At 38.8% G+C, this 72,089-nt stretch overlaps 1 protein-coding gene across 1 annotated transcript; it reads right to left on the minus strand.

The window, feature by feature from the left end:
• Positions 1-39,559: 39,559 nt before the first annotated feature.
• On the minus strand, positions 39,560-53,901 carry ENAM (enamelin). The gene is made up of 7 exons (XM_032213811.1): positions 53,848-53,901; positions 53,707-53,751; positions 51,296-51,337; positions 47,767-48,084; positions 45,659-45,700; positions 42,425-42,466; positions 39,560-42,145 (listed from the first exon to the last, which is right to left on the minus strand). Exons 1-7 carry the CDS (start codon positions 53,899-53,901, stop codon positions 39,560-39,562), a joined length of 3,129 nt encoding a protein of 1,042 aa, XP_032069702.1.
• Between the last annotated feature and the right edge of the window lie 18,188 nt (positions 53,902-72,089).

Consider the following 72,089-nt stretch of genomic DNA (forward strand, 5'->3'; position numbering starts at 1 on the left):
AGCAGAAGTCACCTACTCTTCCCTTGGGTTTTTTTCTTGGCAAATTGCCTAACATAGCTGTTAGCCAGACCACTCATAAGAAGCAGGTCTTTGTATGTGAGTTTCTGTACATTTTACAGTGAAAATACTTATTTTATTTTTATTGTCAAATTTATTTTCTGACCATCTTGCTACAGAGGCAACTTTGGATGGCTTGCCACAAAATATAGGAGAAAGCTGGACTGATCACATTTTACCTCAGGAAGACACAGTTAATAGCATCAGAACAGCAGCAGATTCTCTCTGTGTGTGTGTGCGCGCGCGTGCGCACATGCGCGCGCATGTGTGTATGTGCAGGGAAGTTTTTAGAGGGCCTGTTTTTGGAAAGGAAGCAGAGGCAAGAAGTTATGGTGCACTGATAGATGTGGGAAGATATGAAGATATTGCATAAGATATTTCTATTTCTAGTTATTTTTGAGGCCCAACTTTTTTAAAGCACCAAATATATTCAGATCCCTCTCGTCAAAGTCTTATCATGCCCAATTCCTCTGCATCTGATGCAGTAACAATAGATGAGTGTGTATTAAATCTTTAGTGCCTCTTTTGTGATGTGCTTATTGTACCCCTGGGATATCCAGAAGGGATTTAGGAAGCATAATAAAATGTCAGATACATTGTGCAGCTATACTGAAAATTTATAGTCCAAGGTCTTGCACTGCTGAGTCCTCCTTTGCGGGTGAGTTTTAAATAATCTGAGACTTTTCTTATATGCTAAAATTAGGGTTCTGTTGAGAAAATGGATCAGAAGTAAGCAACAATATTGCAAATATATTGTTATAGTTTCATTGCTACATGTTGGCTTTATTTTTACTCTGGAAAGAGGGATTGCTTTAATTTAGCAGTCATTTACTTAAATTTCACCTTTCAAAAGGAAATTCCTCCCTCTTCATCTGAATAAAATAGGAGTTTTCAGCTTAATTCTTGGTACACTTCATAATCATCAATTATTATTTTTTGCTTCTAAAATATGGAACTATGGCCAGGGGTAGCTCTGAATACAACTCCAATCAGTAACTCTGCTGAAACAGCAAGGGACTGAATGTACCGCTTTCCAGGCATTAAATTTGCCCCTGCAGCAAACCAATCAAAAGTATAAATCTTACTGAGGAAAATAATTGCAAAACAAGAGATTGCACATGCCAAGAATGAGGTAGCGACAATGCCTGGGAAAACTGTTCAGCTTTGCAACTATGTTTGATTTATACATTGCTTTTCTTCTTGAACATTGTGTTAGGATAAAAGTGAATAAGCAAATGAAACAACCCCATTTATAAAACCATGTAGCTGGGAGGCTATCCCAACTTTCTCTTTTCCTAGGTGAGATAAAAATGAAAAGAGATCAAGAACATGGCACAAAAGAGAGAACTGTGGCCATTTATATGCCTCAACTTCAAAATAAATGTATTTTCCCAGGATGACTTACAAGAGAACAAGACATTAGGAAAGAACAATAAAAGTGTAAGGAAAAAATGGATTGCAAAGTAAAACAGAGCAGGAGGCTAGGGTTATCAACTGTTAATATGTAGATCTTGGGAAATAAATACTTTTATCTGGTGGTAAAATAATGATGATGATGGGAGGAGGGATTCCTATGAAACAATGTTTGAAGTGAAGCAATTCCAGTGACGAAGAGCAATGAAAAAGGATTTCTTTGTTTGCAGCTTGCACATTTCAGGTTTATCCATGTATTATAAATAATTCCTTCATGCAATTAGTGCCAATGGGTTTATCTGAGAAGCGTGAAAAAAAGGACTAAGGGTAACATGACAGCAGTTTTCCAATATTTCAGGGGCAGCTACAAAAATAGGGGATCAACCTGTTCTCCAAAGCATCAGAAGACAAGACAAGAAGCAATGGATGGAAATTAATCAAGGAGAGAACCAACCTAGAAAGGGGACCTTTCCTGAGAGAACAATTCACCAGTGGGACAGCTTGCCTTCAGAAGTTATGGGTGCTCCATCACTGGAGGTTTTTAAGAAGAGATTGGATAGCCATTTGTCTGAAATGGTGTGGGGTCTCCTGCTTGAGCAGGGGATTGGGCTGGAAGATCTCCAACTCCATTCCAACTCTATTAGTCTATATTCTATTAATCTATTCTTCTGTTATCTTATTAAACTATATATCTTATAGGGGACATGGGCAGCATAACATTTAATAATAAATAAATACATATGTAATAATAAATTGATATGATATGAACGGCAGAATAGAGAGGGGTTTACATCTTCTCCACAAAGTTCCCCAACATGGACTGCCTGATTTACTTAACTTTATTTTAAAGAAAATAAATTCAATTAATTGTCCTCCAGCTTTAGAAGGTATCATTTACCTTAAACAATTGTTGCTTTACTAACAGCCAGCTACCCAGTTTTTAAATCATATCAACCAGTGGTGGGCTTGTATCGGTTTTACTACCACTTCTGCATTGCATCCGGGTGGGTGGGCGGACCCTCCTGCCACTGCCCCTACCACTTTGGCTGAACCAGGCCGAACCAAGAGCAACCCACCTCTGATATCAACATTTCCCAATGCACTGTTTCAGACACAATGTATCAATAATATCAGCAATAAAACATCTGCAGGTGAATAAGGCAAGATAACAAATACATTTGTGTCATTGCTTTTTACTTTGTCATGCCAAAAATCTCTGAAGCAAATATCAGATAAAACTTCAATGATTTGTACCGAAGAGTAAATGTACTTACAGCTTTGTGGCTGAGTTTATTTTTTCTGTGTTGTCCACAACACCTGTACATTTTTCTGATGCAATATTGTTTCCAAAATATTGGTGTTTGAGCATGTTGGTTTTTCCCTAATCCTTCTCATAAGGATAATAAGAAAAAAACATACTTTCAGATGATGGTGGGGATATTCAGCTTAAATAAACAGAAAGCTTGTTGTGAAAGGCTATTCTACAGTTTGGATATACATAAATTCAGAAGAAAAGAAATATTTCTTAGCTGGTGGACATTGCCTTCTAGATCTAATCCACAGCTAAGACGGCATGCATATTTGGCTTAAGATTCTTGTTGGTACTGAAGGTTTTGTTGATGCAAGTCAACAGCTTGAAGAAATGCTCAGTGAACTCACAGCAGGAGAAAAAAATTGAACTTCTCTTCCTAGCCACCGAGTTTCTTTGGCAACTCCAGCAATTGCTTTTTAAATATATTTTTAAAATGCATTATGCATGTTCATCACAACCACGCAGTGGACATCTTGCTTAGCTGAGTATTTAAAGCACCATGCCCCATTTGTTTTTAAGTTATATAAGTGCAGCTTGCTGTTTTCAATGAATTATAGATTTGATATCTCCAATGACTAAATTAACTAGAGACTGTGTCACAGCTTATTTGACAGTTAATCTTGTAATGCCTCTTAGGATGATTTCAACAGACAGCTGTAACTTAACATTGATAAATAGGCCCATTTGGCATATATGTTTTTGTCACTTACCCAAACTGCCTCTAAAAATCAGACTTAACTGTTATGTTCTGAGATGTATTCCTAAGAATGGTAAGATGCCAAATGCATTCAGCTCCCAACAGTCAAACGCCTTGTCTCATTTTACGTGGGAAGCTTCCGAAGATCCAAGGTAGAACGTGTTCTACCAAGGGCATAGTTACATCAGCACAGTACTTAAAAAATACTGGTATGCTACTTCCAAATGGGAGCAGAATTAAAGAACTAAAAATGAACAACATAATGACTCATGTATTAGTCATGCAAAAGAATGGACAAAATCCAAATCCCTCTGAGTGATTTACTGTAGCATACCCATACAGAGTGTCTTGTGCCTGAATAAACATTATGTTCACAGTGTTCATGAAAGATGTTTCACTCCCTTATGCAGTTAGCGTATTAGCAGAGGAGATGGTTACTCTCCATGGTATTATCACACAGCTTTTCATAAGCACCAATACAAATGCAGGAAGACATCCCTTGGCCCTCCTTTTAAGAGCCTCAGTTGCTTGGGGACACAGCATTCTTCTGTTTTTTCTCTCTCTCCTAACATCCTATATTAATGTACTTTGAGAACAAAACTGGTGGTTAAGTAAATGGTGGGGAGAAACCCCAAGCACTGAATTCTTCATGGGATTACTAATTGTATTGATGTTAATGAAAAATGTCACTCCTTAATCATTTGAAATATTTAGAGGATGGGACACCAAATGAGGCCATTATTGTAGTGCCCTCTACAATTAAATTCAGATTAGTGCTAACTAGTTGGAACTTTCTCTCTTTCATAGCTCTGATAATCTTATGAGTCTACTTCCACAAGGGGAAGAAGTGTTGCACTAGTTCAGAACCAACTCAGCACAATGCTGGCTGTGAACCAATTTATTTCCAATTGAGCAGTGATGTATTTAACACTGCGGCAAAAGTGAACTTTTATTAACATTACTATAGTGCTGCAGAGTTTCTGGCCTATACCTTGCAACTAGGCTCTTTTCCTGTTGATATGAACTCTTCATTTGTGGAAACATTTTCCCCACTCTACATTCTAGCTTCTATTCAATATGGTCTTTTCTTTGCAAAGGAAGAATGATGGTTTGATAGCTTAGCAGCTTCTCCTTATAGCAATAAATGTGCATAAATATATACATACATACATATACGATATATAATTGGTGTCAAACTCACGATCAGTGGTGGGTTCCTACCGGTTTGAACCAGTTCAGGCAAACCGGTAGTGGTTTGGCGGCATGGGTTGCTGGAACCGACAGCGACCTAGGCTTGCCATGCCCCCGAACCGGTTCTCCTATGTGCCACCATCTTTTTTTTTTTTGCTTCTGCAGATGCACAGAACAAATTTTATTGCACTGCGCTTGCAAGCATATGTGCGTGAAGCATGCATGCGTGACACACACGAGCGAACCGGCAGTAGTACCTGCCAGAACCTACCCCTGCTCATGATGTCACATTGCCATCACATGACATTTTTTCCTTTTGCAGAGCTGGGGTGGGCGTCCGGACCATGGGTCGCCAGTTTCACACCCCTGCTATATATATTGTGTGTGTTGTGTGCATGTGTATGTATTTTGATCAAATGATGTAAATGTGAAAAGAGTGAAAAAGAGGTGTTTTTCAAGTCTAAGACTGATGGTAGAACAGAATGGGGCATTGAATAGATATTCCTACTGGTGAGTTGAAGGGATAGACCATCGATTGACTTCTGCCAGTCTTAGCTTTTGGGGGGGGGGGGCACTGTTAAAAAAAAGGATTATGTGAATTTTCATGAGAAGGATTAGCATTAGCATATGTAGCATATCATGCAGCAAGAGATCTCCAGCACTTTTGTTCTTGGGTGAGTAGTTCAGGGTCTTCCCATATGATGTTTAGAGTCTTTAGGTCTTCCAGGAACGTTCTTCAACATATATTTTGAGGTCATCCTCTTGGTTGTTGGGCATCAGGGAGCATCCATCTCATTGTCATTATCTGCCATTACTGGCCCCAAACCTAGATGATGGCTAGCAACCCATCTCTGTAAAAATTATAACTGGTATGGAAATAACAAGAAGAATTTCAAGAAAATTTAGTCAACCATGAGGGACAGTAGTAATTATTACCAAAAGTTTCTGTCCTCTTATTTTTCTCACCCCAGATGACAAATATGCTTCTATGATTCATTGGGAATCAGAAATAAATTGATTGATTGCCGAATTATGACCAAAAATATACTTTAAAATACATTTATCTTGAACTAGAAATCCCAAATGTCAGTTTAGGAAGAACAGCATCTTTAGTGGTTCCATAGAATTTAGTATACATTGTTTTCCATTGTTATAGTGTAAAATGAAAGAAATATTTGTTTGAAACTAGAATTACTTAATTGTTTGCCAACTGAGTGTGATACCTTTGTAATTAATTGTTTGATATAGTGCTGTGATGGTGAACCTATGGCATGCATGCCACAGGTGGCATGCGGAGCCATATTTGCCAGCACGGCAGCTCTCAGGAGCCCTCAGCTGATTTTCAGCCTTCCGGAGGGCTGGGGGAGCCTCTTTCGCCCTCCCCAGGCTTCAGGAAAGCCTCTGGAGCCTGGGGAGGGCAAAAATCCCTTCCTGCATGGGAGGGTCGTTCATGCATGTGTGGTGGGAGTTGCTCATGCACGCACAGGTGGGTGAGTGATAGTGTGCATGCACACACTTTTGGCACACTTTTAGAAAAAGCTTAGCCATCACTGATAGTGATATAGTGATATAGTGTTAAAAATCAAATTCTAGTCCTTTCTTGTGTCTATTAGTCCATCCTTCTTCCAATGGATATTCTCCAGATGTATTAAGTTTAAAAAAAATCAAAAAGACTTTTTGTGGGCTGAGAATTCTGGATCATATTTGGAGTCTGTTGGAGAAGAACTGCAACTTTCTTAAATAATATGTTATCTGATAGTAATAATATACTGTATAATTTATCACAAAATGTGGCCTTTTACCATTTTTGTGTACCATGTTTTTCTGAAAATAAGACCTCCCCAGATAATAAGCCCAATCAGACTTTTGAGTGCATGCACTAAAATAAGCCATCCCCTGAAAATAAGTCCTCCCCAAAACTATTCCAACAGAGCAGCAGCCATGAGGTAGCCAAACTCACCTCCTCCTGAACCTCAAAAATAATAAGACATCCCTGAAAATAAGACCAAGGGCTTATTTGAGGGTTCCAAAGAAAATAAGACCCTGTCTTATTTTTGGGGAAACACGGTACATAATCACATTTTGTGTCATTGGTAAACGTAAAAACACTGAAAATGATTAAAATCAAAGGTCTGGGAACTTTCACTTGATTAAACACGTTTGATTAATCAGTTGGTCACATGAAATCACATGAATATCTACAATAAGCTCTGAATGCTAATTCAATACAAAATATGAAGTCCATTTTGAAACATCTCTCCTAGTTTGTATTGAATTGGTTGTGTATTTCTTACTCATTTGAGATACTAACAAAGTGTTTTAAGACTCAGTCTAATGCTTCATGCTAATGTCTTCTTGCTTTTGAACAGCAACAGTATACCAGAGATATCAAAATGGAGTTGGTGTCAGCCCGACCAGAAGAGCAATTTGCTTTAAGCATGCTTGCTGAACACCATCAATTCTTTTGGACAGAAGGTACATCGGCAGCTGTTACCTTAATGTTCCTGTTAATCTCAGCACACCTGGAAAAGCATCTTACAGAGGTATCACACACAGTTGGCAAAGGTTCACGGAAGTTCCACTAAGATTACGATACTCCTCTGTATGCTTCCTTTCATCTTGGTTGCAGTAGACTCCAGTAGACAGTTGCTCAGTTTCTGTTCCACAAGCTATTTTTTTTTTTTAAATCTGTATCTCTGTTGTATCATCTCACTGAGAAACTGCATATCCTAGTGCTTTTAAGAATTTTTTTAAAAGCTGCAAATGGAATGCATTTAATTATTGATAAAAACCTCAAGTGGTTAGCAGCATGTCATTCTGTCCTTGGAACAATACATGATGCATTCCCCTCTCCTATCCGGGATGAGTTAAATTGATAATGGCTTGAAAATGGCTCAGCCTCAACCCTATTTCAGCAATTCATGATGGTGAACAAAGCTTTCTGTCCTTCCAGTGGGCCCTAATAAATTCTATTGGCTTCACTGAGACGGGACAATAGAAAAATACAAAATGTGTTGATTCCCATTTCCCCTGTAGGCATTAGCCATAAGGAAGTAGGGAGTGTTGGGTCACTGAATCTAGGTCAGTCAATACATTTCATTGGACTTTAAAAAAAATCAATGTTTATTACCAGCTGAAAGATAACATTTGTCAGTTGAACTTTCCTAGAATAAGTTTAAATCATTCTTTTATATTTAAATTAAAATAATTTACTAGCTGTTTGAGAATATAAAAAATCTATTAAATTAAAACCGCTGTGGAATTGTGGAATTTTAAAATTATTCTTAAAATGTAAGAGCCTTGATGTGAACATTTCCCCTTCTCAAAATGCACTAAAATACTTGAATTTTAGGAGAAAGAAGAGTTCTGCCCATTGTAATATAGCTGGCAATTTAGCTAACTATGAAAGCTTATTGAGTTGATCCACTTCAAATATGCATCTGGAAATGAAAGCAGATGTTCATTAGGCTTCGGCAAGAAAGTTGGATTCGTTTTGATGAAGCCTCTTGTCTGTGATACAGAGGTGAAAGACAGCATGATTTCCTTCAGAGGCCCTTTGTGGCAGTGCCCAGCCTTTCTTTGCCACTTCCAATTGCTTAAAGATTCTTCTGATATCTAACAAGACCACAGTAATCTCTTTTATCAATTAGAATCACTATAGGAGGAAGATAAATGGGTGTGATGGCTCAGCGGTTAAAGATGCTGAGGTCTTGTCAGCTGAAAAGCTGACAGCCTGAGTTTGAGACCTGAGAACTGTGCAAAGGGTGAGCTCCAGTTCCTTGCCCCACCTCCTGCCCACATTGCAGTTCAAAAGTATGCAAATGCAAGTAGCAATAGGAATTACACTTAGACTTATATACTACTTTACAGTGCTTTACAGCCCTCTCTAAGCAGTTTCCAGAATCAGCATATGGCCTCCAACAATCTGGGTCCTCATTTTACGCACCTCGGAAGGATGGAAGACTGAGTCAATCTTGGTGACATTCGATCTGATAAATCAGAGGCAGCCGGCAGTCAGTAGAAGTAGCCTGCAGTATTGCGCTCTAATCACTGCACCACCGTAGTAGATAAATTGGTAATTGTAATTGTAATTTAATAAATTTATATGCCGCCCAATCCCGTAGGACTCTGGGCGGTTTACAAAGTACAAGAGTAAAAATAAAAAGTTAAAATATAGGGAAAGAGAAAACAGATTTAAAAGTAACATGCCATACACTCGACCTAGGTGGGGCTGGACCTTGTTCATGGGGTCAACAGCCCCAGGCCTGCCGGAACAGCCAGGTTTTAGTGGCTTTTCGGAAGGCTGAGAGAGTGGGAAGGGTCCGGATCTCTGCGGGTAGATTGTTCCACAGGGCCGTACCCCTTTGGTCGGAAAATAATAGCTTTTGATGCTCTTTGGCATATAGTGATGCTGGCCATATGATCATGGAAATGTCTTTGGACAATGCTGGCTTTCTCAGCTAAGAAATGGAGATGAGCACGGTCCCCTAGAATCAGAAATGACTTCCTCCTTTATTATAGGAGGAAGATGATGCAGACGAAACAGAGCAACATTCTTTACTTATAGAAAAAGTCGTGATGTTTCATGAACAGCCTCGGAGGGATGCTTTGCCTAAACTGTGACTGCAACTGGATCTCTTTGAAATCCACATAGTGTTTATGATTGTATTAATTATTTTTCAAATCAGGCAAAAATTGTATCTTGAGAATAGAGACTTTTATATACTAGAGGTTAAAGTTAATTTACAGTCTTTTCCTATGTGTTGCCAAGAAGATAATTAGGCTATGTTAATTTGCTGCAAAATTTACATTATATTTAAATAATAATGCATTGCACATCCCACTATTGTAGGAAATGCTGAAATTGTATGACCTATGTATCTATTGGATCAGCTCTCCAGCTAATGACAGATGAGCAGCTTCATAACTCTGCATTTTTTTAAATGCAAAGGATCTGCAAGCTCTGGCAGTAAAAGTTAAAGAACAAAGTGTATTGTTGTATGGGAAAGTCCTTAGGAGACAGGATGAAAAGATGCTGCCTAGGAAACAGCTGATTAGTGAGTGGGACTAGAGACACCAAAGAGACCCTCCCTAGTTTCTCAGGCAGTAAAGAAAACAGCAGATGAATTGCTCTTTCAGACTTGCAAAATTCAGTTGATGCATCTTTTCAAGTAGAAAACCATAAAGTAGAATCATCTGGTCATGTTTCCTGACTGGTCTGCCCTGTAAGATTAGCATGAAGTGAAAAGTGGGTTTAAAATTAAACATAAAAAAGACCAAACTAATCACAATAGTAGAATAACTGACCTTAGAATTTGTAATGAAGATATTGAAGTAGGGGAGAGCTTTTAGGCAGTTTGATGTTGGAATTGGTGTTGGAGAACACTAAGAACAATGTGGAGAGCCAAGAAAACAAACTGGTAGGTGGTTGAACAAATCAATCCAGTGTTCTTATTGAGGGCACAAATGGCTCATCTTAAATTACCATATTTTGGGCAGGATCCAATCTGGGTTCTATTTCGGACACATTTATGTGAACATCCAGATCCCTGGAAAAAATTGTAATGCTGGAAAAGGTGAAAGGAAAGGATGACCAAGAGCACGGTCAATGATTCAGTTACATTGAAGATGGGTTGGAAAACCCAAAAGACCAGGTTAGGGATACATCATCATGAAAAAAAAAATCTACGTGGTTGCTAGGAGTTGAAAATGACTTGCTGGCACAAATCAGATCATTCTGTCTGATCTGGAACAGCTTTTAAAATATAAAACACTTTCAAACAGAGGACTATAAAACAGAACATAAAACCCCCCATGATAGCACAAGGATCTTGATCACCCTCGCTTTCATTTTTGAATGAGATTAGATAAACACTTGGAAACATAGTTCATGTGGAGCACGGCGAAAATAATTGATTTAGTATTGAAGTGAACTTTCACTGTATCTCATTGCCATCATCGTTATTCTTCCTGATACATGATTTGATGTGGTCAGTAGCTAAATTTCCTCAGCAGGAAGATTTGACCTACTATATTGAATTGCAGATCTGCCTGCCTGCAGCATTAAAAATGTGAGGTGGGGGGACACTGATAAAATAGAAGCTACTAGTTAAAGTGATTCAACAGATGAATTTAGGTGTCCTGTGTAAAAGCTTGCCTCATGAATGCAAACCAATAGACCTGGATTTTGATAATATAAGAGTGAAAAGAATTTTAATAATATATGACGTGTCACATCTGCCGCTTGCTGCAAATTATAGTGTCTTCTAATGGGAAACATTTCTCATTAGTGCAGATTCATTTACTGTAAATATATTTCAAGGAAAGGAAAGCACAAATTGCGAACGCCATTTTCTTGTCGAGGCACATTTTTTTTAGCATTGTTAAACAAAATGCTTTGCCTATGGAGCATTTACTCTTCATTGCTTTGCAGCTAATAAGAAAACAAGCTTGATATTCATGACAATAAATTGAAATCCTTATTCCCCTAGTGTGTTTTTAATAGTGTTTTGGAAACATATCTGGTTTTTAATTAGAGTCGGAGGAATTTATAATTGCTTTGTGGTCTGTGAAGCCAAGCGTTCGTCTCTTTCCACAGAGAGGGAAAAAAGCTCCAGTGACAAACCATCCTAAGATTCTCCCTATATATGGAAAAAAAATATTGCTAATATTATATTTTAATGTTTCCAGGACCCACCATAGCAACCGTTTTCAAAGCTATGAGGTAAACTGTATATTTACAAGATGCTTGTGCCTCAAGGAATTTCAGGACTATTAAAATACTTTGGTAAGTGGCAGGAAGCTAAAATTCAAAACATAAATGGGCCAAGATAAATTCTCTTACCAGCCAAAGGATTCTAGTGAGTGCTATCAAGCAAAATTCTTCACCCAGTTTTTACCTGACTAACTTTCCAGTAAAGCTAAACAACATCTGAAATGATGTGAGAATATCTGCAGTTGAAGGTGGGAAACTTTTCTCATTTTGTATCCTTCCATCAGTTAAACATTAAAGAAATTGGTATAATATTCTTGGTCTCTTTGTCAAGGATAACAGCATTTTCATGTGCTTAAATGCTAACATTTCATATATTTGCCTTTTTTTCTTTGTTACTTAGATTGTCTTTCGAAGATGTGATCCACAGCCTTTTTGCAGCCCATCTGCAATTATGAGACCATGTTAAGGATGCTATGATGACCACACATGAACTTTTAAAAAGTTGCCATGATGAATGTGGACCATCACAAAATAAAATAAGGTGTAAGACTCCTTCTTTCACGCACAACAATATCCCTGGGATGTGATGGCTCAGTGGCTAATATGCTAAGCTTGTCTATCAGAAAGATTGGCAATTCGGCGGTTCGAATTCCTAGTGCCACTTAATGGAGTGAGCTCCTGTTACTTGTCCCAGCTTCTGCCAACCTAGCAGTTTAAAAGCACATAAAAAATGCAAGTAGAAAAATAGGGACTACCTTTGGTGGGAAGGTAACAGCGTTCTGTCATCTTTGGCATTTAATCATGCCAGCCACATGACCATGGAGACGTCTTCAGACAGTCCTGGCTCTTCAGCTTTGAAATGGAGATGAGCACTGCACCCTAGAGTCAGGAATGACTAACACATATATGCAATTGGAACCATTCCCTTTACCTAGCATCCCTGGGTCCTATGTTGGGAAACTTAGTAGAGCCAATATCCAGTAGCATGAATAGGAATAATAATAATCATGTTTTTTTTAATAGTAAAACAGCCAGAAAGATGGTCAGAGATTTTCATATTATGGCCCAGCCTAAAACTGTATGGAAATGGATTTAGGTAATAGATCGATGTACCATTGGGAGATTTATGTCAGGCATGAAAGACCAGGCGCACACATGAAGGCCCAATAAAACTGATTTATTGCTAAAATGACTATTTATTGCTAAAATGACTATTCTCAATTTACAGCACCTACTAAATTTAGATAAGGATCAATGGATTTTGAGAGGGGTTGGACTGAGGTCACTATGTAGGGATTCTAGGCTGATCCATTTTTTTAACTCCACCCCCCAGGTTCGGCCCATTCTTTTCCTACAACTTGGAAGCACAAGATAAAGATAGGCCATCATGGAAAGCATCTATTTGGTTGCAAGGAGTTGAAAACAACTTGATGGCACATAATCAATACAACAATCTTACGCTTTGCAAACGCTGGAATCAAAATCCAGAATTTCCATAAAAAAATCTATAATTTGGCATACTACTCTTTGTGATATTTTGTAATGAAAATCTGCAAAATGGGAGATTCTTGTCCATCATTCAGAAGTAAATTACCAAGCATATTTTTCAACAGATGCCAAAGTCATACCTGGATCAAGCTGTGCCACAGACTGAAAGTAGAAGGAAATGTGATTTCTCTCACCATGCCCCAGACCAAGAAAGAAAAGGTTTGTGGTGCCAACTGAGAGAAAACTGCTGAACTGTGTTATCAAATATTTATTCTATATTAGAGGCAGTATGTGTTTGGAACTACAGTTTTCTCTTAGGGGCAGTTTTTGAGAAACAGTTACAGCATTACCATTCTGATGATGTATAGCTGTTATGCTTTCTGGGACTGGTCCCTGAAGAAGACAGAGGTTTTCAAATTGGCATGGCATCCAATCAATACAATTAATATTTTATACATTCTATAGAATAAATACTTTATATCAAATATCAGAATTCTTTTTCTTCTCTTGGTTGTTAGATTCCTGCAATTGTACTGATGGTATAACTAGTTGTTGTTTTTTTAAAAAAACTTTTAGCTCAGGGTACCTCAATCTTCTGCCAACCTAGTAGTTCGAAAGCATGTAAAAATGCAAGTAGAAAAATAGGAACCACCTTTGGTGGGAAGGTAACAGCGTTTCATGTGCCTTTGGCATTTAGTCACGCCAGCCACATGCCTATGGAGACATCTTCAGACAGTACTGCTCTTCGCCTTTGAAATGGAGATGAGCACAGCCTCCTAGAGTCAGGAATGACTAGCACATATGTACAAGGGGAATCTTTACCTTTACCTCACAGGATTGTTATGAAGTTAAAACGTGGATGAGATAGATGGGTGATATTTGCCAACCTTCTAGTCTCGGCATCTCCAGACTTGTTAGACCTACAAATTCCATCTAAACATGTTGTCTGAGGGTTACAGTGGTTGTGATTAAAGAATCGGAAGAAACAGTTGGGCTGGGAGACTTGTGTCCTTCATCCAGAATTGCTCAGAGCAAGGATGGGTAAATTAGGGCTTAACAGAAGTTCTGAAGTTACCTAACATAGCATTTGTATTTGATTGGTTTGAAACAAGGTGGAGTATAATTATGAAATAAATCTGGTTTAAAGTGGGGTTCAAGGCAGGTACGTATTTACATATGTTTTCAAAGAAACATACTGCAATTTTTCTATGAGCTGAAATAAAATTAATCATCATAATTTTAGATTCTGAAATACGATTAGTCTTTAGAGGAAGAGGAGAGATTAGCTGGCAGTGAAATAATTATGTTTGGAAGTCAGCTATGATTGACTGCTTGCTGCTTAATATCTTTGGTTAACATGCTTAATAAAACAATGCAGGAAAAGAGAAAACTTGCTTAAAATTTAATTCTAGTGCTCCCTCCTGTGGGAAGAGGAGTGCATGTACTCCACTCCATAAAGTCTAACTGGAGACTCTCTTTTTAAATAACTTTATATATTTTATACTATCAAATTATGCTGATCACAATCCTTTACAAACTTACCTGGGAGCTAGTGATGATACTATTTATTTATTTTATTTATTTATTTATTAACATTTATAGGCCGCCCTTTTCTCTGAGGGGACTCAGGGCGGCTCACATAAAATCAGGAAGGGGAATACAAACAATGACGTAGACACACATAAGTAAAAATAATAGGCAACATTCATTCATCATTCGGGAGGGGCGGCTATCTTTGTCCCCAGGCCTGACGGGCTAGCCAGGTCTTAAGGGCTATGGGGAAGGCCTGGACGGTGGTGAGAGTACGAATCTCCACGGGGAGCTCGTTCCAAAGGTCGGAGCTACTACTGAAAAGGCCCTCCTCCTTGTAGTTGCCAGCCGGCACTGGCTGGCAGATGGAATTCGGAGGAGGCCCAATCTATGAGATCTAATTGGTCGCAGGGAGGTAATTGGTATCCTTAGTGGCTATCCAAATCAAATAATAATGAATCTATTTGAGAAATAGATGAGTACTTTGTTTAGTACTTTGAAGGTAAAAGAAGTGTAAAAGAAAAATAAAGCCCCCCCCCTTTTATTCTCAGTAAGACCAAAGAATTTGAAAGAATACAATAAATTTTGTAAATAAAAATGGTGACAGCTTACAAAGATTACTAGGTGCAAATAGAAATACACATTATTTGTGTAGCAAGAAGATAAAGTAGGAATGGCTACATTGATTACTTTATTTAAAGAGGAAAATATGCTCTTATTTGGATATCACATCTGGAATTTTGTGAAGAAAAAATGAAACTTTGATGTTGCTTTTGTTGATTAGAAAGATTTGGCTAGCTATATATTAATGGGTAAAAGCAAAAAGTTGAGGTTAGAGCATGTTTATCTTGTACTGTGCTAGGAAGAGTTGGAAGTCAATGTCCCCTTTTCTTTCTTTCTCTCTTTTCCCCTTGTATTTCACACCCCCTTTCCCTAGTTCCCTTCCCCTCCCTTAATTTGTATTTTATATAATAAAATAAGAATGATGTTAATACAAAAGAGAAATAGATGACCTGAGATCAGTTGAATGGATTTGAGAAATTGATATATTTTCTAATTTTGTTTGTTTGTTTGCTTGCATATATCATATGACAATATAATATTAAACTACCAAGGAAGTCATCCACCCACGTTATAACTAATATGTCCATTTCTCAAAAGACTAGCACAATTCATTGTAGATGGTTCACACGCTCCATACATATCAGGATTACAGTCTCTTATTGGAATGGTAAGTGGAGAACCTTTGCTTCGTTTCATCATGTCAAGAACTGCAGTGGCTACCAGTAAACTACTTATATAAGTGGTCCTTGGTTAACCACGCTCATTCAATGACCATCCAAATTTACAGTGGCATAGAACAATTAGTACTAACAAGCAGTCCTCAAAGTTCTGGCTATTGCAGCACATGGTCACAATCCAGGTATTTGGCAACTGGCTCACAAATGGGTCACAGCATCATGTGGTCATGTGATCATGATTTGCTACCTTCCTCTGCTGACTTTCCACAAGTTGATAGGGAAGCTGACAGGAAGTCAGAAGATGCAGTTACATGAGGTCATCACTTAATGACTTGTGCGGGATTACCAGAACTGCTGTTGCTACTGTGTTTACCTGAAAATAAGACAGGATCTTATTTTCTTTTGACCCCTGAAATAAGCACCTGGCCTTATTTTCGGGGAGGTCTTATTATTTTTGAGGTGCAGGAGGTGGTAAGCATGGTCACCTCATGGCTGGTGCTGCATTGCAATATTTTCAGGGGAGGCTTATTTTAGCGCATGCACTCAAAAGCCCAATTGGACTTATTATCCCAGGAGGTCTTATTTACAGGGAAACAGGGTAAGTGGCATGATCATGGGACATCACGACTAGGTAACTTAGTGATTGAAATGCTGACCCTAATTAATTTTGTTTAGCAAGGGATACCTATATATATCTTTAGACTTGGGTATCTCTGACAGCCTCTACTCCAGGCCTGTCTATGAAAACTGAGGCTCACCAGGGGCTATGTAGGGAAGCCTTCTCCATGGCCACTCCATTTTTCTGCAGCAGTACACCCCTGGGAGATAAATGTAGACCCATATTTGTTAATCTCCAGGAAATTATTAAGATTTGACTATTCCCAAAGAACTTTGGGCATGATATGAATGTTGATTATTTACGAAAAAGGTGGCATCTTCTGATTAATTGGATTAGCATACAAATCTATGGTTGCTGTGTTACACTATTAGTATTACTGTATTCATATTCTTACTGATGCATGCCAATAACTCATTTTGAATTAGAGTGTAATATACAGTAAGTCTTAGCAAATAAATAGAAAAAAATGATTGATATTTCATTTTCATTTTCAAAACGATTGAAAAAAAACCCCACCTGTTCTGCTGCTCACTAGAATTGTAAACCATAGTTTATAAATGGCAATGGTTGGTTTCATACCACAGTTAAACCAGAAGCTCACAAAATAGCTTGTCACAACATGTGAATCAATTACTCGTGTATTTTCTTACACTGCCCATTTTTATAGCCCAGAACAGATATCCTTAACTTTATTTCAGACCAGGTAGAACCTTACTAAACAAATCACATTTTCAGTCTGTTATCTTTTCCTTTACCACAGTGAGATAAGAACAAATAGACAAGAAGTCTATAACATCTTTGATTTCTTTTTAAGTAGATGCTTTCTTCTCATTTAATTTTTCTATTCTTGTTGAATAAGAAGGATGAATGCATGAACAGATAGCCAAGTATAAAGATTTTAATTGTGTGGGTGAAAATGAGAAATACTTTGAATCATCTTCAAAAAAAAGTAAATCAGAAGTAAATCTACAGTATTGAATGTCATTTCCATTACTATTTGCTATTTGTTAAAAGTATGACATTTCTAGCTGGTAGTTTGTGGTGGTAAGAGTGGTGATGAGGACAATGATGTTTGAAGTATTTAAAGGCTTTGTTGGAATATTCATCTATATTTTACTTTTGGTGGAATTTTTGTAATGAACTTAAAATGCAAACTGACTATGATAAAATGATGGTCTTCTAGTTTTGCATGTTGGCTAATAGATCATCCAAATAAATGGATAAAAACATATGGTGGGGAGAATACATTTTCACGACTCCAATTTATTGAATCAGCAAAAATTCCTCTCTTAGTATTTGTGTTGGAAGAAAGATTGTTGCTATTAGTTCAAGGCACTGCAGAATCATTTCAATCTTTTTTCTTTTCTTCTACAATGCCTTGATTCTAGCTGGTAGAGAAATAAATAACCCAATGAAAATGTCTTTTCCTGTCTTGTCCAATAGCCAGAGCAGGGTTTGTGTGTATGAATGTGTGGGTGTAGACATAAACTGAAATATATATTTGTAATTAGTTGGGCTTTTACATCTAATCCCAAACATATGAGAAAGATCAGTTTATCTAGTCTCTAAATGATCATTTTACTGTATTAATCATTCTGGAAAATGCAAGGATTAAGATGGAGAGCATTATGTTAAGGTATCACATAATGCTAGATATAACTATATTCCTCCTCTGCCTTTAACAACTCAATGGATTCAAAATGAAATTATTGATTCATTAGCCAAACATAAGGAATTGAACAAGTGTTGAAATGTTTTGCTTTGAAATACCTGGTGGAATTAGGTTTCTCAACTGCAAATCACTGGAATACCAGTTTTGAAGAGCAGAGTTAATTTGATTAATTAAACAATTATAGTGCCTGTTGTATCTCCTGCAGATTAATGGCCAGATGGGGACTCTACTGCTTGGATTTTTTCCCCTTCATTTTGAGCTATCATGTCCAGCTGGCTGCTGGACAACCCTTTACTTGGACAATTGCTATTCAATCATTATGTTTAAACAAGCAAACAAGATTAAGAGTGCCTTTTTAGTACTCCTGCAGCATCCTTTGCTAAAATGAAATAATTTTATAGATTTGGCTCTCTTTATGAAAACAAACACAAGCTACTGAAAATTCAGTTCTTATCCCTATTAGCTCTCAATGTTTTCCAGCATTATATTGTTGGCAGTTATTAGAGAAAATAAGATTTCTATTGAAAATAATGGAGATTTGCAACACTATGAAACAGAACTCTTTTTCTGCAATTCATATATACGTATATGAACCAGTGGGGTGAGCCCCTGCATTGTGAAACTTCTTACTTTCAGATGTGAAGTGAGCCCCAATCTCTTGCCCTTCTACAAAGGGGTCATAACCAGGCTGTGTAGCTTTGCATGGGCCCACAGAACCATGGAGTTGCCCTCACCCCACATGTGCCTGTATTAACAGCTCATCCCCCATCATGGAACTCTCCCTTTTTTCTAATTTTATAATGTTGCTTTACATTTTAATTTTTTTAAATCCTATTAAGTTTTTAATGTTTGGCATATCAATAAATAAATAAGTATATGTGTATATATGTTCTGTATACATATATACACAAACTCTGTATACATATATACACAAACTCTCTGCCTAGTATGCCTAGTGTGCAATATAGCCCAGGTTCAAATCCCAGTAAGGGTATGGCTAGCTGATGAGAGCTAAATAGCTTGAAATAGATCTATACTAGTCTCCCTTTATTTATTTATCAGCACAAATAAAAAAACACAAATATAACAAAGGCAACAGTAAAAAATATTGGGTTTCTGTCATGATGGACTCTTGTGACGAGCCGAAGGACAGATGATGGAAGCAGTTAGCTTCCTCCCATAATTGGGGCTTACCAGGGGTTGTAAAAAATCTAATGAAATATACACAAACATATATACACATATATACATACTATATATTGCGAATTATCCTAAAAATACAAGTTTCAGGTGTAGTTATAAAAGAAGAGAGAAACATTGTGATCTCCGGAACTTAAAATATATTACCCACTTTTGTTTTGTTAGCTTCTGCTAACATCATCAGAGGGTAAAAAATACCATTTAAGAGATATCTGCCTTTATACATCATTAATCAATTTGGGCATTACACGCATGCTAGGCCCATGCACCCGCCTCCCACCTATAATCAGCTCTGTCATTTTATTTCAGACATGTTAATCGCTGCATATATATATATATATATATATATTTATATATATATATATATATATATATATATATATATATATATATATATATATCTGTGTGTGTGTGTGTATGTTTTATTTGTGCTGATATATATATGGTATATATGTATATGCATACAGTGTGTATATGTGAGTGCATATGTAGACACACACATACTTTATTTATTTATATAAATACATTTCAAATATTAAAACTGAATAGGATTCAAAAGAATTAAACACACACACACACAGACACACACACTAGACAGACAGACAGACAGACAGACAGACACACACACACACACACACAGAAACTTTAAACTTTACTTTCTCCATAAGACTGTCCCTTAGAGCTACTGGATCTAGATTGTAAAAATGTGAATGACCATTAGATGGCAGCAAAGAGTCTACTTTTTTTGGTATCTATTTGCTGCTATCTACTGATTCTCTGGATTGGTGCAAGCCGACCTAGATATTCCTATTTTTCTTTCCACTAGAAGTGCCCTTGAAATAATTTTTCTCTGGAGTTACCTTCACTTGTGTTTTTGCTTTAGGTGTATGAAGTAGTGTGAGGAGTAGTGGCGCATGTAGAGTCATCATTTAAGGACCTTCCCCACCAGGAGCTAGTTAGATTTTTTAATATTGTTTTTTTTAAATCAAGCAGGTAAGACTTTATTTATTTATTTATTTATTTATTTATTTATTTATTTATTTATTTATTTATTTATTTATTTATTTATTTATTTATTTATTTATTTATTTATTTGCCATCCATGCAGAGTGAAGCTATGTTTATTTATCAGTTGCCCAGCATATGCCCAGCATTGCTCAGCATTTCCAACCCAAAATATCTTTACCTGCCTGATTTTTTTATCCATAAAGAAAAAAAGTCAAGGAAGTGAAATTAACCTCTAACAGCTACTCCTTGGTGATGCTCTCGATGAACCTCCATGAAGAGTGTAATTTTTGATAATTAACTAGTACCAATTTACTAATGGTACCAAATGTTTATTCCAATACATATCAATAATTTTTGCTTAGAACTTCAACCTTTCTGGGCCTTTCATCTCTCATAGGTGAAGCATGGAAATACTGGAACATTAAAATGCTTATTCCCCAGGACCCACAGAACAACTAATTTCAATATTTGAGAGGCTGCCATGGGGGTGTGTGTGTGGGGTAGTTCCAACCTATTTTCCAAAGCACCAGACAAGCAATAATGGATGGAAACTGAACAAGGAGAGATTCAACCTGGAAATGAGAAATTTTCTGACAGTGAGAGCAATCAACCAATGGAACAGAAGTTGCCTTCAGAAATTGTGGGAGCTTCATCACTGGAAGCTTTCAAGAAGAGACTGGACTGCCATCTGTCAGAAATGGTGTATGGTCTCCTGCTTGGGAGGGGGTTGGACTACACGACCTACAAGGTTCCTTCCAACTCTATTAATCTGTTAAACTGTGCAAAACGTGGGAAAGGGGCTGGATAGCCCTGCCCCTAATTACATATCTGGCATTTCCCAAATGCTATAGGAATGGATATCCTATTCTCCTTTATTATCCATAAACTTAAAATGCTCCAATATATGGGATACTATTCTGACTTTCATATATTCACACCTGTTATGAACATGTTTGGAAAACTTAGTTTATATTGTATGCCACTGAAAGAATGTAGATCTATCCTCAAATTTGGAACATTCTTCTAAAAATAGAAAACACCCAAAGCTTTTAGATATCCCTGAAGTTATGTTTATGGCTTCTCAGGAGATTTTTCTTGAGAAAACAGAATGGGGAACAGGTGTAATGATCCATAGCCTGTTAATGATCAAGAGTTGTCCCTTCTTCGAAATGTTTCTTAGTGTGTTTGTGTGTGTTAAACTTAGTGTTCCTAAGTACATTGTTTTAAAATATTTTTAATCCAGCACATAGCTTAGTCCTAAATCTGATGTGTGTTTGGCTGGGGAGGATTAATAAATTTCAGTGGAAATCTAGAACCCCACTGAAACTTGTAATTGGCCATAGAGAATTAATTAGTAGCCATTATGATACTTGATGTTCATCCCAATCTGTATCAAGAGACACCCTGAATAAGGGTCCTGGATAAGCATTGAAGATGCAAATATATACCAACATATCTGTGCATTATTTATTAAAGGTTCTGTCCCTTTGCCCTTCTTTTTGAGTCAAAGACTGCAATAAATTTGAATGCAAGAGATTGTCCATACCCAATCCAATGACTTAGAACATTGGGAGTTTGGGATCCAAATGCATTGGGATGTACCTGCTTATCAAAAGCTCCTAAACTTTATTTCTAGAAGTCTTCACCTCATGATTGAAAGTGTGCATGTATTCATATTAAAATTCAGATTGACCTTTTATTTGATTCATATCAGGACTTGGACTGGAGTGGGAAAGAGCTATCAAAATATAAAGTACTCTTGCAAAGTTTCTTACAGGTAATCCTCGACTTATGGCCACAATTGACCCCAACATTTCTGTTGTCAAGTGAGAGATTTGTAAAGTGCATTTTGCCCTGTTTTACGACCTTTCTTACCACAGTTGTTCAGTGAATCACTGCAGTTGATAAATTAGTAACCCGCTGTTAAGGGAATTTGGCTTCCCCGTTGAGTTGGCTTGTCAAAAGGTTGCAAAAAGTGATCACATCAAAGCTTATAAGTATGAAACAGTTACCAAGCATCTTATTTTTCATCACATGATCATGGGGATGCTACAAAGGTCGTAACTGTGAAAAGCAGTTATAAGTCACTTTTTTCAGTGCTGTTGTAATTTTGAACAGTCACTAAATGAACTGTTGTAAATTGAGGACTAGCTGTATATGGTCTTGAGATTTGAAAGTCTGGTTGAAAGTGTTGTGGAGATAATGGCACAGACTGGGCTGGTAATGAATTATCAAATGGACAGTCCCAGATATTTGCAACAAACAAGGATCTGCTTCCATGGGCCACATATGTTAGGGGTTCCCCGACCCCCTATCCATGGACCTGAGTCAGCCCGCGGCATGCCAGCAATTGGTCCATGCAAACAAGTGAAGTCCCATCTGCAGGATGCAGGCAGCACATAAAACCAGGGGTGAAATCCAGCAGGTTCTGACTGGTTCTGGAGAACCGGTAGTGGAAATTTTGAGTAGTTCAGAGAACTGGCAAATACCATCTCTGGCTGGCCACAGAGTGAGATGGGAATGGGGAGTTTGAAATATCCTTCCCCTGGAGTGGAATGGGAATGGAGATTTTGCAGTATCCTTCCCCTGCCAAGCCCGCCAAGCCACGCCCACAGAACAGGTAGTAAATGTTTTGAATTTCACCACTGCACAAAACCATGCCCCCTCCTGTCCGCAGATAAACCTTTCTCCACAAAACTGGTCCCTGGTCCCCAAAAGTTTGGGGCCACTGATCTATGTAACATGGCCTGGACTCCGTGATCATTTTTCTCCCCTTAGAGAAACAAATCTGTGAGGTAATGAGAGGAACAGAATTATGAGATTTCTGTGTTAGACACTGATGCCTCTTTTCACCAAAGTAAAGAATTGTTCAGTGATGTTGTTGCTCATGCCAGGATGACAAATTATCTTCTTGCCTATACTAATAGTGTTTACATAATAATAGTATTAGATCAGTTCCATCAGGCAGACCTTACTGAATTCTAAGCATCAGTGGTTTGAAAATGTAAAATTGTCCTTGTTCCACATTTCTGAGAATGAATGAAAATTGCTATCCTCGTCTAGAACACCGAAACTCACAGAGAACATCTTTGCCTTTCCTGCTTGAACCCTAACCTTGCAAAGTTGCCCGGCAAAGTAGGAGATTCATATTCATCTGCAAATTAATAGGCTTCCTTTTTTTCCATACTTCCAGAGATGTTGTTGTTCAACCCAGGTAAGGACTGAGATGGCAATATGTAGGAATGCCCAGAGATACAATCTAGTTGTGCTTGTGTAACATCTTAAATGAGGTTAACCAAACACAATTTGTCTATTGAAATAAGGTATTATGCCCAAACAAATGAATGATACTATCACTTAACATGATGGCCTGGTTCACTTGCCTGCTAAGACAATGCTGGGCTCCCAACAATATACAGTAATGAATCAGTAAGGCTACAATGAAGGTAAATTGAGTTTGTTGGCAGCAGTTTGGAAATACTTTGTTATTGCCTTCTACCAGGATAGTTCCTGAGTTTCCCATCTATTCTGGGCTTTATTGGTGGCTTCCCATCCAGTTATTAATTCCTCAAATCTGCTTAGGTTCCAGATCTCATCAAGTCATCCAGGTGTGGCCACCTTCTCAGTTGAAAATTCCTCAATCCTATTTTAATCTAATTTAGAATATTATACAGCTCTGGCCAGGTGGTGGGATGCTGCTGGGTTAACAACCAGTTCGGTGAGCAAGCTCTTCACACATAAACATGCGCTTTGTGCATGTGTGCACCTAAATCGATTGTGCACAGTGCTGAAAATGGACCATTTAGAAGCTCAGTTGCTTATCTTCCAAGTCAGCAATGGTAAATAGAACATCGGGGTGGTGGTGGGGAGAAATCAGCTGTGCCATGCGATTGAGATGAGCTAGAAAGCAGGATATAAAGGACAGGATAGGGTGGGGCTGGGTGGGCAGGGCCAACTGATCGTCAGTGCTACCGGTTCACCCTAACTGGTCCCAACTGGCTGCTCTGGCCCATTTCTCTTATATTATTTTACATACCTTGCTGGACTTACTGCTATTTTTAGAATTACAATGCTATTCTTGATGTTTAATGTTAGTTTTAGAAACTTATGATTAATACTATTTTTAGAAACATGTATGTATCAGACAAGACATTGGGAAGATTCTTGAAAAGGCCAAATTTCCTTATCATCTATTCCTCCAGTAATTATATACTTAACTTTTAAAAAAATCTTTAAAAGTCTTTTTAAAAGTCTTTTTTAAAAAAATCACATCGTACCAAGCATTGTACCAAATGTGAATCAGAAAAGCAGATGCTCAGTTAAACATCCACCATCCTTCTGAGATTCAGTCACTTAATTAAATTGATCCCCCTTTTTTGTAATATAGATTTTGCTTTACAACAAATCAATGATAATTAGAAATGTCAATTATCAATGACTCTTGGCCACGTCTGTCTTTTAATCAGCCAATACTCCTTTCTTTGTTTCAATAGTAAGCCTTTTTCTTTAACCCTTTTCTTTAACTCAGTATGCTGCTCCTTATTCACAGTGATTTCCCAGATGCATACAAACAATGCAATCATTTAACCAAACGAACAGGGTAAAATATATTTGATTTCATTGAACTGATATTGAATGTTTTGATTTCCCAAATCAGGGATTGGGGTTGGAGATTGCCAGGGATTAAGTGTGTAGGATTTTCTTTACGTGAGATTCCTCCCTGCCTCTCCCCCCACCGTCTTCTTCTGATTGGTAAAGCTATTTCATGGCTTAATTCAGCCCACAAATGCGTATCTGAGTTGTAATTTGAAATCGGGAGCTTAGCAGCATCACTTCTCTGCTGTTGGCACAGGCTATTATAGGGACAAAGCTGGGAAAGTGGACGTTGTCCTCTGAAGCGCCGTGCAGCAACAGGCACCCGGAGGCAAAAAGTTGCTGGCTTGTTGGGGAACTAGGAAACCGGATGGGTTTCTGCTGAACTTCTGGATGGATGGATAATGAAGCTTAAACATGAAGAGAAGGCTGCCTGAGCTTGTCGCTCAGGCTAGAAGAGAGACGAATCTGCCAAGAATTGAGCCTCTGCCATAGCCAGACCTGCTAAAAAGTGAAGTCTAGGTGAGAAGAAAGTAAGAGGGTCCCAGAGGATCGATTACCTAGAGAAACGCTGCCTGAACGGCTCTGGACGGTCCGGGGGTGTCGAGCGGTGCCGAGCAGCTTTTGGGCGACGCTCCCCCTCCCCACGGATGGTAGTTTCCAGCTGATGACAAATTCAACTCCGGATTCAGATCGCTGCGGCCCTGTGTTCGTTTTGCGAGGCATCGCTGAGCCGCTGAGCCCCCCCCCGCGGACAGCAGTCTCCAGCTGGCGGCAGTCGGGTTTCAGGCCTGGTTACAGCACGGAAACTGCTTTGGTCGCGCTGATCGATGATCTCCGGTGAGCCAGGGATAGGGGTCACTCCTCTATCTTTGTGCTTCTTGACCTCTCAGCGGCCTTCGATACCATCGACCATGGTATCCTTCTGCGACGGTTGCGAGTGGTTGGAGTGGGAGGCACCATTCATCGGTGGTTCTCCTCCTTCCTCTCAGACAGGTCGCAGTCGGTGTTGGTCGGAGGGCAGAGATCAACCCCTAGGCCCCTCAATTATGGGGTGCTGCAGGGTTCGGTCCTGTCCCTCCTCCTATTTAACATCTACATGAAGCCGCTGGGTGAGATCATACGACGGCACGGGATTAAATACCACCAATATGCGGATGACATGCAACTGTATCTGTCCGCCCCGTGCCAACTCAGTGAAGCGGTAGAAGTGATGTGCCAGTGCTTGGAGGCTGTTAGGGTCTGGATGGGAATGAACAAGCTGCATCTATCTGGACCGGAAGCCCCTTTGGATGGTCACTCACGCCCTCGTCACCTCAAGACTGGATTACTGTAATGCGCTCTACATGGGGCTGCCCTTGAAGAGTGTTCGAAGAATCCAGTTAGTCTAGAATGCAGCCGCATGAGCGATAGTGGGTGTACATAGGTACACCCACCTTACACCTATCTTCCGCGAGCTGCACTGGCTTCCCATTGGTCTCCGGACACGCTTCAAAGTGCTAGTCGTTACTTTTAAAGCCCTACATGGTATTGGACCTGGCTACTTGAGAGACCACCTCCTGCCAATTACCTTCCTGAGGCCTATAAGATCGCACAGATTAGGCCTCCTCCGGATTCCATCTGCCAGTTAATGTTGGCTGGTGACTCCCTGGGGGAGGGCCTTCTCTGTTGCTGCTCCGGCCCTATGGAACAATCTCCCCATGGAGATCCGGACCCTTACTACCCTTCTGGCCTTCTGCAAAGCAACCAAGACCTGGCTGTTCCGGCAGGCCTGGGGCTGTTGACTTTGTCCAGCCCCATCCTAAGTTGTGAATGTTGTGGATCTTTTAATGTTGTCTTGTTTTTGTATGTCCTTCCCTTTTCCTTTTTTTACTTGTAAGCCGCCCTGAGACTCTTTGAGAGTGGGCGGCATACAAATTAAATAAATAAATAAACAAACAAACAAACAAACAAACAAACAAACAAATAAATACCTATACCTTATAGTGGTTTTTTAAAAGATATTCTCTATTGCTTCAAAATTAAAGCTCAGTAGTGAATATGCATATATGGTAATTTTAACTGTGGTTTTGAAGGCATATATTTAAGGACATTGACTTGTCTGGCTAATTTAAATCACAGATCCATTTTAAATCAATATGGTAACAGCAATTGCCTCTAAGAAAACCTGATTTCTTGTTCTGCTGTATAGATAGTTGCCCTCAGGCACCCCAAGCAGTAATGGCTACGGTAAGGAGGAGAGCAGCAATTTGAAATTTCTATCTAGCCCAGTGTTTCTCATCCTTAGCAACTTTAAAATGCAGGAACTTCAACTCCCAGAGTTCCCCAGCTAGTTTGCATCTGTTCCGTAAGGTGATAGAGGTTGAGTGCAGTGGTGGGTTCCTCCGGGTACAGTACAGTATGGCTGTACTGGTAGTAGCCGGGAGCAGCTGACAGCATACTGGTACAGTGGCTTGTTTGGCCCACCCACTTTTATTCTTTTTCCTTAACATCTTTCTTTCCAAGGACCCCATCAGATTCCCCCAGTCTTACATTATGTTCCTCAATCTTCCCCTTTCTCTCAACACATTCATTCGTCATATATTTATTTTGCAATTCTTTTTTTGTTATGACCCACCAGTATTAACAACATTCTTTTCAACTGGTCATTTACTTGTGAATTCAATCCACATTAATTCACCATCTTTTTTTTAATCTTATCTCTTTTTGTTTTACCATGTACATCCCTTCTTAAGTGCACATTATATTCAACTATTGTTTTTTTTTCCTGGTATAACCAAATCTCACTTTCAAATATAGTACAGGTAGTCTTCAGGATATGTCCATTTGTTCAGTTATTTTTTTGAAGTTATGATAGTATTGAACGAGGGAGATTTATGATTGGTTCTGATTGTTGCAGCATCCCCATGGTTATCTGATTGTAATTTCTAACATTCCTGCTGGCTTCTCGCAAGCAATGTTAATGGGGAAGGCAGCAGGAAGTTGGAAGTTGCTGTCGTGTGAAGTCTCTGCTTAATGATCTGTGTGATCCTGGCTGAATCACAGCAACTAGAACTGCTGGAACTGCCACTATTAAGTGACATAGTCACATGACACAATGTTTTTTAGCTTTGTCACTTAGTGATGACAATTCCAATCACAGTTGCCATTGTAAGGTGAGGGTTACTTGTATTAACAGCAGCATTAAACATTTTCTTATGCTATACATTTTTTAGTGCCAAGAAACATTTATTTCTTGCAATAGACCATCCATTGCCTTTCTATCAGCAGTTGCCTATTTTAGTTTTCTCATCTGTTTTCCCATTTTAGTAAGTATTCTCCTAGGTTATACAGTTTCATCCATCATTTTTGTATAATTTGTGACCATTGACTCCATTTTCACCATCACACACCACTATCTCTCTCTTTGATGCTTCAATTTTAAAAAAAAATCCTCATTGGATTCTAAGGTTTAACCCTTGTTATAAATAATTTGGATTCTCAGCCAACAACATGTCCTCTCTTACATACAAGAGTAGACACATATTCATTTGCCCATTCCAATACCACTCCAACATCACTGTAACATCCTTGTATTTTTAGCAATATGTACATACTTAACCAGTGTTGACCTATTTGTTAAGCATTCTGTTTATTCTCACTCATCCTTTACTTCAAGCATATTATGATCTTATCCCATTCAGCATCCAAACTTCAGCTCCCTATTCAGATAAGACACTCCACATTTTAACCCTTTTCATTTTATCATATACTTTCTCTAAAGCAATAGATGTACAATAAACTTTCTCACATTCATACATTTTCAATGAATTGCGAAAAAGCAAAAGTGCATGTAACCTAACATGTAACTGTGCTAGACTTTGCAAATATTGCCCATTTTTTATTTTTATATCCTTTCAAACAACTTTCCAGGCACCCTCAACAAATTATCTTTTATAGTTTTTGTTTTTACTCTTTCTACCTTTTCTTTTATATAAAGGACCAACAGCAAGTTTCTTCCAATTGTCAGATACAGGTGATATCCTGGCACATATTAAACAAGTTATGCACAAACAGATATCCATGTTTTAACATTTTTGCAATTATACCATCAACACCTGCAACTTTACAAGATGTATAACATCCTCAGAGCACTGATGGTTTTTGTTTGTTTTCATTCACTTCTGCACCTTTATCATTTTTCAACATTGTCACATCATTGATAAACTTGTTTTCATTTATTATTTTTCTTGGACGTTGACATTTGCAGCATTTGTTTAAATTCTGTGCAGCATTCATGTTATTTTTCATTCATCATTTTAGATTTTCTCCTTTTACTGTAAATTGAAGATGGAAGAAAGCATCCATGATGGGGGGGGAAGCCCTCCAAATTCAAGAAAATCAAGAGTGTGATTTGGACACACCTAAAATTTGGTTAGAGAAGAAGGTGCTGAAAGTACCCTAGAGATTGTCCTATATTCTCATGTCTATGGAGATTCTCAGTCATCCAGGTCGTGGCTGTCCCAAAGGTGCATTTTCAAGAGGCAACTGGACTTTCTGGGTTTTCTTTGAAGACATTTCGCTTCTCATCCAAGAAGCTTCTTCAGCTCTGACAAGTGGTTGAAGATGCCCTCTGGGTTTGATTTTAGCAGGTACCATTGTGTAGCAGCCATTTAAAATCCATTACAAGTAGTTTACTTGCTGAATCAAGAAATCTGAACAAATGTGTCAGTTGTCTGCATGAGAATGTACTTTGCAATGCTCTAAGCATCCATTCCATATGGAAAAATCACTCTTTTATTGACATTGTCTTCATTCTCATTTGCATTCACATGAACTTTTTTTTAATCTTCAACTGCTTGCCATGCAGCATTGAAATCATAGTGAGGCATATGCAATCCCTCTGAAGAAATAGTGGCACCAACAGTAGTAAAGGGAAGGGGAAAAAAAGACTGATAAAGATAAAAACTTTTACACAATTTTAAACAATTAAAATCTTACAAAACTTTTAGCTTCTACTCCAAACCAGAAGTAAGGGAATATTTAGCACAACTTTGTAAACTAATTTCCTTGGAAGCAAAACAAAGCCAATAAGTGCCACACTTTGCTTAGGCCCATCCCAAACCTTAATTTTCAGCACCATTAAGATAAAGGTAAAGGTTCCCCTCACACATATGTGCTAGACGTTCCTCACTCATTTCCTTTTCAAAGCAGAAGAGCCAGCGCTGTCCAAAGACATCTCCTCGGTCATGTGGCCAGCATGACTAAATGTCGAAGGTGCATGGAACACTGTTACCTTCCCACTTAAGGTGGTTCCTATTTTTCTACATGCATTTTTACGTACTTTTGAATTGCTAAGTTGGGAGAAGCTGGAACAAGTAAAGGAAGCTCACTCCGTTACGTGGCGCTAGGGATTTGAATTGCCAAACTGCCGACCTTTCTGATGGACAAGCTCAGCATCTTAGCCACTGAGCCACCGCATCCCACTTCAGCACCGTTGGAAAACAATAATTCTGTGGTCTGGAATTGTTCCCTCCGAGTTGCTGAACTTGTTTCCTCTGCAAAGCTAGGGCCCTTCTCATGAGCATTTTGCTCTAAGAAAATAAATAACAGCAATCAAGGTAATTAGCTCACTTTAGAGAAGATCTGGTGAAGAAAGAATACCAGGAAATTAAACTGACAGAAGATGTTGAGAAAACAGTGTATTTGTCATTAAAGCACCACCTGGTACATCTTAGCACCATCTGGTGGATTTTGGAAGTATCTATATATCACAAACTGTGAGTAAGTAAGCAACCCATTGCATCATCCTCCCAGGTTAGCCAAGAAGCACTTTGGAATTTTACTGTAGACAAATGATGTCGTGCTTCTATCACAAACATCAGCTAGATAAAAATGAGCTCTGGGTGACTCATCCACTAATCAGGGGTGTCAAACTGACAGCCCATGGGCTGGATGTGTCACATGTAGGCCATGCCCACCCCAGCTCCGCAAAGAGGAAAAACATCACAGAATGTCACATGACAGCAACATGACCTGCCAAGTTTAACACCCATGCGCTAAATATCCTGAGAAATACTTGAGTTCAATTATGCTGAAACCAAGAGACTCACTTTGCAAGGGTATTCCAGCAAATGGAATATCCTTGCAAAGGATATTCAACTGTGTATTCCAGTTATGTCTGGTTAAGGGAGTTAAAAAAATTGTTTTGAGCTCAGTTGGGATTTTGTTCGTTTTTTGCTCCTCTGAAAAAATGTTCAGTCTGAATCTTTAAAGACTAAGTTTAAAGTGGGCCCACATTTAGCTAAAGTACTAAAGAGGGAAATTGGCCTGAGCAATAGAGAAATTGGGTGACCTATATTACTGCCCACTGGCTAACATTACGGCTTGATTTTCCAAAAGGTCTTTGTTTTTTTGGATATGGCAGACAAATACAAATATGGGAAAGATCCTCCTTGCTAAAGCTCCAATGCTATGGTTTCTCAAAATAGGTCATTTTTATGACAACATATGATCAAGGCAGAGATGGGTTGCTATTTTTTTTATTATTGGTTCAGGTGCACTTGCTCGTGTGCTTGCGTGCTGCTTCTGCCTGTGTGCAGAAACATCCAGGTGGGTGGGTGGAGCCTCCTGCCATCGCTACTACTGGTTCGTCCAGTCTGGGCTGAACCAGCAGCAACCCACCTCTGGATCAAGGGCTTCCTGCAATCAAGCAGGGATGTCAAACTGGCAGCCCAAGGTCGGATGTATCACACGCAGGCCACACCCACCCCAGCTCCACAAAGGGGGAATGTGTTGTGATACATCACATGATGGCAATGTGACGCCGCAAGTTTGACATCTGTGGGTTAGAGTTTTAGAAGATCAAATGGGTTAATGAGCCCTACCCATAAATGAAATACCCCTTTCAGGCTCGCGAGATATTTAAAATTAATAACCATTCCCAAACTCTGAACAGTATTAACATTAGCATTTTACAAAATTCTGTTTTTATTACATCTATTTTAAAGATATGTAAAGCTTGTTATGTGTTAGGACCAGTGGTAAAATTCAGATTTACTACCGGTTCTGTGGGTGTGGCTTCTTGGATGTGGCAGGGGAAGGATACTGCAAAATCTCCATTCCCACCCCATTCCTGGGGGAAAGATATTACAAAACCTCCATTCCAGAAGTGGGTTGCTAATTTTTGTAGTACTGGTTTGGGTGCGATCCTGGGTGTGCTCACACCCCTTCTGCACAAGCAGAGAATGCGGAGCTTCCTGCTGCTGCTGCTGCTACTACTGGTTTGCCCGATCCAGGCCGAACTGGCAGCAACCCACCTCTGCTCCATTCACACCCCACTCCTGGGGGAAGGATTTTTCAAAATCCCCATTCCCACCCCACTCTGGAGCCAGCCAGAGGTGGTATTTGCTGGTTCTCCAAAATTTCCGTTACCAGTTCTCCTTTACTGAAAGTCATTGATGACTGACTGAATTATCCATGTATGACTTGGACTTTTTGATGGACTCTGATACCTCTATTTCCACGAAACTAAAAGCCTATTTAAACTGCAGTGTCTCTGTATGCTGGTTTGTGTGTTCTCCAACACAACTCTCACAATGCTTCTCTGAACGCACTCGCTCTCCCAATGGGGAGCTTACCTAACAAGAGTTACTCTACCAAGTGCTAGTTTATGGCATATGTCTTGACTGCTTGTTCCTTTAATAGATCCTAAAAGGTAGAAGCAATTCATCTATTTAATGTTAGCATTTAATGGGAACTTAAGGCAGGAAGCCTGCCTTGGCTTTTCATATTTATTTAAAATATGAAACAAATGAATGTTAATACACTTGAGGTCTCAAAGGTAATGTTGCAGGAATGCTACTTTTTCTCATTAGAGTGTATCTTAGAAGATGTATTTGTTATTTGGGTACACACTCTTTTCCACAAAATATAATCAAGCATACTCTGGTTTTCCTCCACAAAACTTCCCTAAATCTGATTTTAAGTGACTCCTTTGTTTCTTGTTGCAAACATAAGTTGAAATTGACATTTATTTATTAAATGTCCTCATTTAAAAAAAAAATTAAGTCTTTTACTAATTATGAATTGCGGGGAAAATAATATAGATGAAAGGCATGTGGTATAAATAACAACTGAATATGATAAGCCTGCATCATTTGAATCCAGTTAACTGTATGGATGAACTGTATGAATCTAGCTAAACTCAGTTTTAGAATATTATGGCAAATTGCAAACTATATAGTAGAAGAAGAAAAAAGTCAGAGATAGAAAACTATTAAAACCAAGATACTGTGTTTTGCGGACGTTTTCTAAAAGTTTCTTACTGGTCCAGGTTATGGAAGAATGGAATAAAGATGCAAGACGTGTAACAATGATTTCAGAAAGTTTTAGATATGTCTGAAGGAAGATAATCTTGAATTCAAGATTGGTAGCTCAGTGGCTAAGATGCTGAGCTTGTTGATCAGAAGGTGGCAGTTCGAATTCCTAGTGCCACGTAATAGAGTGAGCTTCCGTTACTTGTTCCAGTTTCTGGGACTAGCAGTTTCAAAGCATGCAAAAATGCAAGTAGAATAATAAGAACCATTTTTGGTGGGAAGGTAACAACGTTCCATGCACATTCGGCATTTAGTCATGCTGATCACATGACCACAGAGACGTCTTCGGACAGCTCTGCCTCTCCAGCTTTGAAATGGAGATATAGCACCAACCCCCAGAGTCGGGAATGACTAGCACATACATGTGAGGGGAACCTTTACCTTTAACTTCCATCCTAGGTTTTAAGGGTGCGATTCTATGCATTTGGTGATTATCCATTTTTCAGATGTTTGGGACAAAAGATTACAGTACAGAAGTGTAATGTACAGAGAAGATTATGCTCCATTCCCTCAATAGAAAATAGAATGAAATAAAAGAGGCTGACTTTTGAAGACATCACTTCCATGGCCTTTGTCAGTTTTTTGGAGTCTTAAACAAAGATGCCTAAGGAAGATGAAGATTCTTGAATCTTTGGTACACACACAGTGGAAGAATGACTGATGACAGAGTCAGCCACCTTCTCAAGATGTGTCTTGCTGGCTTGCTTCTGCATAGCTGCTTTGACAATACTGACTGTAACTAAACATGATAGGTTGCATTGTACCAAAACATAGTCAGTTTTGTACCAAAACTGACTATGATGGTTCTCTGAGTTCTCGAATGATGATTTTCCTATTTACACTTAAAGGGGGTATCAATATATATTATAGGATGTAGTTGACATAGTTGAACGCAGTCAATGGCTTCATACAGATGTTAATTAAGAGAGGAGAGAGACTCAGGACCACTCCACATAACAGGGATCCAGGACTGGACCTCTCCCCCCTACCCATATCAACTGGTACCAGCAAAGGAGTGTGGGAAGAAATATCCATCTGGTTTAGCTCCAAGCTGGGAGAAAGACACTGGGAACATGGAGGCTGACTAAAAAGAAGGTTTAATGATGAAGTAGAACCACATGGGTAGTTCTGGGCAGCTGACCACATGGAGTTGAGAGTGGTAGTGGTGGTGGGGTTATACCTTTTCTTGGGCTTTGCATTTGAGCTTCCTGTTCCTGTGCAAGCATATATATTCTATTGGCTGTTGTCAGACTCCCATGGGGCCATGTAGAGATTATTTAGGGATCACAGCTGGCTCTATAGGCAAAAGAGGAAATGCAAAGCTAGGTGTTTGTCTGAGCTAAGTTTGGTTAAAGTTTGCTGGGGATGATGCAACTGAAAGGATGTTGGGCAATTCCTATTGTAGTTGAAGGCTAATCCTACCTTTATTCAGGACTTGCTGCAGGGAATTTCAAAATATCCTGTCTTGAATGGATTTCTGGCTGCAGTTTTTGCTCTGCCTATCAATAGAGCTACCTAAATACTTGGCTTCTTTCAATAAGTTCTTTATCTCTTAAGTGCTGACATCTTCTGAGGGCTGTTAAGAATGGTGGGGGGGGGCTGCTTTATGTCTCTAAGAGCATGTTCCTCCATTCCTCCTTCAGGGAAATATAATATTCTGCCTTTTTAATATTTCCTAAAATGTTTCATTCTTCTAGCAGAGGGTGGGTGCTAACTTTCTACAGGAGGAAGAAAAACAACTACTAACTAGTGCCTTCCAGCTCCATCTTTGGAGCTTTGTGGATACAGTATCAGCATTGTATAAACTTCTTTGATTTCTTATTTATGTATTTTTAATATACAGATCCTAATAACACTGCAAATTTGGCATCCTTTTTCTCATCATCCAAGGATCTCCCTGAAAGAGTGGCAGTGCTGACCTTTGTAATCAAATGTTCTGCTTCAGTTTTCAAACATCATTAGCTAAAAATTGCTAATTGGTTAAGGACAAGCAAAGTGTAGATTGCCGGTCACTGACAAGCATCCACAGTCAGGCAGCCAATTTTTTTCAGCAGTGCACAAAACAAAATAAGAGAAATGTTTGTTGATTATCATTGTGGTTTGCAAAATATTATTCAGAAAAGTGAGGTATTGGAGGCTCTAATCAAAGTGTTCTAAAACTGTTATTTCATCTCTCATCTGCAGCAGCTAAATGGAACCTGATAGTATTCACATTTTCTGCTTGTGAAATTCCTATTCACCATCATCAAAATTCTGATACTTGCTGTAAGGTAAAGGTTCCCCTCACACATGTGTGCTAGTCATTCCTGACTCTAGGGAATGGGGCTCATCTCTGTTTCAAGCTGAAGAGCCAGAGCTGTCTGAAGACATCTCCATGGTCATGTGGCTGGCATGACTAAATGCTGAAGGTGCATTGAATGCTGTTACCTTCCCATCAAAGGTGGTCCCTATTTTTCTACTTGCATTTTTACATGCTTTCGAATTGCTAGGTTAACAGAAGCTGGGAAAAGTAATGGGAGCTCCCTCCATTAGGCGGCACTAGGGATTCAAACCACCGAACTGCCGACCTTTCTGATCGACAAGCTCAGCATCTTAGCCACTGAGCCACTGCATCCCTTATTTGCTATATATCTATACTTGCTATAGATGGCTCCAAATTCGTGATCTTCAAAGACGTTAGGATTGGCAGATGAAAGATGCTGAATGAGTGACAAATATTCAACCTGCTATTTCCCAGAATTTCATATTAGTAATCTCCATAATCCCTAACCAGATTGGCCACTAATCAGAGATGGTTATGGCCGTCATAGTTCCACACTTTTTGAGAGCTCCACATTTCTCCCTTAATCTGATCCAGTTGGCTTTGTCTTAAGCAATTATGACCAATAATTGCATCCTGGGGGCATATGTTTTAAAGCCATCTCCCTGTTCGAGACTAACTAATTGCTTTTTATTTTGATGGCAGCCAGTGAGAACCATTTGTGTGCCAATATCTTACAATAACCAGTGAAATGACTCTCATTATAAAGAGAAAGATTTAAGCAATCCCAGGGGGGAAACAATTTTATTGCCTGTTTAGCATCTCCTATAAAATGCAATTAGAGAGAACTGAGTCAACCAAGCCCCCCTTGCATATCTTCAGTCCTCATTCTACACATGGATGTTGCCCTGGGTTTTTCCCCCCAGTGATGCTTGGATGCTCTAACATTTATGTGGACTGGCACTTACATTTCTTGATAACCCAGAGGTCAAATACTGCAAATGATCCTTGTCATGGGAAGGAATGTTGGAATTGATTTCTAACCCAGGGTATGTTTTTGTGGAGGAGCTAAAAGCTCAGCTCTTATTTCTCAGACTATTAATCTAGCGTTTTTATGAGTTAGATAATTTTTTTTAGTAAGGCAATATTTGCTGAAGGCTCTGATGCTGGGAATAGCCTCTTTTTTTCCCATGTAGAATTGGAACCCTCACACTGGCTTTAGCAAAGGTTGCAGAAATTTAGCAGATGTAATTGAGGTCTTTTTTGTAAAGATGAAGAAAATGCTTAATGGAGGGAAGCCTTTGAACAGTGATCGGAAGTCCTAGCTAGTGCAGGATGGGGAAGCTCATCTCCAGAGAATGTTGGCCAGGACATGGCTATCTTTATATAGCTATCTATACAGTCTGACCTAAGCGTAGTACACAAAATTATGCCAGTGGTAAAATTCAAAAATTTTACTACTGATTCTGTGGGTGTGGTTTGGTGGGTGTGGAAGGGGAAGGATGTTGCAAAATCTCCATTCCCGCCCCACTCTGGGGCCAGCAGAGGTGGTATTTGCCAGCCAGCCAGAGGTGGTATTTGCTGGTTCTCTGAACTATTCAAAATTTCCGCTACCAGTTCTCCAGAACCTGTCAGAATCTGCTGAATTTCACCCCTGAAATTGTCTGTTACAATGTCCTACCTGTCAATGACTACTTCAGCTTCAACTGCAATAATACACGGGCAAACAATAGATACAAACTCAAGGTAAATCTCTCCGAACTCGATTACCGAAAATATAACTTCAGCAGCAGAGTAGTCAATGCCTGGAATGTTTTATCTGACTCCATTGTTACAGCCTCAAGCCGCCATAACTTTAACCTTAAAGTGTCTACTGTGGACCTCACCCCATTCCTAAGAGGTCTGTAAGGGCGCGTGCCTAAGAGCACCAGCGTGCCTAACGTCCCTGTCCTACTGTCCCCATTTATTCGTACCCATTTCCTGTGTTCATGTCCATGTTTATACTGATACCTGTTATCTCGTACATGTTTGACAAACTAAAACAAATAAAACAAACAAATAAATCTTTTGCCTGCTAGGCACCTGAGCTCAATCCAAGAAGCTGGCATTTGTCTTTCAAATCCTGCTTCACAAAAGACCATGCATACTTTTGGTTGAAAAGCCAGATGTGTTCAATAACTTGAAATTCAATATTGTTGGACTGAGTGTGACTTTCTTCTAAGCAAACTTAGGTTGATGTTAAGAGTTTTTTAAAATTAGACAGCAATGAACTCCTTTCTTCTTTGATTAATTTTTCAATTAAGAATCCCCCTTTTATTTATTTTATCAAAACCATATGTTTATTTGGTGCAATACAGGTATTCCTCAACTTATAACAGTTCATTTAGTGACAAAGGCATTGAAAAAAGTGACTTATGACCATTTTTCACACTTTCAACCATTGCAGCATCTTCATGGTCAGGAGATCAAAATTTAGATGCTTGTTCATATTTATGACGGTTGGGTGTCCTGGGAACATGTGGTGACCTTTTGGGACCTTCTGACAAGCAAAGCCAGTGGGGGAAGCCAGATTCACTTAACAACAGTGTTACTAACTTAATAACTGCAGTGTTTACGTAACAACTGTGACAAGAAAGGTTGTAAAATGGGGCAAAATTAACTTAACTCTCTCACCTAGCAACTGAAATTTTGAGCTCAATTGTCATAAGTCGAGGACTACCTGTACCATATTATAGCTGGACTGCAAACAATAAGACTACCACTAGATGGTGATTACTGTGCTCCTTATTGCCATCCAGTGGTCATCAAAATATTTAATATACATTCTGCTGTCTGTGGTCTTCTTTGTGATAAGGCTTTAACACAGGAATGTGCCCAAATATGACAATAGGAGGTCAGTACTTCATGCTACATTCTTATTAAATAGCCACCATGTCATCTGTCATCCTTAGGCCTATGCTATTGACAACAACTCTGTGTGCCAGATTTTAGCCACTTTACATGTATGTGAAAAGAAACAGAATTCAAGAAGAGAGTATTTATGTTTTAAATACTCTTTAATTGTCTTCTTACTGGTAGGAAGGATCATCAATGGGTAATCAATGTTGCATTTTTTCCGACTCTTCGCTTTAAGGCAGGGCTGTCAAACTCCTGGCCCACCGGCCAGATGGGTCACCCGCTGGCCATGGCCATGCCCGGTTTAACGAGGGGGAGGAGTCTCGATATGTCATGTGACACTGCCATGACGACATGCATTTCACACCCCTGCTTTAAGGTGATGTATTTAGGATTATATTATATCATCAATAATGAAATAGAGAATACTGGTTCCTTGGAAGATGGTTAGCCGTGTCCCTGCAAATTCATCTTCAATCCTGCTGGTTTTGAACAAAAACTAAAAAAAAGGTGACAATTTAATTGCCATCTTCTGTTAAAACAGCACAGGCATATGAAAGGAAAAATTCTGCCAATAATGAATGCATTTTAATGTCAAAGAGCTTCGGAAAAAGAGTGAAAGTGCATTTATTTTAACCTAGTCATTTGCGCCCTAGCAAAGAAGAGTACAACATGTTATTGATGTGCTGCGGTTGATGAAAATATTTTTCTTTATAGACAAACTGAGGCCAAAAGCCTCAGGAAAAGACTTTTTAATTAATCAAACAATTACCTTTGAATTTAAGGTGAGATACAGACATACTGCTGCAGACATATTTATTTAGTTTTCCATTTGCGATAATTGTAAAGGAAAAATACCACAAAACATATACAGGACATTGACACCAGGAAGAGCAGGACATGTTATGGATAGATTTTATCCATTTGCGAGAAGAGAGGCAAAAGAAAAAGAAGCTACCAAGATAACACTTTAAAAAATAAAATAGTCAGATAGAAAGTTGTCTCTTTGGTTAACTCTCTACTATACTCCCTACCCCAACCCAATTTCCTCAAGACTGGCATAGGTTTGGCTTAAGATTGGCTTAAATTGTTGAGCTACAATTGTAATAATCTCAGCCATTATTGCTTTTAGACCTGCAACTCAGATAAATCTGGATAGCTCCAGATTGGAGAAATATAATATATAGATTTCAGCTGATAAAGGTCAGGTCTATTTTGGAGCAGCACAGATGTCTGCATTATATTTACCTACATCTGCACTCAGGACATTCTGCTTTTGCAGATTCTGAAAAGCAGGTTCTTTTTAATGAATCACTCATTTTGGAGGACTAAACAATCTATTGTTCCTTCATTTGGTTGTCCCACCTGTTCTCCTGGAGAAGTGAGTTTTAATTGATCTTCTCCTCCATCTTGAGATGGGACTGTGCTAGACATTGGCTGGGGTTCAGGCAGCATGATAGGTTTCCCAGCATGCATTGAATTCTCTAAATAAAAGACATCAGAAGGTTGATCCACTAATGGGTCTCCAGTACTAGATATATGCTGTTTTAACCAACTTCCAAAGCATGGTGTCCACCCAAACCCTTGGGTTGCACGGTGTTCCTTCCTATCAATTTCACTAACCGCTTCATTTCTTATGCCTTGTGGTTGTGGAAACCTTACAGTTGCCCTTTCAAACTCTCTCTTGGGCTGATTTACCTCCACGATATGAGCAAGAACAGTATGTCCATCCCCTCTGATGCTATTTTTAGAGCAAAGTATACCCTTGGAAGAAAACAATCCAGTTTCATAGATAGTATCATGATCACTTGTTTGGCCTAATAGAGAATTGGAGCATGGAGGACTCATCTCTAGATCTGCTACTTTTTCCCCAAAGTCATCTGGATTTTCTTTGTGATTAGAGTTCAAAGAATTGTTCCAATGGTTAGACTGGATGCCAGCTAGGTATGCAGGTCGCCTGGCATGCAAGGCATGGCTGCCTTCTGGATAAGTTGGGCTATTTTTTTGTCCCCATGAAACTAGCTTGAATTGAGGTGCAATTCTCAAAGGTGCCAGAATATTTTCATTTGCCCCTGGGGACTCACCTGTACAGCAAAAATAGTTGATAGTAGGTTGGGAGGTGATGATTTCATGTTCTCTTGGATATACCCCTGTATTAGGATAATTTCTCCTTCCAGGAGCATTATTACTTGAAAAGGGTGCACTGATATGTATGGCTCTCCATGTATCTTCAGTATATGTTGGGTTTCTTCTGATATTTGAGGAGTACGTATTAAAGTAAGATGAAGTTTCTTTGGGAGCAGATGTGTCAGCCACTTTGGGGGCCCATCTATCTCTTTCATCATAAGGTGATCTTCCTTGGAAAAGATTACTAGTTTGTGGTGGAGGATATGGAGGGTATGGTGGATTCCTACCTATCTGTCCATGTGTGTTGCTTATATGATGTGGAACATTTTCATAATGTTCTGAACCGTGAACTGGAATCCGTCTGTTAATTTCCTCATATGGCAAATTGCCTCTTTCATTAGCTGGTTGGTCTGTATAATATTTGGGATTTATATGGTGCTCACTTGGATTATAGGGAGGATTTTGGTATTGTATATCAGGATCAGTCACATGTTTTTCATGGGGCCATATACTTTGCCTGGAATATAATTCATTCTCCTGTTGAATGCTTTCATGATATTCGCTCCTGTGCATTTGATCTGAAGGCAAAAGGGGTGAATAAGATGGTCTTTCTCTTTGCCCTAGAGGCTCTACTGTTGGCAAATTCTCTTTGTCATCCCAAAATCTGGGATGAAAGGAAGGAGCTTCTTCCCTGTAAGAATTCTTATCAGAATAAGTAGCATGTCCCCTGTGGTGAAAAGAACCTGGGGAGTATGCTGAATTATAACCTGGAGGAGTTTCTTTTACTATCTCTAAATTTTTCTGGTTCCACATTTGGTTTTGTAAAGATGGAAATGGTCCCTTCTGATGATCCATATGAATAAATGACTGTTCATCCCAATCATTCTTATGGGCTTCTTTTTCAAATGGAGTTCCCCTTGTATCCGAAAAAATCTCTGGATGGGATTGATCATTTGACTGTTGTTTTCTAGAAGGATGATACCAATCACTGTTTTCTTCCACTTTGTTCAGAGAATGGCTTTCTGATGGAGAACTAGGTTGTTTATGACGTCCATGTGCTGGATTCTTATTCCACTGAGGTCCTGGATCAGAGCTAGGATGAGCTCTCCAGCTTGATGGATTATTTCCAGGATAATGGAATTTCTCTTGTTGGCCATATGAGTTTGGCCTATTTTTTGCTGTTGGGTGATTACTGTTAATTCTCTGGAGATTAGCTCTATGAACTAAATTGTCTCTATAAACCCAAGGCTCTTCTGGGTTTTCAGCTTGCATTGATGGATTTCCTCTAGAAATTAAAGTATCATGTCTTGAATTACCCATATCTGGGTTGGGTTTATAAATATCTGAACCGTGTCCCCTTGATTGTTGACTACCTGAAAAAAAGTTGCGAAAAACATTGGTATTTGTAGACTTAGGTCTATAATTTGATTGATCAAAGCCATTCTGGACTGCGTCGTTTTGTCCTGACATATGACCAGTAGGAGAAGGTATTGGGATTCCGTTTCCACTAACAATTTTTTTTGAAAGACCTGGAAAATTGGCCTCATTATTTGTCGTGCTGAGCCCTGAAAAAGTAGCATTCCCTCCATGGCTGGCTGGAATGGTTGAATTTGTGTCGGAAACTGTTGAGTTTGTTGTAGGATCTGATGCTGGATTCTCTTTCGCGGGTTCTTTTTCTTTGGGTTTCTCAAACTCTTGTTCAAACATCTCTTCAGAATAATAAGGAGACTGATTTCCTAACCCATGGTAGCCATATCCAAAATATGGAGTCTAAAAATGCAAATGAGAAAACAAAATGGGAGAAAATGAACATTTCTTAATCTTAATGATGCTAAAGAGATCTTAACTTCAGGGTATAATTATGATAAAATAAATATAATTCAATGTGCAGCAAACGTAGAAGTAGCAGACATTAAATATGGTGATGTGTACAACTGTGGTACATTCAAGGTGTCTTTGAAAATCATGGTAGCTTTTCTCAAGCTATACCCCATTTTTTCTTCACTTATAGCTCATATATACATTAGTGCATTTAACTGTTATACTTACCCCTTCTTCATTGCTGACAGGTGGCTGTCCAAATGGCATATGCTAAGGAAATTAATAAATAAGTCAGGAAGGATTGGGGAAATACAGGATGAGACCTTAAATAGCTATGGAATAATAACTCAATGTTTATCAGACAAGTATACTTATTTAAGACCAATCAAGAACCAATTTGGTCTACTGATTAAGGGACCAGGCTAGAAATTATGAGTCCATGAATTCTAATTTCACGAAAGCCAGCTGGGTAATTTGGGGGCAGTCCTCTTCTCTTTAAGTCTAACATACCTTACAGAGTTTTTGTTGTAGAGAAAATAGGAGGCAGAAAGAGTGCTAGGTATGATCAGCCTTTGAGTTACTTGTATAAATAATAAAGGTAGGATAAAAAAATCAAGATTCCATTGATTATTGTTTCCCTGATATTCCTGATCAACTCATTTTCCCTTGTAACTTTTTTTTTTTTGTAAAAACATATGCACATGTATCTTCAACCCCTCTTTGTCTAACAATATGTTGTGGCCTGGGCTTACTAAGTCAACATTGGGAGAATTATTTTATAGGGGATTATGTGGGTGTGCATAGGGGTGCTATCCATAGCTGTTCTAGATTCCCTGGAGATAATGGTGGGTGGGACTATTTGAACTACATATGAATTTGCTCTAGAAGGCAGCTATGATAACTATTAACCTGTATACTTTGGGGAAAATATAGAGTGAGATCTTTTTCAAGATTTCAGACTTAACATTCTCCTCTCCTCTCTCATTTTCCTGTTCCCTCTTTTCAACAGTTGGTAAATATCAGCACTTGAGGAATTGAGAACATTTTAAAAATATGTTGGCAGGATCCTTACTTGTAATATATAGTGCCTTATAGAGTCATCATTGTATGATAAAATCACAATGACAACAGAGTTTATTTCACAATGATGGCTGGATGGTTCATGTTTGAAGATATTACCAGAAACCAAAGTTAGAAAAACAGCAGTGGAGTAATAAAGTATATTTTATTATGTTTATTCATTTGCTGAAGTATTTAGTTGAAATCTTTCTTCTGTTGCATCACAGAACTTTAAGTATTGAAGCATTTCCCTTTATTTCACTGAATTGTTTGACTTTTTTTTTAAATGGAAAATTTAACTAAGGACAAATTTACTATGAGAATTTCTATTAGCTTTTTAGGATTGTTAAGAGTTTGTTTTTCATTACTTTGCTTTTACTTGCACATTGGGAGAATATGTGAATAAAAAAAACTCAATAAAGCCATCAACGTCTTAAAAACAGAATAAAAAATTCAGAAGCAAAGGTGTTCTTCACCATTTAGTTTTTCATAATAACTATGATATACACTTAAAGTTTTAGTACTTAACATAGAACAACAGAATTATGTAGTATAAGTTTCTAGTTGATTTTCAGCTTATTTAAGAAATGTTATACAGAATATTCTTCATATGCAATTTTGTCTCTAAAAACAGAACATTGACAATCATAGTAACAATGAAAGGTTCGCCTGATTGGTTAAGAGAAATCTGATGGACTAACTGACTGATAATAGTAGTGATATACAAGTAAAATATTTATGTCTTCTAGCAGATCATATTGATTAGCTTGCCAGTGAAATATTAGAAAGAGTTGTAGGGACCACTTATTTTATCAGAGAGAGACTTCATGTAATCTTGGGACTGTTCACTCCTGTTCATGATTTTTGCTTTATTATTTTGGGAATAAAAATATCTGGTTGCCCAAACCAACTTAACTAAAAATTTGAGCTACAAGTGGTTTGGTACCTTAATTACTCTAACTAGATCAGTACTGATATTGTGAGGTGAGGATATACAATTATTGTAGGCAGGCAACAGGAAAAAAAATAAATATTTACAATACTTCCAAGGCCATCTCTGTTATAATTGGTAACAATTAGACACCAAATCGTTATTTGCCACTTAATTTCAGTAGGAAACCAACCCACTACATTTTAGTGGCATGAAAAATGGGAATTGTTGAAGAGTTGGTTTGGTTGCTAAAAGAATTTGTTTAACCCTTTATCACAGGAAACAATAAGTCTCAAAAGGACTTATAGGACCCATACTGTTATGGTTGGAGGACCAAAAATCTAGAATAAAAACAATGGTCAGATGGTCTTTAAGTTGCCATGATAATTAAATGGTAACCGTGTTTCATTGGTGTCTTGCCTTAAGGCAGGGATCGCCAAGCCTGACAACTTTAAGACTTGTTGACTTGAATTCCCAGAATTCCATAGCTAGCCAATTTTGGAGACCCCTGGCTTAAGGTGATGTCTCCAGGATTACTTAATCAATAAATAATAATAATCAATAAACAGAGCATACTGGTTCCTTGAAAGATGGTTAGCTGTGCTCTTTTAAATTATCAATGGATAATTAGTGTTGCTTTTTTCAGTTCTTTGCCTGTGCACTTTGCTTTAAGGTGATATGTCTAGGATTATATTATATCATAAATAAAGGACTAGAGAATACTGGTTCCTTGGATGATGGTTAGTTGTAAACTCATCTTAAATCCGGTTTCAAACACACACACACACAAAGACAATTTAATTGCTATCTTCTGCTAAAAAGCATTAGAGGCAAATGAAGAGAAAAATTTCATCCATGTCAAATGTATTTTAATGTCAAAGAGCTCCACAAAAGGTGCATTTATTGCCTAGGAGTCAAGGCGCACACAGGATTTATCTCCTTTTTATCTTCACAGCAATCTTGTGAGGCAGGTGTAATTAAAAATGATGGCTAAAACTCAGCCAGTGAGCTTCATGGCTAAAGGAGAATACTGTCTAATGATTATTCAATTCATAACTGTAACTCATTGGACACATTCCAAATATGTGATCTTTAATTCCCAGAATACTCTCTTAGATAGATATTCTGGACTTGAACTCCATACATTTGAAGACTTCAGGTTGACGAATCCTACAGTGATGATTAGTGTTTTGTAAGAATTATGCTGGGTTTAGTTGTAATTTTGCAAGAGAATGCGTGAGCACATCATAATAGATAATATTTCCAAAACAGGTTTTGTCTCATGGGTTTGGATGCAGGAAGCATTTCTCCATTAAGGCAATATGTACCACTCATGGACTTTTATATCATCATCTCCATCTCTACCACTATCTCCCCAAGGTATTTTTTTTAACAGACCAAAACCAATAAACAATAAAACTACTGTATAATCAACCACCTTCAGATTTCTACATTAAGAATAATTGACTCACCTGTGGAAAATGCCAAGGTGGTTGTGAATATGGAGGAAAGCCCTGGAAAAGAAAAGGAACCAGTTGTTATGTATTTACAACATAAAAATAATTGCAGTATCACTATGTGATGAATGCAGCACACTAATCTATTGAGGTAGCCTTGGGCTACTGAAAGGACTACAAAATATTTCTGTTCTGGTAGCTTAATTCTAAATATATCAGCAATGGGGAAAAATATTACTTCTTTGAATAGATGCACCCAAGCTATATAATATTTGCTTCCAGACAATACAAGCCATTTAAGCTGATGGAATTTCACTCCTGAAAAGACACAAAAGGATTGCAGCATGTGTGATTTACAATATGAGGACTTGGAGATGAACACATGAATGGTATGAATGGTATGAATGGTATAGTAATGACACTATTTAGGTTATAACCTGAAAATCTAGATGGAACTAGATCCTAGGTAACGGTGATTTTGATTGAGTGAACAAGCCTTGATAAAGACCATACTTGGAATATTGCATTCAGTTTTGGTCTTTGTAAATATACATACGTACGTACGTACGTATGTATATTTGAGGGGCTGCCACAAAGAAGAGGGTATCATCCTATTTTCCAAGGCACCAGAAGCAATGGTTGGAAACTAAACAAGGAGAGAAGCTATCTATAACTAAGGACATTAATTTCCTCACAGTAAGAACAATAAACTAGTGGATTGGCTGGCCATCAGAAGTTGTGGGTGCTCCCTCACTAGAGGCTTTTAATAGGAGTCTGGACAGCCATGTGTCTGAAATGTTATATGACTCCTGCTTGAGTAAGGGGTTGGACTCGATGACCTGCAAGGTCCCTTCCAACTCTGTTATTCTGTTATGTCTGTGCAAACTTCCTTTCAATGCACATTATTTTATTTTATGCAACTACTGCATGTACATATTTCAGTGAAGTCTCCCAGAAAACTAATTAAATAACACAGTAAATGTTTCGAAAATAAATAGTGCCAGTCAGCTCCAAGATTGAAATAGGTTCCCAGGGTGGTACCTGTATTAATCCAACACAATGCCTTGTGAAGAGCAGCTTAGTGATGTTTTACAAATGTGTTTTTGATTCTTTTAATCATAAATAAATGTCACATGTTTTTATGTTAGTCAAGTGCAGCTAAGCTAACCAAGAGATTTATTGCATCTTACAGATTAATACATTTATTTGATATAAGTTTTGTTGAGTCCATTTGAGCAGATACATACAGTTTTTGCTTCAGTGAATATTATAGTTTGAGAAACACCTGAGACAAGCTCTTATCACACTTTGTGTTTGTGTTTGTCTATTACATGGTGCACAGAAATATGTTGATTATGTTTTGGTCAGTATCATCGTGGTTTGTTCACAAAGTAAAACATAAACTTAGTTGACAAACCATGGCTGAAAATTTAGCAAACTAAATTAAGCCAAAATCAAATAACCTGAAGCAATTGTGAACCAACTGACTCAACTAATGAACAGAATAAACAGTTTATCCTCTCCTAATCCCTTTCTTCAAATCTGCTACCCCAACCTGGAATGTTTATTTCTCAAGAAGAATTATTCTTGTTTTTATTTGATGCCTTCAGGATTCTACAATTAGCAATAACACTTTTATACTGCTCCATAGTGCTTCACAGCCTCTCTATGTTGTTTAGAGTCAGCATATTGCTGGGTCCTCATTTTACCAACTTCCAAAGGATAGAAGGCTGAATCAACCCTGAACTGGTGAGAAATGAATTCCTGGCAGTGAGATGCAGATTTAACCTGAAATACTGTATTCTAATGACTGCACCAGTGGTGGGATTCAAATTTTTTTACTACCAGTTCTGTGGGCATGGCTTGGTGGGCGTGGCGTGGCTTGGTGGGCATGGCAGGGGAAGGAAAGTGTAAAATCTCCATTTCTCCCGATCAGCTGTGACTCGGAGGCAGAGAATAGATAGGGGCCAGTCAGAGGTGGTATTTACCAATTCTCCAAATTACTCAAAATTTCTGCTACCAGTTCTCTAGAACTGGTCAGAACCTGCTGAGTACCGCCTCTGCATTGCACCACCACGGATCTTATCATAATCTCAATCTCAAAAGTAAATCTACTCACTTACCTGGGGCTGTTGCTGTTTTCCCTCCGTAGGATACTGAAATGGCACTTGTGGGTACGTCTGAGATGGGTTGGTCTTTTGTGGCTGTTTTGGCAGAGGTTGTGGCTGCTGATATCTTGGTTGCTGTGGTGGTAACTGTGGCCTTTGATTGGGCTGCTTAGTTCCTGGAATTTGTTGCGGCTTCTGTTGGGGAAGCCTAGAAGCTTGATGTACTGGTGAGGCTGATTGCGGCCAGAGGAAAAATCTCTGCAGTGGCAACACAGGCCACTGGGGCAACATCTGTGGGTAATTTGAATGGTAGCCATAAAAGGAACCAGCAATCTGAAATAAAAGTTAAAAAAAATAGTGTAGAGTTTCAGCACACGGGAATCAAATTTTTAAAGTTGTGCCTTGTTGCTCTTCCACTGTATTTGGTTTTTGCAACACAAAGGGGTTTTAGATACATTTATATATTTTGCATGGCAAAAATGTACCGAGATTTAGGGCTCCTATGTATCAGCTTCTATGAACCAGCAGTGTGCTGCAACTGTCAAAAAAGCTAATGCAATCCTAGGCTGCATTAATAGCGGGATAGAATCAAGATCACATGAAGTATTATTTCCACTTTATGATGCCTTGGTAAGACCATACATGGAATATTGCATCCAGTTTTGGTCACCACAATGTAAAAAAGATTAGAGATTCTGGAAAGAGTATAGAAAAGAGCAACAAAGATGATTAGGGTACTGAAGGATAAAATATGAAGAACAGTTGTTGGCATTGGGGACTGGGGTGATGTGATAGCAGTGTTCAAATATCTGAGGGGCTGTCATAAAGAAGAGGGGGGTCAACCTATTCTCCAAGGCACCTGAAGGCAGGACAATAAGCAATGGATGGAAACTAATCAAGGAGAGAACCAATCTGGAACTAAGGAGAAATTTCCTAACAGAACAATTAATCAGTGGAACGGCTTGCCTCCAGAGGTTATGGGTGCTCCAACACTGGAGGTTTTTAAGAAGAGATCGCACAATAATTTGTTGAAATGATATAGGGTCTCCTACTTGAACAGGGGTTTGGACTAGAAGATTTCCAAGGTCCCAACTCTGTATATTCTGTTATTCTGATTGGTTTAATCCACTTTTGAGTTGTTTCTCAACTTCAACTCATGTATGATACGGGCTGTTTTTGGGGCCATCTTGAATATCAGTTTCCTCTTATTTTGGCTGTGTCTACTCCACTGTTTCAATAACATATAAACATGGCTGAAACTATTGAGTAAAGTACTGGTTACAAAAACGTCAGTACATAATTCTGTCACCATCACAATTTGAGATGAATTATGGAAAAGGAAAGATGGCTTTTCTTAGTAACCCTCAGGTTTCCTGGAATATAAAAAGGAGTTGCAGCTGATTTGTTTTTTTTATAGATGAAGTGGGGATATGGAGATTTGTGTTGTTACAGGAGCCATGCCAGCTTTAGGAGACAGAGTGGTGGCTGAGTGCCATTTTTATTTCTTCTTTATTTCTTCTCATTTTTTAGCTGTAGGGATCATTGATGGGCTCATAGTAAGCAAGTTCTCAGCATTTAAAAGGCAACATAACTAAATATGATCAGAGAACAGTTGTGATATGCCTTGGAGGGTTTAGGGGCAGAAATATGGGTCATCTGTAAATGTACTCTTTAATAATAACTATCCAAGAATTTAGGCAGTATCACAAGATTCTTCTGTGCAAAGACTTCATGAAGGGGATAAACACAAATTGAGAATATTTGAATTATATTTTAAACACACTTTCTAAAATAATTTTAGAAAATGATGCCAACAACATTGTTTTATTATTTATAATGTTTAATCCAATTTCTATACCTAGCTTTTTAAAAAACCTAGGTGGCTAGCAAATAAAAGAAAATTATAAAGGAATGCAATTTCTAAGCCACCAGAAAAGCCTTGTGACTAGAAAGTAAAAGAAAGAAAGAAAGCATAAAAAGAGAGAACATGGCTGATCAATTCCATAGAAATAACATCACTGATTAATATTTCTACAGCATGAAATTTTCAGTAGACATTGCAACATTTAGGTAGATAATTATAAAAGCACTATATTAACTAGAAGAAATTTAACATTTTCCCAGGTAGAAGACACTGACAACTCACATTGCAAAATGTGAGTTCTGTTTAGAAGGGAAGCATATTTTTGTAGGAGATGGGTTGTACGGAAGCCCACAAAATGTGGCATGGAATTTTAATGGGTATTTTCAGTAAGAACTCTAAGTAGGGTCCTCCTGATAATACTAGCATTCAAAGATATAAGAATATCTGCAAAATTTTAATATGAATTAACCCACAATTAGCAAGGTGACAACACTTGTACTGAATCTATTTCCAACAGATAGGTATTTTCTATGGTTTTAAGACCAGATACTTCCTAAGTGGCCTTTCAAATTTGCAGTGTTATTGGGTTATCATCCAGTAATCCAGACCAGGAGAAGAATTTTGATTGAAGCCTACATGTTTGGATTATTTACAGTAATAAACATATTACCAGAATTAGGGCAATGGAGACAGGTAGTATCTAAGTGATCAGATGTATATTTTATTCAGCAGCAAGTGCCTGCTGGATACTGGTGCAGTGACATTACTGGAGGACATATTAATCTGCATTTTTTCTAGAAGTTAGGACTTATGTTTAGATTACTTTGTTTAGGGTTTCATCCTCACATTTTGCTGCCCATAGTGAAAAAAATGCCTTTCTAACCATTTTTAGAAGACATATCCTCCCGATGCACAACATTCACTGTTTCATTTGCAGCAACCTGATTTTGGCTTATCTTGAAAATCTAATTAGGATCACAGTTGGTTAGTAGAATTTATGCAATGTAAGTCAAAAAACATTTTCAGGAACATTTCTTTAATAAGGTTCAGTAGGTGTTGGTTATTCCTGTCCTTTCTGATGTATCTTCTGAATTAAATCTAAAGCATCGCACAGCCCTTTTGATTAGTACCTGGATGGGAGACGAAGAAACTTCAAGGTTGGATGTGGGCAGAAAGGTTGATATGGAAGGAAATGGCAAATCACTTTCATATTATTACAATGAAAACTACAAGGGCATGACCAACTGAGATTGGCTCAAAGGAGAATTTACGCTAGTACAAGTAGAATGTTATGTCAGATCATATTTCTATGTCTGTCATGCTTCAAAAAAGCTGCTTTATAACCTGGCCTTTATTATACTCCTTTTAAAGCTGAAATGTTGTTTTCAACTGCTTTTGTTTATATCCCTTGCCTCAGAGGATACTAAGAACTGGCATATCCTAATAGAAAATAAAGTTAAAAGTAAATAAAATCTGATGAGACCAATATCATCCCTTTCCTACCTTCATATTGAGTGATCTGGAAGCCTCTTAACAATGATAGATTTCTGTCCAATTCTTACAGTAACTTTTCAAAAATAAAAACATTTACATTTAAATTTCAAGATTCATTTTCATTTACTGTATATTTCATTGTGTGTAATAATACTATTCTTCCAAGAAGAAGAAGAAAAGACTTACTTGTGGTAAATTAATATTGCCATATGGACCAAACTGCATCATCTGTAAACAAATACATTTATTATCTTGCGTCTTCTGGGTAAATAATAAAATCGCTCATTAGGCTGAACTACTGATGGATGTAATAGATGAAAATAGAAACCCTTAGGAATATATTTTCAAGTCTCAGAGGAAAGATGAAAACAATAACAGGTGTGATTACAAGAAGTTTCATTGATTTTTTTACTTTAATTCATACACGAATCCTTTAACAAATATTGATTTGATCATATTACCAGCATCTTAGAAATAACAATAGCATTTAGACTTACACTATATTGCCAAAAGTATTTGCTCACCCACCCAGATAATCGGAATCAGGTGTTCCAATCACTTCCATGGCCACAGGTATATAAAATCAAGTATCTAGGCATGCAGACTGTTTTTACAAACATTTGTGAAAAAATGGGTCGCTCTCAGGAACTCAGTGAATTCCAGCATGGAACTGTGATAGGAGTGTACAACAAATCCAGTCGTGAAATTTCCTCGCTCCTAAATATTCCATGGTCAACTGTCAACTGTATTATAAGAACATGGAAGTGTTTGGGAATGACACCAACTCAGCCACGAAGTAGTAGGCCATGTAAACTGACGGAGCGGGATCAGTGAATGCTGTGGCGCATAATGCGAAGAGGTTGCCAACTTTCTGCAGAGTCAATCACTACAGACCTCCAAACATCATGTGGTCTTCAGATTAGCTCAAGAACAGTGCACAGAGAGCTTCATGGAATGGGTTTCCATGGCTGAGCAGCTGCATCCAAGCCATACATCACCAAGTGCAATGCAAAGAGTCGGATGCAGTGATGTAAAGCACACTGCCACTGGACTCTAGAACAGTGTAGACACATTCTCTGGAGTGACAAATCACGCTTCTCCATCTGGCAATCTGATGGACGAGTCTGGATTTGGCAGTTGCCAGGAGAACAATACCTGTCTGACTGCATTGTGCCAAGTTTGGTGGAGGGGGGATTATGCTGTGGAGTTGTTTTTCAGGAACTGGGCTTGGCCCCTTAGTTCCAGTGAAAGGAACTCTGAATGCTTCATCATACCAAGACATTTTGGACAATTCCATGCTCCCAACTTTGTGGGAACAGTTTGGAGCTGGCCCCTTCCTCTTCCAACATGACTGTACACCAGTGCACAAAGCAAGGTCCATAAAGACATGGATGACAGAGTCTGGTGTGGATGAACTTGACTGGCCTGCACAGAGTCCTGACCTCAATCCAACAGACCACCTTTGGAATGAATTAGAGCGGAGACTGAGAGCCAGGCTTCTCGTCCAACATCAGTGTGTGACCTCACAAATGCGCTTCTGGAAGAATGGTCAAAAATTCCCATAAACACACTCCTGAACCTTGTGGACAGCCTTCCCAGAAGAGTTGAAGCTGTTATAGCTGCAAAGGATGGACCGACGTCATATTGAACCCTATGGATTAGGAATGGGACCTCACTTACAGTAAGTTCATATGCGAGTAAAGGCAGGTGAGCGAATACTTTCGGCAATATAGTGTATATACCGCTTCACAGTGCTTTTCAGCCCTCTCTGTGGTTTACAGAGTCAGCATATTTCCCCCAACAATCTGGATCCTCATTTCACTGACCTTGGAAGGATGGAAGGCTGAGTCAACCTTGAGCCAGTCAGGATTGAACTGCTGACGGTTGACAGAATTAGCCTGCAATAACTGCATTTTAACCACCATGGCTCTTACCATTTTCTTACAGCATGACTAGTTGAGGAATTCTGAAAGTTGAAGTCCACCCATCTTAAAGTTTCCAATTTTGAAAAACAATTCTTAGACCATCACACTCAATACTTAATAAAAGTAATAAAACTGACCACTGATCATTCAAGCCTGCAACTCCTACACTATTTCAGAATAGTCCAGTTGGCTGGATGTTAAAGAAATCATGAGATCATAGCCTTAAACACAACCATATGGACTCAGAAGTAATCCCAATTCTTCCAGATTTTTCCTCTTAAAGGAAAATTGTGTGCTTTCAATATATATCAAAGTTTTATTTTTACTTTTAGGTATTTAAAAAGATGAGTTTTTTTATCCTCAATTAGGTTATTCATACATCTAAATGGTCTTTGTTTTCTAAGAATTTCCTCTCCATAATTTTATTTGTGCTAAATATTGACCTCTGGTCTTCTGAAGGCAAGCTATGTCCTTCACCTTTGTCTCCTAACAGTGTCCTTGCCCCCTGAGTTTGCAGACTTTATGATTTTCAAAGTAGATAGTGACTGTGAGCATCCACAGATGGATTAAGGGATAAGAGAAAGGTTAACCTGTGGGGTTAGGGCTCATTTTTGCTTGAATTAATAAATCTAAGGCCTCCTTTCCAGGAAAAAAAGTGGAAAATGTACTTACTTCTTCACTTTTGCTTCCGTATCCTGCCCTGCGTGGTTTACGCAGCTAGAAAGAAGAAAGAGATAGATGTATGACTGAGTTATCACAAGAAGAGAATTAAAAAATGAAATGCAATAAAGTGTCTGGTTCTGAAATACTCACCGGACCAGCATAAGACATGCCTACAAGGCATAGATATAGGAGGATTAACTTCATCCTTCAACTTCTCCACTAAGTAGAGATAAACACAATGAGCACTTATTTTGGAACAGTGATTTTAGAGATCAAATCGGGAAAGAGTACCTTCACATATTCCTCATGTTATCATGAGAGATGTCAGTGTGCTTGAAATGATTACTGGGGAAAAAATGTTAATTCTTCTCACCAGTGCAAAATGACCACAGTTGACTTGGTGAAGTAGGAAACCATGCTTTTAAATAAGCTATGTATTTATTGTGAAAAACTAAATTTACCACAGTAAGAAAACCCCAAAGGTTTCTCTGCTGTAGTTTCTGCTGACACAATGCTTTGAATGTAATCTGACAGACAAACTTGGGGGTATCCTGTACCATTTTTGACTGTTTCTTAGATCAACTTCAAAACCTTCAAAACTATTGATTGTTCAGTAGTCCCAGAGCCTTTTCTTCGCTTTCCAGATGTTTGCATACACAGAGGCTTTCATCCCCATCCCTTTCCTGTATTTATCTCTTTGACACAAAAACAGACTCTTTCTTTTTCTTTTTTCTCTTTTCCCAATTGTATCATTCTTCCTGTGATATAACCATGTCAAAGATAGAGGGCACAGGTTGTTCTTTTTTTCCTATTTTCCATGGTAGGTCAACAGAAACTTTGTAGCAAGGAAGAATTAATTTTTCATTTCTACAGAAGCAAAGTACAGTGTTCCTAGAATGCACAAAAGTCTTCACTTAAAAACTTTTATGGGAAAAGAAGGGAAACCAGGGGTGGGATTCAGCCGGTTCGAACTGTTTTGGGTGAAGCGGTAGTTCCGGTGATCAGTTGACCCCACCTAGCCACCCCTGCTCTTTCCTGTCCTATACTTTCCTGTTTTTTTAGCTTAGCTGATTCGCGCGGTACAGCGGATTGCTGTGTGTCAGGTGTTTTACTGACTGGCACTGACATAGAAGGTTTTTAAGCTTAAAATGGGTGATTTTGGAATTCTGCACATGTGCGCAAAGCGTGCATTAGGTGCATGCATGTTTAAAGCAAGCATTAGGCACACGTGTGTGCAAAGTGTGCATGTGCAAAGTGTTTGTGTGTGCACACGCTCACTGAAATGGTTGTTAAATCGGTTGCATTCCACCACTGAGGGAAATTATGTAGTGCTATGGATGGGGATGGGTAGGTCAAGGAAGCAAGAAAGCATACATCATCCAGACTGGATAGAAACAGAAAAGAAGGAGATCTAAGTGTTAAGTGGAGAATGAGTGTCTATGGTTGTGGCTAGTTCATTGACTTAACAGACATTATTATATCAACCACAAATTACCTGGTTTTTTTTTAAAGAAAGAGAAAAGGAAAACCAACTGCTGGCCAATAACTGCCCAAAGGTAGCAACCAGTCACTGGAGAAAATGAAGCAAGTCATTGCAGCCAATCAGATCGGGGCTAATATCAGAATGAAAGATTTGGAAATCATCCACTCTAAAGGCTTAAAGAGAGCTTATCGGTGTAGTATTTAAGGCACTACACTGGGAGTGTAACTGGGAGACTTGACTCCAACCGTGGCCACAAAGTCAGCTGAGTGACCTTGGGTTAGTCCTTCTCAGTCAGAAAAAGAAGACAACGGCAAATGCAAATCATTCATGACTTGCCAAGGAAACTGCAGGGACTAATGCAGGGAGTCACCAGATGTCAACACTGACTCAAAGAGACAAAAAAAGAGGCTCAGGTAAGAAAGCCGCGAATCTGAATCAAATCTGGAAAACACATCTGGAGTATGAATTTGACATTGTCTCAAAGTGAGAGGACATGGTTATCCATTTCTGCATTCAGGAATCAGAAAGTGTCCCATAGTGGCAATGGGTCAAATAGAAAGTATGGATGTGCTATTTGCTTCAAAGTGTTTTCTCTTCTATATAAATATTTAATTGGGCAGCTTTTTTAAAAAAAAGTGCCAGGGAAAGCACAAAGATCATGGCTTCTTTTGAATCCCTAAATAGTAGCTACATTCTGCGTCATGTGACTGGAAGGGAGGAGACAGGTGCTTAAGAATGAGGAAAACTGTGGGAGTTTCTTTTCCCCTCCATATGCTGTTGCCTGATTCAATGTTAACTTCTTTGTGTTGGCTTTGTGTTGGCTTTGGTCAGATTCATTTTTTAGAAGGCTGTCCTGCTGACAAAAAAAACCTTTCCAACTTTTTGTTGGTTTGGAAGGAATTAAAAAAAAATTAAACAAAAATATTGCAGGGAGAGTGGATATGTACCTAATTTATAGGGGACCTCTCTGCATAAAATTCAGTTTGCATTTGACCAAGAAATATTTTACCTCCAATGTGTCTTGGCATTTGACTGAGTTATATCTCATGGAAGAGCTCCAAACAAAAGCAATAAGAACTGCACCATAATTATAGTTGCTTTGAACAAATACCACCTTATGTTGCTACTCGCTGTGTTTTTAACCCTAGCCTTTACTAGAAGCTCAGCACATGCATGTAACAATAAAACTGGAATTGTATACTTTATTCCAACTTCCAACTGTCTATGCATCCACCTTAATATATCTGGTTTCCTAGGACTTTTAGTCTGTCATGGACAAATAGAAAAAGAGAATTCCAGGATGGGTTTTTCGTCCTATTTTTTTAGTTTTTTAGTTAGTTAGTTCACTTTATTTGTATGCTGCCCTTTTCCCTGGGGGGACTCAGGGCGGCTCACAGTTCAAAGGGGTGGGGGAAGGACAAACAATTTACAACATAAAAGCATTACATCATTTAAGAACTCAACAGTCATACAATTCGAGTAGGGGTTAGAATCTTTAACCCCAGGCCAGCCGGGATAGCCAGATTTTAAGTGCGGCGCGGAAGGTCTGGAGGGTGGTGAGGGTCCGGATCTCCACGGGGAGTTCGTTCCAGAGGGTCGGAGCAGCCACCGAGAAGGCTCTCCTCCGAGTAGTTGCCAGTCTACACTGGCTGGCTGATGGAATTCGGAGGAGGCCTAATCTATGCGATTAGGCCTCCTCCTATTTTCCACAGTGTTTCAGCACAGTGTCCTGAATGTCTATCACAGTAAGTGATATGACCCCAGAAAATAAGCTTTTCCTAATATTAAAAAAAGAAAATTCCATTCAGCATGGAAATGAGCATGGAGGTATAAACCAAAGATCAGCAAACTATGCTCCATGGGAGAAATCCACCTGTTTTATAAGCTATGAATGGATGGGCCAGTAGTAGGCAAAGGGCCTGGCCAAAGATCAGGGAAAACACAACTTGTGTGGAAGTGGCAACCTGTCAGAGACTTCCTTATTAGTGACCAGTATTCTCTAATGGCTGCCACATTCCTAGATTGCCCTTGGAAATGGAGTAAGATTGAGATTTGGGCCTTTAGAGAAAAAGTTTGCCATCCCCTGGTATAGAATGCAACATTCTGTTCCAGTTTGGTTCAATCCAGTTGAGTTGAACTTCAGGAGATCTGGTAGTTACTAGGCTTGGGAATCTATGTCTAAGATTCAGGGACTGGATGAATGGATGGATATCCCAAAGTTGAGCAGACCAACCAGATCAGATATTACACAAACTCCATATAAAAAGGGAATGGGGAAAAAAGAAGCCATATGGCCTAGGTGTTATAGACACTAGCCATGAAACCTGCCATTTAGAAGGGCTAACCAAGAAAAGATATGGGCATATCTGCTAGTGATTCTCTTTTGCAAGTGTTTACACCTTCACCAAGAAGCTACCACATTACATTAGGCATGAAGGTATCTCTCCAGGGCTAGGTAGCACCTGCAAGAAATTGTTTTATTTTCAGTTGGGATATTCAAGGCAACAAAACTTTATTGATTTTACGGATTCATTCATTATCTCAGTTTATATAGCTGTCCATCTCAAATACATGACTCTGGAAAGCTTACAATTATTAAAATTATACAAAAACAATTACAACACACACACACACACAGTATAGAAACATTATTTTTTTTAAAAACCCTATGCAGCACAACACTGGTATAGCTAAAGTACACCAACAACAATCAACAAAGCCACTGACCAAGCTGTATACATACCCAGATTTCCAAGCTCAATACAGATATTATGCATTTTTATAATGGAATTTGAAACATGCCTTATCCAGAAATGACCAAATAAGTGGAACAAATTAATTATGTGGGTCATTTACTGTGTAATTGTGACTATGTACAGTACAGTATACATTTTTGCAGTACAGAAATTAGGGGGGGGGGGTGTCCCTGTAGTCTCTGCCATGTTTATAGATACTTCTGTTCCCAATGCCTATTAAATAGTGGCAGCATCTAGCTGGCCTTGGCTGATTTTGAAAAGTTAACCAGAGTTGCACTTGTCTAATACTTATCACATTACCAGGAAATCCAAAGGTTATTTGTTAGACTGGAATACTCAGAAAACACCCCTGCACGCTTCTCTGTTGTTGCCAAGAGAACCACATCAAAGTGCCACACATTCACCATGCGGTGAGGTCAACTTGAGTCAATCTTTATGTTGAACTCCTCACCATGGAAAAGTCTCTCCCTGAATCCACAGAACTTTTACAGTTGCAAGTTTTAAAGAAAAAGCAAATTAAAAGTGAGGCCTAAACTTTGCCTTATGGTCCATCTTTCACTTTAATTAAAAAGGATGTCCAAGAAGGTCATAGCAACACTCTTTGCTATATTATGATTAATTACAACAATGTGAAATCACAGCTGCCAGTTCTTTAGCAGATTTTGGCTTTTATACACATCAAGTTCTTCCCAAGAAACTAGGATGTCATAATGTATTGGCCTAATATATGAAGATTCAAGCAGTTGGCCTTTTGTAATTGACGAATGGAAATTTTGTCAATGGGCAGAATTTCTAAGTGCTATTCAAAATTTTCTGGTGTGGTGCCCAGTTTGCTGATGATCATTGGAACCACCATAACTGATGTGTGCCATAATTTTTAACTTCAATTTTCAGATCTTGATTTTCTTGATCAAGTATTTTCTTGATTTTGATCTGTTCCAATTTTTTGTTTTCTTTTTTTACTGTCCCTTGGTATTGCCACATCAATCACCCATACTTCTTATTTCATCTGAAAAGTCTAACTCTTTTAAAGCAAAGATTTCTTCCTGGTATTTCAGTTAATAGATTTTTAGTTTGTAATTTTTGAAATGATTTATTTATTCATGATTTCTGGAATCAAAATAGATTCTATGGAGATGACCACTATTAAAACCATAGATTCTGCAGATGACTTTACATCTAAGAATCTAGAAAAAGTTGTTTCTTCCTGCAACTTTCAATAATAATAAAAGTGGGATTTGTTATTATTGAAGTTCACAAAGAAAAATCCGATAGATAGATAGATAGATAGATAGATGATATAGATACATATAGATATAGATATAAATATAGATATAGATATAGATATAGATATAGATATAGATATAGATATAGATATAGATATAGATATAGATATAGATATAGATATAGATATAGATATAGATATCAAAATAGCGTGAAAACATAATCAAGGTCTCATCTGCCTTCGTATTGCAATTTTCTACTATCAAGAAGTTTTAAAATTTAAAAATTAGCATGTGATTGCAAATCTCAGTGCAAATAGGAAACTTTCTTCAGGTAAAGCCAAAATCAATCTTTCTTAGATTAATGAAACTAAGATCTAGTTTTCTTGCAATCTATATCTTAACCGAATTGACATTAGGATAACCTGGGAATGTGTAGTAGGAATTAGCAAAAAACATGAGATGACCAATCATTTTTGTTCTGTAACAACAAAAGAAACAAGAAGCCTATACAGCCACCATTATAAATTCAATATTTATCACAAATTTGGTAGGACCTGCAATGTAGAATTTATTTGCTATGCTTAAGCTTCATTTGCATACCTCACAGGTTTACCAGTTACCTACCTGAAGTTAATAAACATTTAATGTGTAATCATACTGAAGTTAAGCACATTCAGTCCTTTTCATTGTAAAATAAATGCCTGTATTTTTCTACAAAGTTTTTAAAAATCCAATTCTGGTTGGATTATGCTTTAAATTTTGAACTGGAATGCAAAAATTCCAAAACATGGGATTGCAAAGACATATATTTGCAAGATAGAAAAATCAGTTAAAGCATATTCTTCTTGATTAATATTTACACCCATCAGAAGAGTAAATGTTTGTTAAAAATGAACTATAGAATAGTTATAATATAATAAAAATGTAATATAATATAACACTATAATTACCTCTTAAATGTGGGGAAATAGTCGTGGGATCCTTAGAGGAGTTGAGGAAAAAAACACAGATAAGAATGAAAAATCAAAGAATTGGCTCTCCATTCTAAAGTCATTGGCAGGACAGGCTTTAAATGTTGTTTTAGAATCTTAGAACCAATCAAGGCTTATAAGACATTTGACGTCATTCTGAACTCTAGCCTCCCAGCTGATACAGTCCATGTAAGATTTGGGATATGTTATTATAAGAGCTGAGAAAGCTCAAAGTCTCTTATTATGTTTAATAACAGTTGGGAGGGGGAGCTTACACTGCAATCCTTCTTATATACAGCTATGCCACTCATTCAGCCAGGTGTTTTTATTTTTTACTTAAAAAAAATAAAGTTATAAGTATCAAATGAGAATTGTACCAGTTGTACTGGAGAAACAGACTTTGAGAACTGTATTCACACAGGCCTCAGTATCTTGATGAAAAATCACTCCAATAAGACACAGTAAATATATAACACCCTTTCTTAATATGATACCTTCTGGGTGTTTCGACTACAGTTCCAGACACAGTTCTATCCTGGTCTGGGAATTGTAAGAATTCTAACATATCTGAAAGGCAATAGAATGGGCAACATGTGAATGAATGAATGAATGAATGAATGAATGAATGAATGAATGAATGAATGAATGATGTACATTATATGACAAGAACATAAAATGTAATTGGGTGTAATGTAATAATACATGATGATAGTCCTCACTATGAAAGATTAAAATACTGAAATTTGGAAAAAAATAATTTGCAGTATCTATGTGTGGCTATATTACACACACATTTGGTCACATTTCAGGGTACCAGTTTAATTGGGAAGGATGGAAATAAAGTACCTTTGGCTAATCCTACAGAGAGAAGAGAAGACTCCATGATATCTGTGGATGACTATATTTAAAAGGAATGAATTGAGTTTTTTCATGAGACAGATAAGCTTAAATAATCTTGGAGATTCAGACTTCAGAGCTTAGAAACTTTTGAAATGAAAGAATCTTGACCACATAGATAAGCAAAATAAGAGTATCCCACTCAGGTCAATTTTTACCATACTTTCTCCATATTATGCAGATAATTATTGGTGATTCTCTGACAAAGAAAGAAGCAGTTTAGTGTTTACAATTGATATGCATATCTAAAAGATTAAACTAAAAGGAATGTATCTGTCTACCGGGGCAGAATTCCAGACATACAAGTTTCTTCTCATATATTGCAGAAGTTCTACAGTCATAAAGAAGCCCATCTCTGGATGGAAATTCATATTATTTTATAACTTAAAAGAGAATTTTTATAAAATGATGTACAGTTGGTATATAATGACAGGGAAAACAGTTTAGAATGTGTACAGTTACTTCAAATTTGTGTTGGAAATGTTGCCAATAAGTGGGCAATTTTATCATGCCTTATGGACTTGTAAAAAAGCAGAACATTTTGGGTTAAAATACAAACAATGTCAACACATTTTAAAGATCAATTAAAACCAGTTTTTCTTTTGGGGTTTGGATTAATGGAGAGTCAATTAGAAACCCTAGGAGATATATATATATATATATATATATATATATGTATGTATGTATGTATGTATGTATGTATGTATGTATGTATGTATGTATATATATATATGAATGATACTGGGCAAAAATTGTATATGCAGAAAAAGGGAAAGACTTTAAAATACCGACAATTGGAGGAACGATTAATGAAGATGACAGAATTAGCAGAGAGGGCAAAATTAACTTGTTTGATTAGAGAAAGGCCATACTACATTTATTACTGTCTGGAAACCTCTGATGGACTTTTTGCTGAAAAAAGAGAAAATGAGCTTGTGATTTATGGATATAGCAATAGCAGTAGACTTATATACCGCTTCATAGGGCTTTCAGCCCTCTCTAAGCGGTTTACAGAGAGTCGGCATATTGCCCCCAACAATCCGGGTCCTCATTTTACCCACCTCGGAAGGATGGAAGGCTGAGTCAACCCTGAGCCGGTGAGATTTGAACCGCTGAACTGCTGATCTAGCAGTAGCCTGCAGTGCTGCATTTAACCACTGCGCCACCTCGGCTCAGATATGAAGATTGGAAAGGTAGCATACAGAAAGAAAAAAACTGATGTAACCTTAGAGTGGGTAAAAAATAAGGATGCACAATGTTAAGAAGATTGCAAGTGATTCTACTTTATAATCTTTTCCCCCTTTTCATCTATTTCTATTTCTTTTTCTGTGTGGCTTTTTCTGTCTTCTTTATTTCTCTTTATTCTTTTTAGAGAGGGAAGCTGCTGGATATTTTGTTTTTGTTCTTTGACAGTTTATTTAGCAATAGGACTTAGACCTATATACCTCTTCATAGTGCTTTTACAGCCCTACAGCAGTTTACAGAGTCAGCATATTTTCCCCAACAATCTGGCTCCTCATTTTACCTACCTCGGAAGGATGGAGGGCTGAGTCAACCTTGAGTCGTGAGATTTAAACTGACAAACTGCAGCTAGCAGTCAGCTGAAGTAGCCTGCAGTACTGCACTCTAACCATTGTGTCACCTCAGCTCTTAAAACGCAGCAAACTGTCATGTATTTACTTGCACCAAGGACAAACTACAATTGATAGTACAGATCTCAATGCATTATACTCTTATAGAAAAAAAATGTAGACCCAAGCTACAAATATATTTATTATTATTATTTCATATACTGATGTTTGATGTTTCTAAAATTGTTATATGATATGAACTGTTACTATGCCTGTAAGATACCTAGAGTCATATTTTATGAGTTGGGTGGCTATATAAATTTGCTAAATAAATCATTAAAATATATTGTGTTTGTTCTTCTATTCTTTGTTTATAAAATTTGTACAACACTTTTCAAACTCAGATTTTCTTAAGACAATATCCCACAATTTAGAACAAATGCCTAAAATAATAGGCAATTATTTCATTGTTGTTTACTGCCCAGAGTTAGTTTTGTGAGATGGTTGACCATATAAATTTGCTAAATAAATGTAAGTAAATTTTACTTTTATTAAATAATTAAAATACAGGAAGATAATAGTGAATAAAGCAGCGCACATAGTATTTTGAAAGTTTCCCATATTAACATACCAAGTGATTAAAATGCCTCAGAGAATAAATTTTATTTACTATTGCTCCATAGATTCCAGGTTACCTTATAATGGGCCAAACATAATTATGTTTCAGTTTTCAGAAAAGATTAAAACCATAAAACAGACAAATGGAGAAAAGAACTGGGCACTTTTTCTCATAGAAAGTATACAAGTATACAAGTAGTATAACTAGCCCTCTCTGTCTCAGAAAACAGCATTCCAATTTATTTTAAAAAACTTCCTGCTGAATCCAGATACTCCTTGGAGTAGCTCAGAGAAGAGATAATGCAAAAGGACTTCTTTTATGCCACAAGAGCTGTTTGCAATAGTCAAATCTTCCCAGTATGTCATTGATCTCAGTACGAACAGGAAAAATGAATATACTTCCTACCAAGATAGCTTGCTCATAGTTTCCTCTGCCAAAGCCCACATCCATCCATTTCATTTAATCTGCCTTATTTATATTCAAGGAAAATATCCAGAACTAACAGAACAATCTCCATTTGCAGGAGAGAAAGGTAAGTCCAGCTCAAATCTTTCAGTCAACTGAAGGTAAAACTACTAATAAACTGATTGGCAATCTTCCTTTTAAAAAAATAATTATTTTGATCCATACACTCAAGAACAAAATAAAACAAAGCCGCAACGGCAAAAAATCTTCTTCAAAGAGGAATACTTGTTTTGCTTTCTTCTGTTTAGAAAACTTTTCTAAACAACTATGTGCATTATCTAAAAGAAAGTATGCCTCCCTATTATGCTCTGCAAATGGCAATGACAACCTTTAAAATGTATGGACTTCAACTCCAAGAATTCCCCACCCAGCCTTTTTGTTCCTTCCTGACTGGGGAATTCTAGGAGTTAAAATCCATGCATCATAAAATTGCTATGGTTGACAAATACTAGCAGAGGTATTATTCAAGTTATGACCATTTGTTTAAAGACTATCCAAAGTTACAATGGCACTGAAAAAAATGGTTATGACCAGTTCTCAAATTTACACCTTTGCAGAATCTCCACAGTCAGGAGATCATGCATGTTTAAAGATAAAGGTTCCCCTCACACATATATGCTAGTTGTTCCAAACTCTAGGGGGCAGTGCTCATCTCCGTTACAAAGCCAAAAAAGCCAACACTGTCTGAAGACGTCTCCGTGGTCATGTGGCCGGCATGATTAAACGCCAAAGGCACACAGAATGTTGTTACCTTCCCACCAAGGTGGTCCCTATTTTTCTACTTGCATTTTTACAAGCTTTCAAACTGCTAGGTTGACAGAAGCTGGGGCAAGTAACGGGAGCTCACTCCATTACGCAGCGCTAGGGATTTGAACCGCCGAACTGCCAACCTTTCTGATCGACAAGCTCAGCATCTTAGCCACTGAGCCACCATGTCCCTTTTAAATACATGCCATCGTCACTTGTCAACTGGCATGTATTTACGGTGGTTGTAGTGTCCTAGGGAAATGTGATTGCCATTTCTGACCTCTCCAGTTGGCTTCCAACAGTCAATGGATGAAGCCAATTTACTTAATGAATGTATGATTCACTTAACAACTGCAATGGTCTGCTTAATGACCATGGCAAAAAAGGTTGTAAAATCGGACGTGACTCACTTAAAACCACCTTGCTTAGCAATGGAAATTCTGGCTCTCATTTGTAAGCAAAGGACTAGCTATATAGAGACTGAGTTGATCAAAAATCTAAAATATGTAAGTTGTTCAACTAAGATGTTATTAAAGAATTAATAATCCTAGCAGTGAAGTGGGACTTGCATATACCATATACCACACCCCTTCCTCCAAAATGCCTGAAAAACTGCAGAGATTTCTAGACAAGCATGTTGATCTGGAAATTTTCCCTAAAATATGGACATAATATTGCAACTGTTGGCCATGCTGTCTGACAATTATTGGAGACGTAGTCCAGGATTCTGGAGAGTACTGTGTTAAGAGAGTTTGGTATTCTGCAGTGAACGATCTAATACTTGAAAACAGGTTTAATGGCTAACAGATGTATTATGAGATAGGATTTTTACAAGTTAGAGGCCTTATGGTCCATCTTCCTAAAATGCTTATGGTGAATTAATTTGTATTTTAAGACACAGCCAGACTGGGGCCACTTTTATTGTTTGATGGTGGTAGTAGGAAATTGTAGCAGGCTCTACTGAAAATATACTAGTGTATGGGGCAGACCCATTAGAAAAAATAAATAAATGATGCATAATCATTAACTGCTAACTATGATCAAATATTAACTGTCAAATGTTGGACATGACATAGAAGTCAAAGACAGGCACCCAAACCAATTGCACAGTGTCAAGAGAATATCCACGACCATCAATATAGCAAAATGTACCATCAAGGAAAGCAAATCTTTTTCAACACAACCACAATGGATTCCAAAAATCAGCTACTTTGACTTGCTGCCCCATCAGTTGCCCCCTTGCGCTGATCTTACAGAAGAAAGCCATAAGTGATAATTGCAGAGTCTGCTATGGATAGATATTACAGCACTGGTATATCATTTTGCTCTGCCTACTTGTGTGAAAAGCAAACACCCTTACATAAACATGAATGTGTTGGGAGCTCTTTATGTAGACCATATCTCCTAGTAACAACTCCCTTCAGCTTGTTAAGCCTAGGTATAAAATTATCCTTCTATGAACAAAGCAAAATAGAAAGGTTGTTGAACTGTAATGAAAGATGAAAAGCAAATATGGGAATCATCAGCAGAATGAGTGTAAACATCATATTTCATGATTATTCCTTTAGGCTCTGGAGGTTTGGCACTGCTTTTGCCCTGTCTGAATTCTATTCACGTTTCCTTTGTTTCCCTTCGTCCAACATATATTTACAGCAAGGATCAGAAAGTTAAACATCATTGCACATTTTGGGGCAAGGTTCTGGTCTGGATATTCACTACCATGTGATGTCTGGCATTTAATGGAAGGGTCAGTGTTTTGGGGGAAAACACAATTCACAGCACATTTTGATTGCAGGGGTTGTTTTCTTGTGGAAAGCAGAAAACGGCATGGAAGGAGACATGCATATTCCCAGTTGACTAGTTCAGGAGCTTCAGATTTGCATTCTGGAGAAATATGGGGTCCTTCAGTGTTAAGACCCTTGTCCAGAGGTGGTATTCAGCCAGTTTGGACCGGTTCGGGTGAACTGGTAGCTCTGATTATCAGCTGGCCCCGCCTACCCACTGCTGCCCTATCCTGTCCTTTATTTCCTGCTTTTTAGCTCATCTCAATCATGCAGCACATCCCCCCCAGCTGTTTTACTTACTGTTCCTGCCTTGGAAGGTAAGCAGCTGAGCTTCTAAATGCTTCATTTTCAATGCTATGCCTGCGTGCAAAACATGCACTCATAGAACCGCTTATTAAACCAGCAGCATCCCACCACTTTCCACCCTTGGTGGACAAGTTTCCTTACTGCCTTGGTGTCCCTCTGAAACAGGGAGACTTGGGGGAATATGGAAGAAGCCATGTCTTAGTAATCTTTCCCTAGTTATTCTGCTACTTGGGAGTAGTAGAAATTCTTAGGCAGGATTTCTATTGCTTCTGTTAGTTGAGAACTCTAGAGATGTGGTCAGTGGTTCTAACATGTTTGGAGAATCTCTGGTTTGAGAAGACTGGTTTAGTGCATGAGTGGGAAAACAACAAGAGCCAAGAAGGCTCTTGGCTAGAAATATATGTTTACTCTATCTTCCGCTGTCAGCAGCACTTCATTCAGTAATCAGGAAAGAAAACCACTGGACTCCATTTGTATTGAAATCAAGTGTACTTTTACTAATCATAAATGAACAGTTGCAAAGCTAAGCTAAGTCTGGTTAATTAGGCGGGAAAGTGAATAATATATTGTATATTCATTCCCCTCCCCTTGGCATCCCCGTGCACAGTCCAATCAAAATTCTCCCAAATGTCAGGTGTGAGATAACTTTGAAAGGCATCACTAGGCTGGAATGTTGGACTGTTGGCCTTGGCGGGAAACACTCCTCCTCCATATGTGCAGTAAGGTGGTAGTTCAGTGTCTAGAAACTTCCTCCAGCACAACAATGATTTCCCTCCCAAATACCATGCCCCCCTCCCCATTTCAATGGCAGCCGAAGCAGTAGCAAAGCAGAGGCTGACATCCGGCCCTCCTCCAGAAAAAGGTGGTCAGACCTGCAGAAACGATAAAGCACAAACAAACAGACAAACAACAAGACACAAAAAGGGGAGAGGAAGAGAGAGAGAAAAGAGAGAAAAATTTTTTTTTAGGAAACCGGCCAAATCAGGGCTTGTCAGGATAAGTAGAATAGAACTTGCGGAGTAACTGAGGGGCCCGAACATGGGACCCGTCAACCCATTCGGTGTGAGAGGGGGAAAAATGCTTCCAAGCCACCAGGTACTGGACACGGTTCCGGCGTTTACGAGAGTCCAAAATTTCGTGAACCTCGAAATGTTGTTCACCGTCAATCAAAAGCGGAGCAGTGGTGGAGGAACAGGCAGACGCAACGATGAAGTGCAAACAGGTTTTATGAGGATAATATGAAAAACAGGGTAAACCTGGTTTAGGTGCTTAGGCAGATGCAGCCGAATAGAAACAGGATTGATGATCTTGATAATGGGAAATGGGCCAACATATTTAGGCCCCAACTTCTTCGACTTTTGTGGAGTCTGAATAAACCTGGTGGACAAATAAACTTGATCACCAACTTTGTAATCACACGGCTTAGTCCGCTTCTTATCAGCCTGTTTCTTATGGGCGCGATGTGCAGCATCCAAAATTTGGAGAGCTAAAGGCCAAATGCGCGGAAGGCAATCATTCCACTCGAACAGAGACGATACTTGGGGTTGCTCACAAGGAACCTCAGGAATGGGCACAAAATCCTGGCCAAACACCACACGGAAAGGGGTGAACCCAGTGCTGCTATGCACAGAATTATTGTAAGCCACCTCTGCGTGCGGCAACAAATCCACCCAATCATCCTGCTGGTAGTTGATGAAACAACGTAAATATTGTTCCAGTACAGAATTAGTCCTCTCACAAGCCCCATTAGTCTGAGGGTGGTGGGTGGAGCTTAAGCCCTGGGCGGAGCCAATCCACTTCAGAAACTCCTTCCAGAAAGTGGAGGTGAACTGCACACCTCTGTCCGAAATAATGCGGTCGGGCACCCCATGCAAGCAGTAAATGTAGGAGATGAACATCTTAGCAAGAGTCTTAGCAGAAGGAATCTTGGAGCAAGGGATGAAATGGACTTGCCTGGAGAACAAGTCTGTAACAACCCAGATAACAGTGTGTCCCTGACTCTCAGGAAGTTCGACGATGAAATCCATAGAGATCTCCTTCCAAGGGGCAACAGGACGAGCTACAGTCTGGAGCAATCCCTGCGGTTTCCCTGGCGGCCATTTAGCAGCAGCACAAACGGGACAACTGGCAACATAACGTTCAATGTCCTTTTTCAAAGAAGGCCACCAAAACTCTCTTTTGACGAGACGGAGCGTTTTAATGAAACCAAAATGCCCTGCCATTCGGGAATCATGAGCTCGCTGAAGAACAATTAGTCGAAGAGACGCAGGAATGTAAAGTTTTGCCCCAATCCAGGGCAACTCATCTCTCATAGTACATTCATTCATGTGCTGCCGGAACCAATCATCATCAGGGAGGGCTTTCTTGGGATTGGAAAGAAAGTCCTGGGACATCTCCACTTTAGAACGTGCTTGGTTCCTAGTAACAACTGGAGCAGCGAGGCTTGTCGTGGGAATGACAGGCTGGACCACACTGAGTTTAGAACAGTTGTACTGAGGAAGCCTGGATAAAGCATCAGCCATAATATCCCCCCCCCCCCCGAAATGTATTTCAGGGTGAAATTAAAATGATTGAAATGCTGAGCCCAGCGCATCTGTTTAGGAGAAAGTCTTCTGGGAGTCCTCAAAGCTTCCAAATTCTTATGGTCAGTCCATACCTGGAATGGGTGTTTGGCACCTTCCAGAAAATGGCGCCAAGTGGCCAAAGCCCAACGAACAGCAAACGCTTCTTTCTCCCAAATGGCCCAATGTCTCTCCGTGTCAGTTAGTTTGCGAGAGGTGTATGCGCAGGGTTGTAAATTACCTTGACTATTGGCTTGAAGCAATACAGCCCCCACTGCCACGTCGCTGGTGTCAGCTTGAACCACAAAAGGCGCATCCATGTCCTGGTGCTTGAGGATTGGTTCCTCTGCAAAAAGCCGCTTTAACTTCTCGAAGGCAGCTTGACATTCCATGGTCCAATCCAACGGCTTGCTTGGCTTGGGTTTCACCCCCCCTTTGGACTTCAAAAGGTTAGTTATGGGAAGAGCTATTTTAGCAAAAGAGGGGATGAACTGGCGATAGAAATTGGCAAACCCCCAAAATTTCTGCAATTGCCTGCGTGTATGAGGAGCCTCCCACTCAGTGACCGCTTTTACTTTAGCGGGGTTCATCTCAACGTCCGCGTGGGAGATACGATAGCCCAATAGTCAACCTTCTCTTGATGGAATTCACATTTGGACAATTTAGCGTAAAGCTCAGCAGCCCGAAGTTTCTTCAGCACGGTACGAACCAGCTTTACGTGTTCCTCACATGTTTCCGTGTAAATAAGGATATCATCTAAATATACGATAACGCCTTTGTAAAGATGGTCATGTAACACCTCATTAATTAACTGCATGAAGACCGCAGGCGCCCCCTGTAGGCCAAATGGCATCACACAAAATTGGAAACAGCCAAGGGGGCAATTGAAAGCTGTTTTCCACTTGTCTCCCACTTTAATATGGACTCTATAGTACGCTTCCCTCAAGTCCAACTTAGTGAAAATGCAGCCCTTCCCCAATTCTGCCAGCATGTCCTTCATCAGTGGCAATGGATAGAGGTTTTGAGCTGATATCCCATTCAGGTTTTTAAAATTAACACACAAACGAAGAGAGCCATCTTCTCCCTGAATAGCACAGGAGCCGCCACTTTGGGTCTTGCCGGTTGAATAAACCCCCTCTCCAAATTCTTATCAATGAATCTTCTCATTTCCTCCATTTCCCTAGGGGACATTGAATATATTTGGGGCTTGGGAAGTTTCACCCCAGGCAAAATATCAATGGTGCAATCAGTGGGTCTGTGGGGGGCGGGGGGAGTTTATCAGAAGATTGTTCACTAAACACTCCCCTAAGACCCCAATATTCCTTTGGTATTTTCTCCTCCCCTTTGATTCTCTCCTGCCCCCTGGCTGCCAGTGTGGGGTTAGAATCAGCAGGATCTGGAGTCTCAACCTCCTGTTCAGGGGGTGTGTTAGTGCGAATATGTAACCACCCCTTTCTCCAGTTAATACGAGGGTTCCACTTACGAAGCCAGGGGAGTCCTAAAATAAGGGGCTGGTCCATGCCAGGTGCCACAATAAAAATTATTAATTCTTGATGGGTCCCCATTTTCAACTCTATGGGCTCAGTAGAAAAATGAGCAGAACCACCTCCTGCAATAGAACCATCAATCTGGCAAAAAACAATAGGGGTTTTCAAAGTCCTCAATTTTAAACCAAGTTTCTCCACCATTTCAGGACTTATCATGCAGCGAGAACAGCCAGAATCAAGAAGAGCTAAAAGTTTCTCAGTCGCGCCAGAAGATGGCACTCTTAGTTCAATTGGGATAAGCATGGGGTCCCTTCTGGAACTTACCCAGCGATGAGACTGCTCCTCATCCGATTCGTCAGATGAGCTGGAGCTAACACCTCCCTCCTCCTCCGGCCAGAAATGCTGGGGGGTGGAGCGGTCTGAGCCAATTTTACACAGCAATTCATGGCACGATGGCCTTCCTTTCCGCAGCGGAAGCACATGAAAGGCTTGGTTTTGCCAATGAAACCCCCTTTCCCCTCACTCCTGGGGCGGAGGAGGGCTTTTGGAGCTGCTGGGGGGGATTTCTCGGCCTCTCCCTCCTTCATGCATTGAAGCCTGGCTAAATCCAACTCAATGTGTGCCACGTGTTCATACCAAGCAGTTACACGGCGGGGAATGCATCTGTTTATGCACTGTTGGTATATTTTTTCATTCAATCCCTTAGCGAATTGATCCAAAGCGTCTTCCGACCATCCCCTCATATAGGCTGACAACTGTTGAAATTCCTGGACATAATCTGGCACCGATTTATTTCCCTGCTTCAGGGCCATAAAATTCAGGCGCCCGCATCTCTCAGTCAGCGGGTCATCAAACCTCCTCTTCATGGCTGCCATAAAGTCATTAAAATTCCTCAGGAGAGGGGAATTGCATTTGTGTAGGCCCACCATCCATTCGGCTGCCTTCTTCTCTAAGGACATCAACACCATCCTGACTTTCATTTCATCTGTCTCTAAATCAGGTCCATAGATTTCCATATAATTCCAGACCTGGATTATAAAAAGCCATAGAGTTTAGGGTCTCCATCGTATTTTACGGTTAAGGGAGGGACTTTTGCCATTCGGCGTCGCCTGTCCCCACCCTGCTCTTTGAGCGGCCCTAGCTGGAGGGGGAGAAGCTGGTTCTGGGATTTCTTGCGCCCAACCCCCCTCGGCTTCTTCACCCTCCCTTAAACTATGCATCGAGTACCTTTGCTCAAGATCTTCAGCTGGCTCCCTTTCCACTGCTCTCTCATGGCTTCTGCGTTCAGTCCAAGCTTCTTCGAGGAGTCTCATGGCATGGGAAAGCTTGTAATCCTCTTCCCCAGAGTCACCCCAATCCGCTGACTTTTTCTTTGGTCCCCTTCTCGAGACTCCAGCATCCAATTCCTCAGACTCCTCTTTTTGTCCCACACTCAAAGTCCATCTGGGACGAACAGCAGGCTCTTCCACTCTTAGTCCCACCAGCCTTTCGGTTAAAGATGATCCTGCCGGTGCCCCCT

Source organism: Thamnophis elegans, chromosome 3 (genome assembly GCF_009769535.1).
Source record: "Thamnophis elegans isolate rThaEle1 chromosome 3, rThaEle1.pri, whole genome shotgun sequence".
Lineage (NCBI taxonomy): Eukaryota > Metazoa > Chordata > Lepidosauria > Squamata > Colubridae > Thamnophis > Thamnophis elegans.

What these genes read in the sequence shown, in the direction of transcription:
- ENAM (XM_032213811.1), bottom strand. Translation starts at nt 53,901, where the DNA reads ATGAAGTTAATCCTCCTATATCTATGCCTTGTAGGCATGTCTTATGCT. An exon ending in CACCTTGGCATTTTCCACAG is followed by an intron (nt 42,467 to 45,658) that starts GTGAGTCAATTA and finishes TAATTTCCTTAG; the next exon opens with CATATGCCATTTGGACAGCC. An exon ending in CTGTCAGCAATGAAGAAGGG is followed by an intron (nt 42,146 to 42,424) that starts GTAAGTATAACA and finishes TTGCATTTTTAG; the next exon opens with ACTCCATATTTTGGATATGG.